The sequence below is a fragment of the Eretmochelys imbricata genome, chromosome 9 (genome assembly GCF_965152235.1).
Source record: "Eretmochelys imbricata isolate rEreImb1 chromosome 9, rEreImb1.hap1, whole genome shotgun sequence".
Lineage (NCBI taxonomy): Eukaryota > Metazoa > Chordata > Testudines > Cheloniidae > Eretmochelys > Eretmochelys imbricata.
The window spans coordinates 23,049,512-23,111,236 of record NC_135580.1 but is presented as its reverse complement, the minus strand read 5'-3'; the positions used below and the strand labels follow the sequence as shown (position 1 = coordinate 23,111,236).

The following is a 61,725-nucleotide window of genomic DNA, read 5'->3' as shown; positions in this document are numbered from 1 at the left end:
TGGAAATTAGGTGTACATTTTTAATAGAGTAATTAACCATTGGAACAATTTACCAAGGGTTGTGGTGGATTCTCCACCACTGACAATGTTTTAATCAAGATTTGATGTTTTTCTACAACATTTATGGCCTGTGTTGTATGGGAGATCAGACTAGATGATCACAATGGTCCCTTCTGATGCTATGAAAAGTAAGAAAGGGTGCCTGGAAAACATGGGGTATGTTATTTTAAATGGATGCTGCCCTGCAATGTTTTGCTTATAGAAAAGGAGTCCTTGTGGCACCTTAGAGACTAACCAATTTATTTGAGCATGAGCTTTCGTGAGCTACAGCTCACTTCATCAGATGCATACCGTGGAAACTGCAGCAGACTTTATATATACACAGAGAATATGAAACAATACCTCCTCCCACCCCACTGTCCTGCTGGTAATAGCTTATCTAAAGTGAGCATCAGGTTAGGCCATTTCCAGCACAAATCCAGGTTTTCTCACCCTCCACCCCCCCACACAAATTCACTCTCCTGCTGGTGATAGCCCATCCAAAGTGACAACTCTTTACACAATGTGCATGATAATGAAGTTAGGCCATTTCCTGCACAAATCCAGGTTCTCTCACTCCCTCACCCCCCTCCAAAAACCCACCCCCATACACACACAGACTCACTCTCCTGCTGGTAATAGCTCATCCAAACTGACCACTCTCCAAGTTTAAAACCAAGTTAAACCAGAACATCTTGGGGGGGGGGTGGGTAGGAAAAAACAAGAGGAAATAGGCTACCTTGCATAATGACTTAGCCACTCCCAGTCTCTATTTAAGCCTAAATTAATAGTATCCAATTTGCAAATGAATTCCAATTCAGCAGTTTCTCGCTGGAGTCTGGATTTGAAGTTTCTTTGTTTTAAGATAGCGACCTTCATGTCTGTGATTGCGTGACCAGAGAGATTGAAGTGTTCTCCGACTGGTTTATGAATGTTATAATTCTTGACATCTGATTTGTGTCCACTTATTCTTTTACGTAGAGACTGTCCAGTTTGACCAATGTACATGGCAGAGGGGCATTGCTGGCACATGATGGCATAAATCACATTGGTGGATGTGCAGGTGAACGAGCCTCTGATAGTGTGGCTGATGTTATTAGGCCCTGTGATGGTGTCCCCTGAATAGATATGTGGGCACAATTGGCAACGGGCTTTGTTGCAAGGATAAGTTCCTGGGTTAGTGGTTCTGTTGTGTGGTATGTGGTTGTTGGTGAGTATTTGCTTCAGGTTGCGGGGCTGTCTGTAGGCAAGGACTGGCCTGTCTCCCAAGATTTGTGAGAGTGTTGGGTCATCCTTTAGGATAGGTTGTAGATCCTTAATAATGCGTTGGAGGGGTTTTAGTTGGGGGCTGAAGGTGACGGCTAGTGGAGTTCTGTTATTTTCTTTGTTAGGCCTGTCCTGTAGTAGGTAACTTCTGGGAACTCTTCTGGCTCTATCAATCTGTTTCTTTACTTCCGCAGGTGGGTATTGTAGTTGTAAGAAAGCTTGACAGAGATCTTGTAGGTGTTTGTCTCTGTCTGAGGGGTTGGAGCAAATGCCGTTGTATCGCAGAGCTTGGCTGTAGACGATGGATCGTGTGGTGTGGTCAGGGTGAAAGCTGGAGGCATGCAGGTAGGAATAGCGGTCAGTAGGTTTCCGGTATAGGGTGGTGTTTATGTGACCATTGTTTATTAGCACTGTAGTGTCCAGGAAGTGGATCTCTTGTGTGGACTGGACCAGGCTGAGGTTGGTGGTGGGATGGAAATTGTTGAAATCATGGTGGAATTCTTCAAGGGCTTCTTTTCCATGGGTCCAGATGATGAAGATGTCATCAATATAGCGCAAGTAGAGTAGGGGCTTTAGGGGACGAGAGCTGAGGAAGCGTTGTTCTAAATCAGCCATAAAAACGTTGGCATACTGTGGGGCCATGCGGGTACCCATAGTGCCGCTGATCTGAAGGTATACATTGTCCCCAAATGTGAAATAGTTATGGGTAAGGATCATGCTCAAATAAATTGGTTAGTCTCTAAGGTGCCACAAGGACTCCTTTTCTTTTTGCGAATACAGACTAACACGGCTGTTACTCTGAAACCTGTTTTGCTTATGTATCTCTAACTTACAGTAGGATATCTTGTGTGAAAATGAAATAGGCCCATTATTTAGATTCGCCACACACGTGGGGGAGGGATAGCTTAGTGCTTTGAGCATTGGCCTGCTAAACTCAGGGTTGTGAGCTCAATCTTTGAGGGGGCCATTTAGAGATCTGGGGTAGAAATTGGGGATTGGTCCTGCTCTGAGTAGGGAGTTGGACTACATGACCTCCTTCCAACCCTGATATTCTATGTCCCTGGAATAATGGATATTCCACTACTTCCGGGAACAGCATGGGCCTGCCACTGCTGGTGTGACCCTGCTCCCAACAGCACAGCCTCACGTGCAAGCAGTGTGTGAGGTCACACTGCACTGAGAAGGGGCCATTTTTAGAGGTGTGCGCCTCACCCCCATTAGGCTGCGAGAGCAGGCGGGAGGGAGGACGGAGAGAGCGGGGGCGGGGCCAACGGTGTTCGCCCGAGCCCAGCGGCGCTACAGCAGGTGACGTAGGCACCTGCGAAGAAGCCAGCTACTAGGCCGCACTGCATTATGGGTCCGCTGGCCTAAGAGGCGGGCACCATGGGGTGTCCCCTTTCCCACGTGATAAGCTAGTTGACGGGGATCAGCTGACTGGTTCTCACGTGACCTGGTGCTGCTCGGAGCCTACACTGGAAAGCCGGGGCCCGCCGCGATGGTGGAGCCAGGCGGCGAGGAGGAGCGGCCGCTGCTGGACTCGGCGCAGAATGACTGTCCCCCGCGCAAGGCGCTGCCGGCCCTGTGCGACCCGCGGCGGCTGGCCCACCGGCTGCTGGTCCTGGCCCTCATGTGCTTCCTAGGCTTCGGTAAGTCCCGCCTGTTGGAGCCGCCCCAGCGGCAGCCAGCCTCGTGCGCCCTCCCCCCGCGCCAGTTGTTGGCTGCGCACCTGCCCCCCAGTTCCTTAGAGGCTGGAGTGGGACCGGGCTCCTCATCCGCCCATGGTTAGGAGGGCGGTGGAGCCTCCCACTGCTCCTCCCGCGCAGTTCCTTGCATCGGGTAACTCCACGAGCGTAGCCGCGGCGCTGCTGGGGCGGGGGCTCCCTGCAATATCTCTAACGTGTTGGTGGGGAAAACAAGGCCCGCAACCTCGGGCCCTGTCGCCACAACAGGGTCCTGGGGCTGGGTCCCTGTTATCCCCGGCTTTGTTCTGTCTGCCTTCCTGCGACCAAACCGTGTCCCTGGCTGTCAACACTAAACGTACTGCCCTTCTCCAGCAGCCCTGTCCCGTCTGCACAGGCAGGAGCCAAGCCTGTTGCCATAGAGAGGATTAAAAGCCCTCCTGGGGATGAACCCTTACATTTTATGGCAGGGCTTGTTAAAGTTTTGGAGGCTGATAGGTTTAGCATCTGTTCTTATTTCTTCTATCTTAAGTTTTAAAAACTCTTCTACATCAACCTTCCGTCTTGTTTTATTTTCTTTCAAATTTGAGATGTAACACTTCCCTCACATGAATTTTGCTGTATAGGCAGGTGCTAAGTTGATTTTCTTTTGGCCTTCCTTGTTTTTCACCACACTGTGCCAAAACAAACAAACCCATTATTGATGTAAATGTGTTTTTCTTGAGTTTGAAGGTTCCATACATTCTGAACAAGAAAATCCTGGCTGTGTCTGGTCTATTTGCCTGCATGGAAATTATCACTGCACACCAAAATCACTGTCTACCTTTCAGTTAGTATAAACCAGGGGTCAGCAACCTTTCAGAAGTGGTGTGCTGAGTCTTCATTTATTCACTTTAATTTAAGTTTTCGCGTGCCAGTAATACATTTTAATGTTTTTTAAAAGGTCTCTCTCTATAAGTCTCTATATTATATAACTAAACTATTGTCATATGTAAAGTAAACAAGGTTTTAAAAATGTTTAAGAAGCTTCATTTAAAATTAAATTAAAATGCTGCTCTTATGCTGCCAGCCTGGGGTTCCGTTCACCTAGGCCGGCAGCAGGCTGAGCGGGGCCGGCAGCCAGGATCACTGAGCGGCTCAGCCCGCTGCCGGTCTGGGGTTCCGTCTGCCGGTTCCTGCCAGCCAGGGTCCCGGCTGCTGGCCCCATTTAGCCTGCTGCTGGTCTGGGATCCGGGCCCTGCCCACATAGAAAGGGTACCTACTTTCTCCCTGGTTCTAGCGCATTCTCTTGCCCCCCCCCCCCCCCGCACCGAGCTGAGGGTGGGAATGCACTGAACACAGGGCTTGGGGTGAAGGAGCAGACTGGGGGTTGGGGTGTAGGGTCTGGCCAGGAGCTAGAGTGAGGGAGGGGGCTCAAGGTTGGGGCAGGAGGTTTGGGTGTGGAGTGCTTACCAGGGCTGCTCCCATTTGGTGTGAGGGGTACAGGTGGGAATATGTGTGTGTGGGGAGGGGGAGGGGGGTTTGCAGGAGCTCCCGTTTGGTGCTCAGGTGGGAATGTGGGGGATGCAAAAGTCAGGGCATGGAGTGTGGGGGTGCTGGGTATGTGTGGGGTGTGCAGGAGTCAGGGCTGGGGTATGTGAGAGGGGTGCAGGGGTCAGGGCAGAGGGCTGGGAGTGTGTGTGAGGGGGGGTGCAGGGGTTGGGGCTGGGGGGTGTGGGCTAGGGTCGTGGGAGTGCTCACAGCCCCGTGCCCAGAGTGGCTCACAGCAGGGGGCTGGAGGGGATATGCCCTGATTCCACCCCCAAGGCCCTGTCCCCACCTCTTCTCCGCCTCCTCCCCGGAGCAGCGCTGCGGCCATCAGCTGATGAGTGGCAGGGAGGAAGAGGAGGAGGGGCAGGAACCCAGCATGCTGGGGGAAGAGGCAGGGGAGGGGGGACCTTGCCTGCCCTGCAGCAGCAGCCGGGAGGACCAAGCTTCTTCACCCTGCCCCTGCAGGGGGAGGGGGGACGGAGAAGATCGGGCTGGGGCGGGCAGGATTTTTAATGGCATGCTACTGCCTGCTGGGGTCCCGGCCGCTGGTCCGGGTTTGGCAGCGGGCTGAGCGGGGCTGGCGGCTGGGACCTGGCAGGCAGCAGCATGCCATTAAAAATCTGCTCACGTGCCATACGTTGCCGACCCCTGGTATAAACTCTCACAGCTTGTGATTGTGATACGACTGTCCTCAGAGTTGAGAAGTTTCATTCCAAATGATCAAGGGTTAAAACATGTTTAGATATGTGTTAATAATAGTGGTCATTGTGCACTGAACTTGATGCTAACAGTATGAAGAGAGACATTCAAGTTAAATCTTACTTTACTAATGATTTGAGTTACTAAAAGCTTAATTCACTTTTCTCTTTTTGTACTTTTATTTTCCTTGCCCAGGTTGGATGGAGTAGTCCCTTTTGTTTTTCAGTCTGACTTTCTGGTGCAGTGCTACAATGTTTAAATTGTGAACACTGCACAGGAATATATTAATCCAAACACGCTTTCACTGAGGAGTTTTTAAAGTAATTAAAACATTTGCAGTCGGTTATACAGACATTTCACAAAAGTAAAACCTGTCAGAAGCATGGACACCTTCAGTTTAAAGAACCACATTTTAATCAAATGCCATTTTATGTGATTTTTGAAGGTTCATTGCTTATTCAGTACAGTTATGAGCAGATTCCTGAGAGCAGGAAGGGGCTCCCTTTATCAAAAAAAAAAAAATTGGCTCCTTTATGAGCACTGGCACGTCTTGTATTTTTGCAGTAACAAAGTTTGGGTGTGGTTAGTGTAAATGCAGAACAATAGATGTTCCAGCCGGACAGTAATGGTTAAGATAAGTGTTTCTCTGTTCAAGGGCCCCATTTATACCTTAATGATGCTGTGGTATAAAACAAATTTAAAAGAAAAACCCTTCCAAAAAGTTATATCTTGCATTAACATGAAAGAGAACTTGCTTTATTCACAAGATTAGTTACTGTTTAAGTATGTGAATACTTTATATTATCTGCTTAATTTACCTCCTAGCAGTTTGGTAAACAAACTGAAGATGAATGTCACTGGCTGGATTTTTTTTTTAAGTTTAGGAAGACTCTTTTTTTTTAACTGGAAAGAATAATAGTTTTAAAGCTGTTAAAATAGCACTGTAAATATACCATTGCTGTTTTATTTGTAAATTTATCACAAACGTTTGCAATATTCTTCATTAAGTTCTGAGAGAAATGAACTTAATAGACAGAAATGGAAGCAACTTCTATTATCTATGAGATGACTTCTTGCAAATGTCATTAAAATGCAATCCAATGTGATTGTACAAAGTAGCTAGATTGTCTCTATTAAGATAATCTTAGTTTTGTATTCAGTATGTCTAAATAGTGTATCTAAGCTTATTTAGTATCTTCATTCTCCTTGTAGGTAGCTATTTTTGCTATGACAATCCAGCAGCTCTGCAGACTCAGGTTCAAAGGGTAAGTGGCGAAAATTCCTTATATATAATAACCGACTCTTCTGGGGGGATTGTTTTCAGTAATAAGCTTACTTTTGAATAACCTATCGAGAACTTTAACCATGCATTAGTGGAATGGGGAAATCACCCATGTAATTTAGTTAACCAGTGGGTTGATTACTTATCTTTATAACAAGAGCATTGTCAAGTACTGTAGTTTAGGTTTTAAATCTAAAACTACTGTACATGTGCAATACCTGACCTTCCTTATCAAGGTGAGAGCTCATGAACTGGAGTAATACACTCTGTGTACATGCAAATAACTGGATACTCATGAGTGTGACTTTCTTGTGACCCTTCACAGTGTTCTCCACATGAGCTGCAACCTGCTTATCTGGAATAGCACATTTGCATGTCCGTTTGGCAGCGGTCAGTTGCACCTGCCAGCCCCTTTTTATTTTAAAAAGGGGTGATGGGGAGGAGTAGAACTATGACTGAGACTTTAAGTGCTGATTTTTCCCAAAGGAACCATAACTCTCCCATGCTGCATGTATTAAAGGCATTAAGGTGATGTCTACACTACGGACCTTACAGCGGCACAGCTGTACTGCTGCAGCTGCGCTGCTGTAAGGTCTCCTGTGTAGCCGCTCTGTGGCAGCAGGAAAGAGCTATCCTACCAGCATAATTAAACCACCCCCAACAAGTGGTGGTAGCTGTCTCCTGCTGACATAGTGCTATCCACACAGGTGCTTTGGTTGGTGAGATTTATGTCGCTCATGGGTGGGTGTTGTGTTTTTTCCCCACACCCCCTAACAAAAAAACTTTTGCGGACAAAGTGCTAGTGTAGACAAAGCCTAAAGCTAGTGTCATATGCCGGAATAACACAAAAATATTGCGTATATTGAAATTAGCGGAGTTAGAGTTGCTTTGGGAATCATATTTTTATTCAATGACTTTTTACTTTTGAAATCTCAACTACTATATAACGTTCAAGTAGCGTTCTGCATGTAGTTATAGATGAGCTTGTGGAATAATGCTGCATAAAATCTACCAGATTCTTCTTTATGTGATTGCAGTAAGCATACAAATGGCCTCTTGCTTTAAAATCAAGGGTGAAAAATGACTGAAATGTCACATTCAGATGGCTCTCTAATTGAAGTTCTCAAACTCTAGAGAAGTAATGACCATCTGAAAATGTATTGATTATGTTGCAAGGAAGAAGTCGAGTATATGCAAAAAGTCGGGGTCATTATTCTGTAACTGGTGATTCTATCTAATTTCTTATACTGTGCTTATCACCATAGTACCTGATCACCTTCCTACAGTGTATTAAGCAGTGTGATTAACATCCATGACCCTTACTCTCACTGAGTAGTATCTGTGCACAAATAATCCCACTCACTTAGTTGGGGCTAGTCATGTGGGTAAATGCTACTCATTAAAAGTAAAAATTGCATAGTTGGGCTCTTAGTAAACCAAAACGAAGAGGAAATAATTACACTCGTGTAGTTTACTCAAAGACAAATTGAGATGCAAAATCCACTGGTGTTTTGCATGTTGAAAGCTCTCCATTTAAACAGTGTTTATATACCTGTCAAAATTTTGCTTATTTCTTGTTATCTTAACCCTAATTTTAACACTGAACCATGTTGTCTTTCAAGAGATTATAGAAATCAGCTTGGAGGTTAGTTTAATTTTAACATTCTGTAAGAATACAGTCCGCATCTGACTGTTTTAGGGTATTTGCCTTTTGTGTTGCTTGGCACCATTCTTTTGCATGTCGGCAGTAAGACTTCTCTATATCCAGGCTTCACTTGTGCTTAGGGTTTGGGGTATGACTGAAATCTTCCAAAAATTGTAGATGTAAAAGCAGTTTTAGGGGCAAATCTAAGGGCTTGTCTACACTACTGCTTAAATCAATGTAACTTACATCATTCAGGGATGTGAAAAAGCCACCTCTCCAAGTGATGCAAGTTACATCGATCGAGCGCTGGTATGGACAATGCTTAAGTTGGGGGGAGACACTGACATATCTTCCACCTCTCGTTGAGGTAGAATAATTAAGCCAATAGGAGAGCGCTCAGCATAGCGTGTCTTCACCAGTCGTGCTACAGGCTGCGCCAATGTAGCATGGTAGTGTAGACTAGCCCTAAGACTGTGCAGGGGAGGAGGAGGCGGAGGCAGGCTTTGGGGATCCCAAAGAGAAGGCTTGCATTTGCTGCATCCCATGGAGCCATGCTCTGGGTGGGATCTCCTCCGTGCATCTCTGGAGGCAAAGCAAGGACCTCGGGATTTCTAGCTAACACTGAAGTACAGTGACCCCAGGGAAGAGATGCTTTCCACCACCCCTCTCATATTTTCTCTGTCTTTTCTTTTCCTTGTTTTCTCCTGGATGAGCTCCCCAGCATATGAATGATATGTCTGGATTAGAATTTGAACCTCGGGTGGTTAAAATCTCTCATTTCAGACTCTGTCTGCATTGGTTACATTTGCGTCACATTTGGAATGGTTTCTTCACAGCAAGAGCTAGAAACTGGTTTAAAACTAACTAACTTGGGGGGATTTTAAGAGGCACAAAGGGCAGTTAAGGACCCAACATTCCCTTTGACTTCCTTTTAAAAATCTTCCCATTCAAATTCTACAGAGGCTTTATAGGCAAGGCTTACCCTTTGCCCTTGGAAGTTTTCTGCTTATCTATGGCAATTGAATTTATCAAGACTTGCCTTTTGATTTCTAAACACCTGGTGACAGTTTCTCTTAAAAGGAAGGGGTGCATTTTTAATGTTTTAATTATTAGATGCTGTCTTAGAAATTGTCACCTGTCACTGTAATTAAAGTAGTGCTAACTGACACTTTTTGTAAATTTTGCATATTTTTAGGATATGAAGGTGAACACAGCTACATTCATGGCATTGTATGCCTGGTATTCCTGGCCTAATGTGGTTCTCTGTTTCTTTGGAGGCTTTCTGATAGACAGAGTATTTGGAATAAGGTAAGGATGACAACACTGTCATCTACACTGAAAATGTAGATGAGATTTTTCTGGACATGCATCTACCCTTCTAATGACTTGATCCTTTGAAGTGTGACATTCTACCAGCTTTCACTGAGTTTCTTTGAATGTTTAAATCTGAATAGGCTGCAAAATCTGTTTATAGAAAAATACATTTGTGAAAGAGGGTGAATAATATGTTTGATTCATTTAAAAAAACCCCTTAAAATCAGGGTGATATGTGTTTTTTTTTTTTTTTAACTTAATTGCATTAAAAAACAACAACCCTGTTTAAAATGAGACTTGAAATTGAAAACGTATGTTAAGGCCTATATTTACTATAATACAGCACAATAATTTAAATAAAAATCTGCTGCATCAGTGAGCAATCCTCAAATTTTAATGTGTTAAAGGGTGGTGTAGCTTTTTAAATTATGTACAAAATCAGGGTAAAATATCTTTATATTTTGAAGTCAACTCAAGGTTTATAAGCATCCAAAGTCATGTACTGTGTGAAGTATTCATATTACTTTTCAGCGAATGCTGATACTTTTCATAATGTAAGTACTTTTAGTTGTGCTGAAAATCTTGTGCCTTAATTACTTTTGGGTTTCAGTATCAAGTGTGGAGAGAGTTTTCTTCATGTGGACTATTTTATTCAAAGTTGAGAAGGAAAATCTAGGATTAAAAACTAGTTATGGAGAGGATGAGATCTAGTTTTGAGAAGGCAGGCCAGATTTAGGTGCCTAGTGGGATTTTCAAAAGTGTCTTAGCTCAGTAAGCACATTTACTTTAGAAATTCTGGTCCATAGTGATCTGAAATGATCAGTCAATTTGTGAACTGCAGCTGATACTTCCATTCTGCTTAATTACTTTTGGTAAAGTTTGTTATATATCGGCACATGTAAGGTGGCTTCATAAAGTACAAAAATGCATTTTAAAATACACCTTTTAATTGAATTTCAATTTCTATCCAATTGACACAAATACTAAGTGAAATACAGTAATCTAGCAAATCAGAAGTGTCATGCCATTTTCTAACATAACAAAAAAATGTAAAAATTAAGAATCGGACAAATATGTTAGTTTATATAACTGCTTAAATAAACGTTTATAGATTTAGTGTATTCTTCAGGCTAACAAAGTACTAAATTTAGTGGAAGGGCTATATTTGTTGCTAATCAATGTGTTTGAATGGTTCATTCTCATTATTTGATGTGGTCTTTCTTTAGGAAAACAGCTAAGACTATGTGTACACTTGAATCTAGGGATATGATTCCCCGCTCAAGGAGACACACCTGCGCTAGCTCTGATTTAGCTAGCATGCTTAAAAATAGATTGTAACTGTGGAGGCACCAGTAGCAGGATGGACAAGCTGCCCCAAGTATGTACCCATCAGAGACCCTCGGCATGTACTTGGTGATGGCTAGCCCTTCCTGTGGCTCATGCTGCCATACCTGTGCTCTGTGTTTAGCACACTAGATCAGAGCTAGCACAAATGACTCCTCAGGTAGGAAATTACACCCTAACTCTATATGTAGACATACCCCAGGTACAAATATAAAACAAGAATAACACTTTTAAATCAAGGTTTCCTGCTTGTTGATTTAAGCATGATTTGAATTCAGTGATTTAAATCAATTCACCTTGATCGGAAATATTTCACAACTTTAGTTTTCTGGTTTGTGTACTAAGTTATACTATATACTTATTTACTGAGAAACTGTTCCAAAGTTCCAAACTGTTCAAAGGTAGGCAGATAGATTCCCATATTTAATACAGGCTTGTTTAAAGAGGAGTAGTGTCTTAAAAGCTGTACTTCAAAAATAGTACTGTGGTGTTTTTTAAACTTCTGGGTATATGAATCTCTTGTACATGCAGTAATAGTATGAGAAAGTCTGCAAGTGGAAAAACTGCATAGGAGCTTTGATTCCTCCAACCTCTGAAGTAAATATTCACTCACTCGCTACAGAGCAAAATCATTAGATTTAGTGGGAATTTTGACTACAAAGTGCTGAATGGTGCTCATACATTGTGGAAAGAATACATTTTCAGTTTTTTAAAAGTAATAACTGAATCCCGTTAAAAATGAGGCATATGTGTCCTTTGCTATGATGCTTCCTTTGGGCTTGGGTGCCGACCAACCCCCTGCTCTGCCCCTGCCCTGCCTCTTCTTGCCCAGTTCTGCTGCTCCTCTGAGTGCGCCCTGTCCCCGCTCCTCCCCTCGCCCCACATCTTGTGGAGCATGCTGTGGAACAGCTGATGGTGGTGAGTGGGTGGTGCTGGGAGGAAGGGGCAGGAGCTGATCAGTGGGGCTGCCTGTGGACAGGAGACCTGTGGGGTGGGAGGGAAGCTGGCTGCTGGTTGGTGCTAAGTACCCATGGAGTCAGCGCCTATGGTGTAATGTTTTCACTATATTCTAGTTATGTCACTTCATTGTTAGAAGGAAGGCGGTATGACACATAACATGAAGATTAAAGTTACAGGTTTTAAATGTATTGGAAACTGATCATGGTACTTGAAAACCAGAACATGTGCACTTCTGTTTCTCAAATCTGTTAGATACATGTCTGGGGTGATATGAACACCAAACCTAGTATAAAACAAAGGATCAGTTATTGTTTGTAAAGTATAATCATAGAATAATAGAATCGTAAGACTGGAAGGGACCTCCAGAGATCATCTAGTCCAGTCCCCTCAATATGTTTACACATTCAATTTTAAAGTTTTGGGGAAGGAAGTATGGCATTTCTAATACAATTAGTGCAACAGATGCATCAGTAACACAAAGAAAGCTTGTATGAAGAGTGCCAGACTTTTTTTTTTTTTTTACTGCTAATGATCAGATAAGCAATATTTAGCCAGAGAGAGCTCTGGCATGTCCATGTAATAGGGAGTTTTCTGATGTAAATTCTCTTAAATAGAGCTAGAAGTCCCGAGCCATGCACTGAACATATGTACTCTTCCAAATAACATTTCTGTTTGTCACAGACAATAGCAGTTTCCTCATCCTGGAGCACATAGTTAGTAACAGGTAGAAAAGCTTGATGTAAATCTCCAAACCTAAGAACGCTTCAGAAGCACTTCTGTTTTTAATGTGTAGTAGTGTTAAATATTTTCAATGTACTCTATTATCTCTGGCTTTAAAGTTTTAAATATCTCAAATTTTCGTTGACAGGTTGGGCACCATAATATTTAGCTCCTTTGTTTGTGTTGGACAGGTAAGTGCAAACAAAAGGGGGCACAACAGGCTGTCTCATGATGTTGAAGGGTTTGCTGAACAAAATGCATAATCTGTGCTAGCTAATATGCATTATGCCTTTCCATAACAGTGTGCATTTCAGATAGAGGGTTGCAGGCAAAAACCCGGCTAGGATTAACAATTGTGGAGTTGCCTTAAGAAACCCGTAGAGGTATTTTCTAAGATATACCTGCCTATATTTTGTTCAAATTAAAATTCCTTATTATTGCAAAGCAGTTATTTACAGGTTTCAGAGTAATAGTTATTTACAGTTTACAGTGTGTATTTGGGGCTGGAGTTGTATAAAGACTTGCTGTTGCCCACATTTCTCCAGGATGGTTATTGTTAGTGCATTCACCTGTACTTGGTTTTTGAGGTGAATCGTGTGCCTTGTTAACAGTTGTCCTGATTCTTCCCTTCTACCTGAAAGCTGCACGGCCTCAGAACATAGAGCACATCTGGTGCATATGTTCTGTAGTAGTTCTGATTGCCTTATGTAGTGATAAAGTACAGTGCCCTGTAAACATCCTTCCTCCCTTGTGGCCTTGCAGTAACTTTTGTCCATCTTCCTGTGGTGAGGGGAAATCAGATAACATGGCCAATAATTAAGCTCCTTTAAAGCTAGGGAAAACTATTTCACAGATTTATATTTCCTATATTTTTAGTTACGGGAATACTGCATGTACATAAACTGCTGTAGGTTTGGGTACAATTAACCAGGCTTTGCAAACAATATTTTTGTAAGGATTTTGTAGCAGTTTTCAAGCTTATTAGCTTGTTTATATTTATTGAAACTAAAGTAACTGGGTAATGCATTAATCCATATTCTCTGCATGATAACACATTAGTGATAGGAACTGACTATAATTAGTAATTATAAAAAAAAACCCTTTCCACAGGTTCAAATGTTCATTCACATTTTTGGGTGCCTTCAGCAGCAAGTATGAAGAACACATCTACAAAGAGACTTTCTTCTTATGTTTTTAAACTTAAATGCTTGAACAGAAATTCATTTTGCATCAGTTAACAACTGGATATTAGTCAGTAGGCATTTGATTAAATTTACTAGGTAGTGTTGTGCATACTTACAAACGTGTATTTAATGTGCTAATGAGCATTTAATCATTAAAATGTTGCGAAGTTCCATATGTTTGCTAGCTTTCAGGGAAAAAAAATCACTAAGCAAAAACCAGCTTCTTAGCTCGCATGGTATGTGATTTGTGTAGTTTGATGTTCCAGAATCATTTTAGTTTAAAGTTGGGTTACTAAAAGTTTGGTGTTTTTTGTTTACATGTTACTATTTTACAGGTGATCTTTGCGATGGGAGCTCTACTTAATGCTTTTTGGCTAATGGAAGCTGGCAGATTCGTATTTGGGTAAGTCTAGGTAAAAGGTCAACATCAGATTATATGCCCTTAGAGGCATGGCCACCTTTTTCTGTGTTCTACAAAGTGCTTGGCGTACTTGTGCTCCCACAGTCTACATATATCTTCAGGGAGGTCTGTGGACGGTTGCAATTGCATTCCTAAATTTATTAAAGAATTAGAAATGACTTTCTAATGTTTCAGTGATGTGTTTAATAAATGTCTTCATTGAATTTAAACAATAATGAAACCATACATAACCAGCAGGCCAAGCAGTCATCTGAATTGCACTCTGGTGCTGGTGCTCCTTGTCTCTAGTTGTAAAAGTTATGTTTTATAGCATTTAATACAATTTAACATGTAAATAATTGCTGTAGTTCCCTTAGGGATGTTGCAGGATCACAAATGAAAAGAGGTGGGCTATAAGATACCTTTATTAAGGTTACAGGTTTCAGAGTGGTAGCCATGTTAGTCTGTATCAGCAAAAACAACGAGGAGCCCTTGTGGCACCTTAGAGACTAACATTTATTTGGGCATAAAAGCTTTCGTGGGCTAGAACCCACTTCATCAGATGCATCTGATCGACAGTATGAAAAAGTTTGACAATCCATGACGTACTATGAATGAGCAACAATAAACACATACTTTAGTTTTGTGAAATCTTGGCTCTGTTAACTTCAGTCATCACCCGTTGGCTCTTACACTATTCCATCTCAGCTAAGAAGGTGCTGCAGTCTCACTTACTTCACTTTTGCCTCTGCTTTCTTCACATTGCGCTTTGCACAACCAAAGGCAATTGTAATCCATTTTCATAGACTTCAGGTTATTCTTTCCCACTTTTTGCTATCGTCTTCAAAATGCAAAACCTGTCTTTCCTACATGTTTCTATTAGTTATGATTCCTGTTACATTAGATGTGTGCATGTAAAATTCAAGTGAACCTACACAGCACTACACAAACTGAAGTCAATTCATTGTACTGACTTGTTATCTCACAACAGGTGTTCAGATTACATTTTTACATATTTCTCTTTTCCCTATTTAGAATTGGTGGGGAATCCTTAGCAGTAGCACAAAACACCTATGCTGTCAGTTGGTTTAAAGGCAAGGAATTAAACCTCGTGTTTGGATTACAACTTAGCATGGCCAGAATTGTAAGTATGAAGACCTATAAGACTATTTTTATATAATCATATGTTTAAAATTTGACTTTGTACTTCTTGGAAGAGGGAACTGTGTGGTAAGGTCAGGATGCACTAATGAAAAATTGCCAAAACACCATTTACGAAGACTCTCATAAGAGAGCATTTTAAACTCCAACGTGGATGTTGTGCATTACAGCTTGCATGATGTAACCACCAGGACACAACAGTTTCTTGAGGTTTTAACTGTCAAACTTCTGAAGAGGCCCTGGTATAAACTAATATTGCATACAAAAGCAGGGCAGGAACGTCTGCCTTCTTCAAGGGTGAATTTTTAAAATGTACAACAGACTTTACTGATGCAGTGTACACCATGAGTGTCAACTTGGCTGAATTTTAGCTTGCTTTTTTTTTTTTTGGCATTTAATTTGCAGTATACATCAATTGATTTGGGACCTGAGCTTCTAACTGTGCTTACTCTGCAACATAGCTGTTCAGTATGGAAGTGTTACAAGAGTATTTTATGGACTTTATATAAATATATCTGACCTGCCATCCAACGATAGGCCTGCTATTCATTTTGTTTGGGCTAGGAAATAAGAATCGGCTGTATTAAGAACGGCCATACTGGGTCAGACCAAAGGTCCATCTAGCTCAGTATCTTGGCTTCCAACTGTGGCCAATGACAGGTGCCCCAGAGGGAATGAGAACAGAACAGGTAATCACTGCGTGATCAATTCCCTGTTGCCCATTCCCAGCTTCTGGCAAAAAATTCAGTTTTCTTTTTCCTTTTCCAGCCTTCCCTTAACAGATCATTAGAATATCTCTTATTCTGGGAGGGCTATCTTCTGCTCTAGTTAGACATGTCCTCCTGAAGTCTGCTACTTGGTTTAAAGTATGGGTTAAACAAATCATACATATAACACATAAGCCATTGCAGTATTTAATGTAGAGTTCATGGTGATATTGCTGCTAGTGCAGAAAGATCTAGCATGGGTTTCTTCTGAAACTTTGTATGTGACTGGATTCTTATCTTTGTAATCTTGAACCTATTCAGTTCTTGTACTAGTTGCAATTTTAATTTTATACCTTCGGATGCATAAATCAAGCTTACTTTGTAGATCCATTCTTTTTCAGATGGCTTTTCTTAGACACCTGATATTTATTGGGCGTTTGGTGAGACTTAAACAGTTCACCTCAGCTGATCCTTTTAAAACTATAATAGAATTGTAAACTGCAATATTCTTCATGACCGTCCTTTCTGTCTAGGGGAGCACTGTGAATATGAATATCATGGGATGGATATACTCCAGAGTTCAGGATCTGCTTGGCTCTACAGGTCACAGTACACTTGGATTTACACTCATGATAGGTTAGTAAATATTTTTTTTAAAAAAGTCATCAATGATACATATATGAAAATCCTGAATGCTACATGACATAAGCAACAAACATTGAACATTTTAAATGATATGCATGAACTAGAAAAAGCTAAATGAGTGATAAGTTACTATGAGTTCTTCAGTTGAAAATTTGCTTGATAATGTTGAAAATAAACTGTAGATGAGTCTGAGAGCAGTAGTATAACTGGCAAGGCAAGTCTTTATGGCCAGCAATAAGTTCAAAGTTTAAGTAAAGTCAACGTATGGGAAGTTATCACATTTGATTGACAGTTAGTGGTGTGTTATGGTGTGTATAAACCAGCAACTGAAATCAAAGTTAGTCTTCATTATGGGGATGTATAGTGGCCTTCATGTCTTGCATATGCTTGGAAATCATGGGCAGATTTTTAACTTTCACTGAACTATGTGCATTCTTCGTCCTCAAAAAGGCAGTATGTCAAAGTTCTTGTATATGTTTATTCATTTGTACTCTGAAGAGAGAGAAAATTTCCACTTGAGTGAGGTCTTTCCCCCCCACAAAACCAAACCAGGGGTATTAAGACATTGCTCCTGCTTACATCTGGGCTTGAGCTTTGCTTCTGATATTCCAAGTACAGCTAACCTTTGGTGCAGAATTGCTCACACATTACACTCACTATCCTGTAACTGCTGATTTGTGCGTGTAGTCAGGGAACTATATTTCTAGATAAGTGCAATTATCTGTAATCAAATACAGGCACAATTGTACTTTCAACATTTGTTTTTGAAAATAAAAGGTAAAAGATTTTAAGGTGGTGTCTGTATAAGGTGGTGTTTAGTAAGCCGAAATATCTTTACATTCTTTAAAGACTTTGAAGTAGTCCATTATTTAGTTTTATAATGCCAGCAACTGGTGTTCATAGTATACTCTGCGATTGTTAGACTGGTCTGGTCTGTTTAGAGATGTATGATAAAACATACATATTCTAAGAGCTAGGTCTTTCTGGAGTTACTACTGTACAGTGAATGTCTCCTCTTCCAGGTGGTGTAACATGTATCTTTTCACTAAGCTGTGCATTGTTTCTTGCTTATCTGGACAAGAGAGCAGAAAAAATCCTTTGTAAAGAGCAAGGAAAAACTGGTGAGTGATAACAATAGTTAAAACGCTCAGTTTGCTTAGTATGTTCATCTATAGTACTATATCAGTTATTTAAAGTGTGTATATAACCTGGACTCGTATCTTTCACTCTAGAACAAAATAACTGGAATTTAATTTTAAAGGGTATCTGTCCATTAGTCATATCAGGCTCCCGGTGCTCTGATTTTACCACCCCTCATCCTCTTCTTGCTGCAAAATCCTTGATTTAATAAAAAACCAAACCCTGCTTCTAGCTGTCATGATTGGAAAACATGAGTGAAAACTGGATGCAATGGCTCTCGAGCCTACAGAAAGGACAGTTCATGCCCCGTGTTTTACCCTGAAATCAAGACCATATAAATGTAAGCCGTAGCTGTTTAATAACTGCTTACTATTAATAGAAACATCCAGCTAATATGCATCCTGCAACCTCAAAAGCCTCCTGTGCTCTCTAGGTTTGAAGAGCCCAACTTTCTTTTACACAAGTGCCAAAGTATAGATTTCCCCCAACAATCTGTAGTGATGTGTTGTCTATACAAAAATCTGAGGCATACTGGAAATAGTTTGTTTTGCTCTGTTCCCATATTTAATCACTTCTCCATAGTTCGGGGTTGCAGCAAAATTTCACTTTTCAATTGACAACTTCTTTATTTAAATAGAAGTCTTTGCAGATGTTCCACTCTGCTGCTCCCAGACTGTCTCTGACTCTAGGGACCGTGCCACAGAATTTATGTCCAGCTTGCCATGGAATACATTGGACTTTAGTCTTCAGTTTTGGCAATTCTGTAGCATTAAGATAGGATCAAGAAAATGCTGGTTTAAACTTGTCATTAGCTCCCTCTTGCACAATTTATGATACAGTGAGACTATATCATACAAAATCTAACTACATGAACGCTCAATTCTACAATGCATTATTTAGTTTTATTCAGTGTTTAAAAATATTAAACTTACCTATAGATAACTTGCATTGATCCCAATATTTCTTCCTTTCTGAAGGTGAAGTGATTAAATTAACTGATGTGAAAGACTTCTCGTTGTCCTTGTGGCTCATATTTATAATCTGTGTTTGTTATTATGCGGCTGTGTTTCCTTTCATTGGACTTGGGAAGTAAGTGTCTCTCTTTTTCCCTCCCTTCCTCCCATCCCCCCTTTTTAAAAATGAAATATAAAAAAAAGCTGCATCAGAAACATCACTTCCTAATGTACCATACCAGTTTGTCTCTACAAGTAGTTTTGTCCATTAACTTTGTGCCAATGTAAATTTTTAAAGATATATTTAAAATGAAAAATTGTTTTATTTTTCAAAAAATTATTAGGAAAAGTTTTTGTAGCAGTTCTGCATGTTATTCTGCTTTTGATGTCTCTTCAGTGACATTGCTTGTGCCATCTCTTACCGTTTGAGAGTTGTGATGTGGATTTTCTTATCTGTTGCACTTTCTAGAAAATACACTTTAGGTTTTAGCACTGGTTGAGTTGGCGTAATGCATGTTACATTTGTTACCTAAAACTTGGAATTGGGTTACTTAAAACTTGCAATTTTAATGCAGCAAGAGCCATGGAAGGCTGCCATTTTGTGTCCTCCGCTGCCCTGTTAAGTGGAGATTTGTCTAAGCATCATTAACCATCAGACTTCTCCACACTAAGATAGTTGTCCGGCTTTTCCATTTTGCTTATGCATTCTGTCCAAAAGGTCCTGCTTTGGCTGGTCTAATACAGTGGCTTGGTCCTTCCTGTCCCATCACTAGGTTCGCCACCAGTGAGTCGTGCTTTTGATGACTGACTGACTTCTGATGTAGAAGAAAACATTTTTAGAACCTTCCATCATAGAAGTCCATCTCCTAAATACCTTTGATACCTCATATAGAATTTCTTTGTTCTCTGGAGGATTTCATTTTCTGTAACATGCATTCTTATGTTTGTCAAAAACTGTTTAAAAAAACTTAGTAAATATGATTTTTTCCTATTTTCACTGTCAAATTTAAGCTAAAACGATAACATTTTAAATGGGTAAAAAATATTCTAAAACTCCTCTATTGATTTTACTTTAGGGTTTTCTTCATTGAGAAATTCAAATTTTCTTCTCAAGAAGCAAGTGCAATTAACAGGTACTCCTGCAAATTTACTTGATTAAAGGATTTTATGTAAGAGCGTGTCAGTCACTATGGTCTGTTAGTCTAGGGAGAGAGTAGAGAGTCTTTCTCAAAAATCTTGTCTTCAGACATATTTGTGTTGTGCTGTATAACTAATGCATTCCCGGGGTATGCATAGGCTATCCTATCAAGGAGCATCAGTCCCTCCCTTGTGGGAAGTCCAAACTATAGAAATGAATCATGAAACTTCGTTTAGACAAGGAAAGATCTGTTTTGTGACCACTGTTAGAAGAGTCATGTACTGAGAAGCACTCCTTTCCCCAGCAGAGCTTATTAAGGTAGGCTAATTATGCTTTGTAGCTATATAGTACTCAGCAGTCAACTAACTAAAGTATAATAACAAATCTGTGAGGTAGACTGAGGAAACAGAGGGTGAATGAGTTGCTCAACATCATACAAGTGACTGTTAGTGCCAGAAACAGAATCCATCGCTCGTAAATCATTCCTGTGTACTAACCAGTAGACCACACCGCTGGCTACCTAGGCATCTTGGTCTCTGGGATGATGCCCTTCTGACTTCTACAAATGGCTAATTGCCTTTCTGCGATATAAGTGGGCTAGATTTTCTTCTCTTGAGGCTGATCCCTGAATTGTCAGGTGGTAAATGCTAAATTTGCCCCTCCCCCCCACAACTACCAGATACTAATTATGCTGTTTTGATATTTATTTATTGGAGATGGAATGTATTTGTTATGCCCTCAAGCATCCCAGAACAATTCAAGCGTGGGGCTCCACAGTGAGAGGGAATTTGGTGTTTTAGATAGTGATGCTTCATGATGGAAAGACAGAAGTTGCCTTATGATTTAAAATGTAGACTAAATGTGTTTTCAAACTCTCCTTATCACTTCTTTGTAGCATTGTATATATCATATCAGCACCCATGTCCCCTGTCTTTGGATTCCTGGTGGATAAACTTGGAAGAAATATTATCTGGGTTATGTTTGCTATAGTGGCAACCCTTGCTTCTCACATTATGTTGGCCTTTACTTTCTGGAACCCTTGGATTGCTATGGTAAATCTTGCTGGTAACAATGACTTTAATTGTGTACATATGTGATCTTATCTAATAGCCATATGATAAATTTATCATGCTCTTTTGACCATATTGCTGGCACTGCGCCCACTAGTCCACCACCATGGAGATAGAGAATAATGAATGGCGTAGAGAAAGTTAATCAGGCACTCCTGTTTACTCTCTTTGAATACAAGAACAGGGAACACTACATGAAACAGAAATTAAAAGTGAAGTTAGGGAATATTTTACACAACATGATTATCTGCTTGAAGTTATGGCTACGTCTACACTACCTTGGTAAGCTGATCTAAGTTAGGCTACATTAGCTACATGAATAACATAGCTGGAGTCAACGTAGTTTAGGTAATCTTATTGTGGTGTCTACATCATGTTGGGTCGACGGGAGACAGTCTCCTGTTGACTTACCTTATTCATCTCGTTCCTGGTGGAGAGCTGGAGTTGACCAGAGAGCGCTCTGCTGTAGATTTAGTGGGTCTTAACTAGACCTGCTAAATTGAACCCCGGTGCATCAATCGCAGTAGCATCACTCTCTTAGTAGTGTAGACATAGACAGCTTAATAGGACTTAAAACTGTATTAGACACTCGTGGCTAATGAGCACCCCAGTTACATTAGTTAAGCAAACTTTTATAAAGATTATAAGCCTTTATGCTTCAGGATACAAGCCAACTACTGGGGGTTGGAGAGGTTAGCAGGACACTTCCCCTATTGGTAAGTCATTAACTCAGGTCTAATCCATTAGAGTAATTCCTGTGCTCCTTTGGAATCTGGTAGAGGGCAGAGGGTGGGTTGTAAGACTGCAATTCTGCAGCCACCTCCTCCTACTTACAAACAGCTGGCGGCTATAGGAAGAAGCTCCCAGGCTCTGAGGCTTTCCACAGTCTGCCCCTGGAACATACTTGCATTTTCCTTTGGTATTGGGCACTGGCAAATGAGATAATGGGCTGGATGTAACGCTATTGCCCCCCCCCCCAAAAAAAAACCAAAAAAAAAAACCAAACATCATTCTGGGATGTATTAGCAGGAGTGTCGTAAGCAAGACACGAGAAGTAATTCTTCCACTCTACTCTGTGCTGATTAGGCCTCAGCTGGAGTATTGTGTCCAGTTCTGGGCACCACGCTTCAGGAAGGATGTGGGCAAATTGGAGAGAGTTCAGAGAAGAGCAACAAAAATGATTAAAGGTCTAGAAAACATGACCTATGAGGGAAGACTGAAAAAATTGGGTTTGTTTAGTCTGGAAAAGAGAGGACATAACAATTTTCAAGTATGAGAAGGAAGAAAAATTGTTTTTCTTAACCTCTGAGGATAGGACAAGAAGCAATGGGCTTAAATTGCAGCAAGGGAGGTTTAGTTAGACATTAGGAAAAACTTCCTAACTGACAGGGTGGCTAAGCACTGGAATAAATTGCATAGGGAGATTGTGGAATATCCATCATTGGAGACTTTTAAAAGCCTGTTAGACAAACACCTGTCAGGAATGGTCTAGATAATTAGTCCTGCCACAAGTGAAGGGGACTGGACTAGATGACCTCTTGAGGTCCTTTCCAGTTCTGTGATCGGCTGTTTTCTGTTCTGGCAGTTGTGTACTAATACTTGAAACCCCTAAACAGCTTCACACATCCATTTTATTGACGTGTGTGTGTGAGGAGCCTGCCAGAAAACCCCTACCTTCTGTCCGTACCACCTTCCCAAGATATACTACTTGAGACCCCAAAAAGTCAGCCCTAAAGCACTGACAGACTGAAGATCAATACCTAACAACCCATCAGAGCTAGCAGCGTGTCTTCCTGCTTTCCAGTGTGACACAGTACTTGTTTTGATAGCATTACAATTTTAAGGTCTGACAGCTATGTGCTGAAAAGCTATTTCATCTAACTTGGATATCATTAAAACATAATTAAAATGTTCACTCCTCCGAAGGCCTGTACAGTGGACTTTTACTAAGGCACCTGGCTTTCCAGGTGGTAGGAGAGGGAAGAGTTTTTGTAATTCTTTTCTTATTGGTATGAAGATATGTCACATTTTACAGGAAGCTTTTAGACTATGTGGTGATTGGTGTAAAGGTTTCATTGGTGCTTGATTGTATTGTTCAGAAACCCATGAGTTTTTTAATATTAATTCCCCAATTGAGAGCTTCCACTATGAGTTGTTGAAGATCCCTACAATGGTACCAGGTTATCCCTAATCATACCTGGTACAATTTAACCACTCAGCTTGTTTTTTTAAAATAAATTGGCTTTTCTGTGTATTATATACTTAAACTTTTTTCCTAATTGGCTTGTTCTGCTTATGCAAAGCTCATCCAGAAGCTTGTTGCCAAAATACCATTACTTTGCTTATGCTCATATGTTTATTGAGTCTGACGTTTCTGTTGAGGAAACTGTTGACAGAAATGTCATCCTTTTATTAAAATCTATACCAAGTACTATATTTTAGTACTTGTAGAGTTAGTTGTATTTAACACCAGCCTCTCTCTCTCTCTCTCTCTCTCTCTATATATATATATATTTTAGAATATATTTATTCTAATCTTGTTTTCAACAGTGTATATTAGGAGTAGCCTATTCACTGCTTGCCTGTGCTTTGTGGCCAATGGTAGCTTTTGTGGTTCCGGAACATCAGCTGGGAACTGCTTATGGCTTGTAAGTATTCATATATTTGTCTCCCAGGGGAGGTCTACAGCGGGTACTTCCAAATACAGAAGAACCATTTAAATTTTGAGTATCTTATTCCAGAGTGGTTGCTAATATGTTCGTTGCAATGAAATTATCTTATAAAATTACTCAAGCTAGGAACAGTCCTCAAATTCTTCAAGATATGCTTGTTTTGATATCAAACAAATCTAATAAGTTTTCATTCTTCTGAAATTACCGTCTCCAAAATAGCTTTTTCTTTTCACATTTAAAGGATTACTGGCAGAATTAACAGGTCACAAATGTAGAACTTGATTCTGTCCTCCGATTTGTGGGTACAGTTTGTACAATCTGAAAATGTACCTGTTGCATATCTGCCTCTGTATGCCTTGATGCAACTTGTGGCCGTGTACAGAGTCTTTCGTGTAGCTGACAGGTTTCAGAGTAGCAGCCGTGTTAGTCTGTATTTGCAAAAAGAAAAGGAGTACTTGTGGCACCTTAGAGACTAACTCATGAAGTGAGCTGTAGCTCACGAAAGCTTATGCTCAAATAAATTTGTTAGTCTCTAAGGTGCCACAAGTACTCTTTTTTTCTTGTAGCTGTATTTTATAAATGCAAATAAGGAAACTCTAGGTACTCTTCATAACTTAAGCATGTTGGCGTCTTTAAAAATAATAAAAATAAATAATAAAAAAAATTCCTCATGTAATGTGGATAACCAGATTGTTTACCCTGTGTTTTAGTATGCAGTCTATCCAAAATCTGGGTCTGGCAATTATTGCCATAGCAGCTGGTACAATACTGGATTCTCGAGGGTATCTGTTTCTAGAAGTCTTCTTCAGTGCTTGTGTTTGCTGTAAGTACATTACTGTGGGAACTTACAGCTCCTGAATATACGGGAGCTCACATGACATATTTTCCTTAATACTCAGTGTGTTTGTAGCCACATCAGTGAATATTTTCTGTTGTGTAGATTGATAGTTGGGTGCTTGTTTTATAAACTGATGTTGAAAGTAATCAGTTTTCACTGGAGTATTGATCATTTACCCTCAAGTGGACTTTATACTGGGTACTGAAGAAATTTTTGAGGGGGAAAATGAGGTCAGATGGATATTAAGTATAGTCAGAACCTTTGTAAAAGGGGATCTTCAGGGAAAGATTTTTTTTCCATGTTAAGTGACCATTTTCCTGATCTTGCTTAAACATTCTAGGTGGAGTTTTCAAAGTGTCTAAGTGAGTTAGGAGCATAAGTCAATAGGACATGCTCCTAATTCACTTAGCTGATTTTTAAATCCCAACTTCTGTCAACACTGCTACCTAAAAGATTTGACTGTTGCTTAATTGCATTTCAGGGTAAGAGTTGATTTTCTTCCCCTCACAGTAACCTTGCTGACTATAACTCTCTTCTGCTTTTCTAGTGTCATTAATAGCTGTAGTCATGCTGTATTTTGTGAATCACCTTACTGGTAAGTGCATGTTTATATTGTCTCTTTACATATTTTCTGTTTGAGTCAGTAATTTTAGTTACAACAATGATCTAAATCTTTCCTCTGTAACTAGTATTACACAGGGTGACGAAGCTGTTCTGGCTCAACTCTGTGGATTAAAAATTTTACCCTCTTAATGGAGGGTAATGGAGACATTTCTAAATCGCCTCAATATAAAAGTTTCCTTTGCCAATTACCATGAAAATTCTCTCAACCTTATCAATATGCTGAATACTCCCAATATCCCAGGGTAAGCAGGGGATTCCGAACCTATCCTTTGAACTAACTTGAGCACTAGTTTTAACACACCTGGTACTTAATATCGTGAGATCAACCTTTGTAAAGGAATACAGTACAGCTGCACATGGATATCTGATTTGGTCATTTATACTAGGCTTTGAGTAAGACACTGACCATTTCCCTATCCCTGTTTGGAAAAATTTCAGATTGCTTTTGTCGACCTCCTAGTAACTGTTGAAGTGCTGTGTGTTCGCATATGTAAAAGTTGCATTGGCTCTTCAGAAAGCAAATTATCTTAGCTCCCCCATGATTGTTTTTGTACATCTAATTGTATTTTCAACATTGGGGTTGGATAACGATGGAGCCAGAGAAAAGCTGCTACATTCAGTCCATTTTATTGCTAATATTGGGTTGTTTCTATCAAGGACATGCTAGCATTTTATCCTGTATACGTATAAATGCCCCAAGCTTTGTAGGGCTTCCACCACTTTCCTTGGTTTAAAATATTTTTCACTCAAGAAAGCTGTTCCTGAGGTTCAGTCTAAAACTTCCCTTTTTCTTTACTACATGCTGTTAATTCTAGCTCTATCATCCTAAATTCCTCTCCTTCTTGGGTAATTATCCCTTTAAATTTTTGTTCCTATCATATTATAACTTAGGTGAGGTGATAGCTAAATAGTTAACTTTCTAAAAATCTTTAAGTAATTTCTTCTAGCACTTATCAATGTTCTTCTCTGAACTTAGCTTGTTACTTAGAACTGAATTCATTCTAATAAACTCTAGATCAATTGCTCTTGCTCTGACGTCTGTTTATGCAGCCTAGAAATGCATTGACTTTTAGGTGCCATATCGAATTGTAGTCTTCTGTCCATTTGCTGTCTTGTCTTATCCCAAGGTCTCTCAATATTATTAATTTCCATATGTATATTGACTTTCATTTTCTCAAGTTAGAGATGTTTCTAGTTGAGTATATCATACAAAGACACATTTCAGAAGGTCCTAAATAAATATAACTTCTGTTTGTAGGAGGTGATCTTAACTGGTCTGCAAAGAAAAGGGAAAAACTGCAAAAGCTAGCTGCGGCTGAGTAAGTATATAAAGCTGAGAATTGATGTCCTTTTAAAAGCTTTATTAACTTGGAAATCTTTTTTTCTTTCTTTTTTAAACATACACATAGTATATTGCAAAATAAATTGACTACAAAAGTGTGGTTAAGGGGAGATTGTGCCAAAAGTCTAGAATCAGGTATGGCATTGAACTCTCAGGAATGAATGAGGCAAGAATAACTTTTCACAACTTCATTCTGCAAAAAGTTGAAGCCAACTGGAGTTGAAGATGCTCAGTACCTATGAAAAAGAGGCCATCTACCGGTAACTGAAGCTGGGTGCCCAGAATTTGCACTGTAGTGCGTGCTGGCGTTCTCCTTTAAAATACACAACTCTTTGCAGTTGTCTATTTGAGAGACAGGGTGGGAATATCTTTTATTGGACCAACTCCTGTTGGTGAAGGACAAGCTTTCAAGTTACATAGAGCTGATCTTCAGTCAAAATTTAGTCTGCTGTGTGGCTCGTGGCTTTCTCCCTCTCTGAATTACGTGCTCCTGCCTCCTCTGATTGAGTAAAGCAAAAGCTGTCTATGTCTACTGCCCAGGCATCATATCTTGCTGGTCCTAACTCTTGAAAACATACCTTTATATTAAAGAAGAAAATAGAGTTCCTTCCAGCTGAATGAAAGTTCTAAGGCCTGGCCTCCACTAGGAAATTATCTTTTGTTTAAGTACATTGTTCAGGGATGTGAAAAAACCACCCCCCTGTGTGACCCAGCTAAACTGGCTTAACCCCCAGAGAATGCTTCTGTTGACCTAGCTACTGCCTATTGGGGAGCTAGAGCACCAATGCCACCAGGAGAACCCTTCCCATTGGCATAGGTTGTGTTTCCACTGAAATGAGTGTAGACAAGCCCAAGTATATTTTAAAAAAAACTATTAGCACTGCTCACTTCTGAACTAAAACTGCTTGCTGGTGACCTTTTTATGTAGGTGTGACTAGCTAAGAAAAGACAAGTAGCATGTTGTTGTTCTATAGTCAGGCTTTTGGGTAATGGCATACTTTTTTAATTGCCATTGCAAAGTAAAATATAGAGCAGAGTATATCTGGGGCCACTTATGAGTCAAGTAAGATCTGGGTTTAAAATCAGAAACAAGACAAATGAAGACTCCGTTTTTTTCAAAATAGGATCTTAAAGTTAGGCTTCTAACAGGTGCCTAAATATGGCTTTAGAAGCCTAATAATTTAAGAGTGCTGAGCACTCACAGCTTCCTCTACCCTTCAGGTTACTGAAGAGTTGAACTTAAGGGTCCTATTTCTGAAAATCTTGGCTTTTAGTTGTGAATGGGAAGCTATCAAAACATTTCTGTAATTCGTATCCATTCTTATCTAGTGCAATGGATGCTGAAAAGTTTCCTGCTTCTAGTTATTAGAAGAAAAAGTGGGCATAACTGAACACACACGTTTTAAATGTTTGCATGTCCATCAGCTGCTTACTTTGTGCACTCTAGACAGCTTTGGTATCATGCATATAATTGCTTCCTGTCAAGACACAGGGTTTATTTCAAGTTTATTTTGACTGTCATTGACGATCTGAGTTTAATGGAAGGTAACTTCCCTAACTTAAGGATTTAGACCGAAGGTATGTCTGCACACAAACAGCTACAGCTGCACTGCAGCAGCAGTGCCATGGTAATGCTTCAGTGAAGACAGTACCGATGCCAATGGGAGACTCTCTCCTGTCAGTGACGGTACTTCAGCTCCCCAAGAGGCGGTAGCTAGGTCGACAGGTGACTTCTCCCATCGACCTAGCACTGTCTACACCACAGGCTTAACTGTGTCTCTCAGGGGGTGTGGATTTTTCACACGCTTGAGCAATGTAGTTATATCGACCTAATGTCCTGGTGTAGACTAGGACTTAGTAGTGTGTGATCAAAAGGGCATTAACAACACTACAGTGAAGTTGAACTTTGATGCATAACATAAACTTGTTTAGGATTTTATTCTACAAATGTAGAAATCCAGCATGGCTGGAAAATACAACCCACTTGTAAACTCCCCCGCCCGCCAAAAAAAAAGCTGCCTGCTTTTAGATATTTTTTTCCTAAAAACTTATAATTATGTCCTTCTAAATAGGACACTAGACTAAGACTAAAATCGACTTGAGTTCAATTCCTGGCTCAATCACAGACTTCCTATGTAATCTTGAATAAGTTACTCAATTCCTCAGCTATGAAATGGGGTGGTTAATACTTCCTTGTCTCAAGGGTGTTGTGAGGATAAAATCTAGTAATGACTAAGCTGTTCAGATAATATGGAGATGACTATAGAAGTAGATATAACTGGCTTCAGAGTCAGGTCCTTTTTTGAAGCGGACACTTAAAGGATGGGACAGTTATAAAGCTCTAAGGTCCATTCTTTCCGGGTTTTTTTCCACAGATAATTTATCTTAATTAAACGTTGTGAAATGTATTTAATGTGTTCTGTATTAGTATGTTTTAATGTCATGATAAACTAGTCAACAGAATTCTAAATTAGCTAGGTATTATGACTACTTCATTCAGATAACTTACAAGTGAACCAGATGAATATTTTTATTTGATACACTTCTTGTTGTGAACAGTAAAACACCTTTACCCTCTCAGTGCTGCTGCTTAGGTATCTAGTTGTATGTTACAGAAATTAACTTACAATAAATTGTCTTCTGCCTGAACTACAATGCTTTTGTTCGTGTAAGTGCTAAAATGTGAAGTGCTAAACTTGCATATGTAATCTGTCTGTAGTGAATTAAAATAGACACTTTTTTAGTTCTGTAGCAGTGGCTACAGAACTAAATATAGTTTTTCTGTAAAGTGCTAGTATATTTCTGTATGTATTGTCTATATAAAAACACTTTTACAACATCTTACACATGCATGACTTCAAAATGAAATCTCCCAACCAAAACCATCTCTCCCACAGTGGCTGGTGGTAGTGGTGGTTTCATACTGGCATGTGGCAAACTTGGGCTGGGTCTAAGATCCCACTTCAGCAACATAACTTGTTCAAACTTGATGAAAACTTGGTTCCAAAAGATAGTGACCAAGATGTGAAGCTGTTTTGGGTGGTAAAGGAGCAGTAGAAGAGGCTATGTAAGGCTCTTGTCAGGATGTGGCGCGCATTCCGTCACCAGAAGCAGATACACATTTTTACTTGACTTGCCAATTTTTCTGGTCAGTGCAAGATGTGTGCAGTGTTTCCAATATATAATTCAAAAATATAACATTTTGTGTTTGATAAAGCACCCTGAATGTCAGGGTTCCTTGTAGCATGTTTTCAATAATTCTCACTACAATGTTTTTTGCAGAAAAGAAATTTGACTAGCAAATATCATCCAGAAGTGGGGAGCATTTGATCAGCAACTTAACAACTTGAAGAATTATAGTGTATTTAGAGGTCGATGCTTAGCACTGGACAATACAGTTGATTGGAAAACATACTAACATGCCGAGGATTTTACAGTAAACTATTTTATGATGACACGAATGTTTGGTAGCTATTAAAAATTGTTACAAAGCATACATCTTTCTCAGAGCAGTTACACTGTGTTGGGTCATAGCATTTTAAACTGAACTGAAGTTTCACATAATTGCAAAACGTTTCCTTTTCAACCTGAAGCAAACATACTTGCAATATAAACTAGATCAAGTGTCTCGCTTACAGAAGCAGCACTTTAGTATCTCTTTGGTTGGTGTCAAGAGCTTTTGCCTAATAATGGTTTTAAGCAATTATTTGACTTATATTTTATGTGCTGAAAAGATCATTGCCTTCCCAAACTTGTTAACTGGTCTCTGTTAATGTGGGTTTTGTCACATTCTTCATGCAAAACCCTATCATATGTAGCAGTAAAACACAGTTCTGTCTTCCAAGACTTTTTTACTCTTTACGGAAAGGGCTTAAGTTGAAAATAAGTGGGAGTGGGGAGCTGTCTCTAACAAGTACTGTATAGTCAAATACTGAATCTTTATTCTGTGATAAAACCAAATCCTGATTGCTATTAACTCTGTAAGACTGCTGAGCAGTCTCTTTAGTACAATTTTTTGTCACTTCTCTTTTTTGTGCTATCATCTTAATATATTTTAAGGGATCAAATCTTGTTTAACTGATAAATGCATAGTCTGAATTTTGTTTAAAATGTGAGTTAGCATGTTGTAACTTTCCAATAAAGTTCTAAATGCTAAATAAAAAAAAAATTGCAGAAAATAGTCTGTTTTTCTTGAATATCAAGTTAGCGTGACTTGCCACATGTTTGTCTCTTAGCTTTTTGTTAACCTGCAGTTTTATACCTGTAAACATTATAAACTGTTAGTTACTAGAAGTAAAATTAACAATCAGATTAACAGAACAGATTCTTGTTTGCACATCTCTTAATTTAATCCATTTTGTTTTACAGAGCAGAAAAACGAGAAAAACTCAGACGTCAAAAGGAAGATGACTTGGTCAAATTACAGCCAAAGAATGACTTTAGTTTAAGGAATAGGTATCTCTCCAAACTAGGAGCTCAGGTATTAGTAGCAAAGCAGTATTTCCCTACAGATGACAGGGCAATAAAAATAAATAAATAAATAAAAATCTACATCTGATGCGTGTCTTCACCTAGGCAGTATATTGGTTTTTATGAAGGAGCTAAATTTATCCCATAGCTATTAGAAATGAATCTCGCCTACAATTTAAAAAAATAAAAACCAAACTGAAGGGGTAGAATCAATAGTTTTAACTTGAAAGACAGATAAGGTGAAGAATAGTTATCAATAAGATTCATCATTCTTTCAAACTTACTTTTTTGCAGCTGCCTGATAACTACTCTTCCTACTTATCTGCATTGGCACACAGAAGTGTGCTGAAATAGCATCACTCTGCACAAGTTTGTCAAGAGATGGAAGTGCTCTGAAGTTTATGCAGACAGAAACTTGCTCCCACTAGTCAAGAACTACACCTAGAACAAAAGCAGAATAATGCACCATGTTCTATATTTGAATCCCCATGCTGTCATCAGGAACCACCTTACCTTAAAAAACGTAGTGTCAACAAGTGGCTCCTATTGTAATGTGAAACATTAGTTCAGATTTGAAGCATTAGGTGAGGTTTGACTTCTGTGTGCCATACAAAACCAAATATGAAACTTAAAAGCTTTGGGAAACAATAACCTGTTAGCCATTCTACATATTCTTGATGTAGGCATTAGTCTGGTCAGACTACATTTTTATGGTGGACATCCTTGTTAACTTCCTGCAGTAACTCAGTTTTACTTTCTTTCTTTATGGAAAATGTAACAATAGAAATGACTGTCTTTTTAAATTCTGTCAAATCGAGATTTTATTTTTTTTACAAAAACTTGGCTGTTTCATTTAAAAAAACCAAACACAGTATATTCATTAAAGCTAGACTTGGAAGTTGCACTAGTACATGGTAATGGTGTTAATCAAAGCTGAGCTATTTTCCTGTGGAAATGACACTTGATACAGTTTTTATAACTATTAAATCGTTAACTGTAATATATAACTTTCAATCAGTGTAATATTTATACAAATATAGTGTGGAGTATCTATTAGTTTTAAATGTTATCTGCGATGAGAAGAATGGCTTTAGGACCAACTTTATCCCAAAGATGTGTGGGCTCCCATGCTTGCAATGTAAGCAGAACTGGACCCTAAAATCTCATACAACATGTATATTTCTTACTAAGTGGATAGTAGAAAACTGAAAAAGTAGACTAATTTTGACTGAATTTTCAGTCTTTTAAAGTGTGGTCTTAATCTGAGCTAAATTATTATACTCTGACCTTTTATTGCTTAAAATTTATCTTAACTGCACAGGAAAGCCAGTATTTTTTTCAAATAGGTTGTTACCCTAACAGTTATATTAATTGGATACATCAGAAATAACTTGAGGAATGTTGACACTTCTATCTGGAACTTGTGGTTCTATTAAGAATTTTGTATATGCAAATGTACTTTTTTTTTTGGAAGTGAGTTACTTTTCTATGACTTGTTCAGTATTCTACAAACTTTATCAAAGATAGTATTCTGAATTGTGTAGAACTGCCATAGTCTGGCCTCATGAAATCCATCCAGGAAGATTAGTACAAAACGTGGTACTTTTATGTATTACTGTTGAAGATTGCATTTACACATGGTAGTGCTAAACCTTTTTTTTGTTTTTTTTTTTTTTCTGTGCTGCATTTAGGAAGAAAGCAGCATAAACTATCTGTGGATGGATTATGTACAGTTGATTTGCTTATAAGCTTATAGATGCTGATCTTTCTTTAGTAAATAAAACTAAATGGATAAGGCCCCTTGGCTCTTTGTGTTTAATGCTTAATTGCTTTTTAAGCAGTGTTGTATAGTGTTCAGTGCACATGACTGCTGTCTTTTGGGGAGGGAGGGCTTCAGGGCAGGATAACTTGAGGAAACTTCTTCAGAGGAAGTGGAGTTCTGCAGTTGGTAGTCGAGGAGGGTAGAGCTGTGTTCTCCCTCTAAAGAAGGAAGCAAGGTATTCTTGTTTTGACCTTGCCCCACTCCTCCCTCCCCCCCACCGATCTCATGGCTCTCTGCTATCCATGGCAGTACTGTACTGGTAGAGCATGGGCCAAGAAATAATTTCACAACTGACATGGTAATCTGTACAAATGTGTATGTTAATATTGGCATCCTGTCCACATTCCCTGTGGTCTTAAACGTTTGCTGTATTTAAATGGTGGGTGAACAGATTAGTATTCAGAGGCCTTACTCCTCATGGGGTATGTCTACAGTGCAATCAGGTGTGAGTGCAGCTAGGGTAAGCACACCAATGTTAGCTATTATCTAGGCTAAAAATAATGAAATAGCATCTTAATAAAATGTTAAAAGGATGTTTAATGCTGTGCTTGTCATGGTACTAAGCAGGCTGAGGTCTCTATACTAAACCCCGAACAGTGTTTACCACTGTTGAATGAGGGGGACAGAGATGAGGGGGACAGAGAAGCAATATGCACTAATGCTCCATAATAAAGTGATATAGAAAGGTCAGAAAAAGCCATTGAACTGAGAACAGAAATAGGAAAGCTGGAGTTTTGAGTTGAGGCAACATTACCTAGTGCATGAGAGCACTCTAATGGTATGTCCACACAACAATCAAAGGTATGACTGCACCTTAGGTCAGCACACCTGTGCTAGCTTTAATCTAACGAGCATAACAGTTAAGACCCAGTGGCCTGGGCTTCAGCACAGGCTAGCAATGTGGCTGGTAAGATTGAGTACTGTGCCTACATTTTTCAGCATTGAGGTTACAAGTGAGAGTGATGATCAGAGACAAACTGCATTCACTCTAAAAGAAAAGGAGTACTTGTGGCACCTTAGAGACTAACCAATTTATCTGAGCATAAGCTTTCGTGAGCTACAGCTCACTTCACCACTGAATGCATTCAGTGCAATCTTACCAGCCACTTTGAGACCAGAGACATTCTGTTTGACTCTAGGGCATTGCACTTTGCTGCTCTTCTGGTCAAAGGCTTACAGCAGTGTTGCAGACTAAGCCAAACTCATAAGAGGGATTGCAAAGAAGAAATAAACTGGGGAAGGAAGAGGACAGTGGGTGGTGTGCCAGTCTGACATCCCAGTTGGTGTTCAGGATTGAGCTGATGGAGGTGGTGATGTCATCTGTGTCCCTCTGGTCTGGGCGGGATCTCTCTCACCCAGGATGGAGAAAGGTGGTGGTGGTAACAGCGATGTTTCTCAGGATGGAGAAAGGTGGTGGTGGTGGTAACAGCGATGAGGGTGAAGCTTACTCCTTCCCTGTTTTTCAGTCAGCCAGTGTAGCGGTACCCTGCTTTGTCTCTCCAAAGTCTCTTTGAGGACCCCAGAAAGACAAGCTATGCAGCCCATCACAAACTACTCACATTTTTTGTCCAACAATTAGGCCTTCCTTGTTTACCAGGCATGATCTTAACACAGTCCTTGAAATTATATCCATAGACCTTTTCATTTGGACTAATTCAGTCTTTCCATCTTTTTTGAGTCTTGTCCCATGAACATTTGTTATAGGTTATTGTGACATCTCATTCACATTCACTCACTTTTTACAGCTGAGTTCACAATTAGGCTAATTTTGTAGGACCAATTATCACAACACACCTCACATGCTGGCCGGAGCACAAGTGCTTCAACCTTTCGTATGTGCTTGTTCCAGTTACAATTTGATGTCTTTGTCAGCAAAGGCTTTCATATTCCCTCTCTCAAGGTGGGCATAGTCCGGCAGCTGCAACAAATGAATGGGCTATGGCCCTTCGCCACTGAGGTGACTGTAGTGATTCTTCAAGTGCTGTTGGGGTGTACTTTGGCAGCATTTGTATCTATATAGTTTAAAATTCCTTGGAATGATTTGTTTCTTTTCGTTGGGGGCGGGGGGTCAGGGGACTGTTGTGATCATTTAGTCTAACCTCCTGTATAAACCAGCAAGAGGACTTTCCTGAATTACTTCCTGTTTGAACTAGAGCTGAAAGGTTCTGTATAAATGAAAACAGTTGTACGTATTTGCTTTAGATTTTGTTCTCTTAAGAACAAAGGCTATGCCGGTGGCATGTAACTGTTCACAGAAATTTTTTACATGTACTAAGGCTTTTTAGTACCTGGACTTCCCTCAGAGCTGCAGTGCTGCACTAGAAGAGGTATTATCAGTGAAGAGGCACACTCGTTTACAATGCCTATGCAAGGCTGTATAGAAGAGCTAACATGGGAAAGAAATAACTTACTAAATGCACGTTTTACAATGTTATTTACTATTTCCCCAAACAGTCTTTGTTGCATAATGCAAGTTTAATTCAAACAAAACAACTGGTGAGCCACAATTTCTAATATAAGTGTTATAAAAGTCTTCTCTCCTACTTCTTTTCTTCTTCTTAGGACAGGTCAGATTGTGCAGCTCTTCCCTATTACTCCTGCTGTCCCACCTGATTTTTCTAGGTGCAACTCTTCCTTCCTTTTTGATAAAAGGGGCCCTACTTCCCACTGTGGGATGTTCTGTTGTCCTTTCTTCCTCAGTTGCTTTTATCATTAGATACAGATACGGGTGAGAATATTGCCATAGCCTCTTATCTGATTTCTAAGTAGTTTACAAATATTTACAAATTAAGTGTCTTCACCACTAGGAGATAGTGGAATACTACTCCCTATGTTACAGATGTGTAAGCAAACTTGTGTGCCAAGTTGGGAGGAATTTTCAGATTTGCTGAGTTCCAGTTCTCTCTGTGCTCATCTCTAAACTTTGATAATATTACTAACCATAATCCAACTGAGACTATATGCTGTACTCCATTGGGTGGGATAAGAGTGTCAATGCATGACAAAGGCCAATCCCAGGTTTTACTGAATATTTTATATAGTGTATCGTGTAAACAACATTTTAAAAATCAATGTCCGACATGATTAGACTAATATTCTGTCAATATTTAAACATAGTATATTTCTAAAATATGAAAACCATTTCAAACATTCAAATAATATTGAGTACCTGGCTCCCTGGGAAAGTTGGGAAATTAAACCTCAGCCTGGCAGGCTAATCTGCCCTTATCTTGTATTTTCTCGAGTGTTTCAGATTTTGTGGTGCTCTCCAGGTAGAAGAGTCTGCCAGCAGTTATATATAACATTGGTCAGTAAGGATAGTGCTGTCCGAGGGTAAAGAGAGTGCTACTGAAAATGCTTGCCATTCGCTGAGAATTAGAAGCCTTTATTCACAATAGGAAAAACAGTGAAGACTTCTTTACATTTAACACTGTACTTTAGCCTTGAAGTGTGCCTCTAGCAGTAAGAATCTATTTCAACTGCCAGGCCCCTTCAATCATTGGCCTCTATGGAAAATGCCAAGAGTGGTGATTTTGTTTGATAGCGACACCATCTACTAGGAGCTGGACTGAGACCAACTCACTTGAACCACTAAATGGCTGTCAGATAGTGGTAACTCCAGGCAGCTTCCAACCTGGGCTCAATTTGAGCAAACATATTGGAGATTAAAGGCTCTATATCCAGGATGACCAGATGGCAAATGTGAAGAATTGGGACTGGGGTGGGGGGTAATTAGTGCCTATATAAGAAAAAGCCCCAAATATCGGGACTGTCCCTATAAAATTGGGACATCTGGTCACCCTATCCATATCCCGTTCCTGATCCTGAGTCATTCAGTTACTAAACACTGGAGAAAAAGAAATAGTAACATCTTTAAGTATTTACTTATTCAATAGCTCAATCCAGACACTAATAGTCTAATGTAGTTGGTCTCCTAATTACAGGACACCCCTTGATCTTCACTTCCAATTCCATGAGGAATGTAAGAATGCATACAATTCCCCCAGAGAGTTCTTCTCCAAGTAGGCACACTTCAAAAGCTGTTTATTGGATAGGTGTTTTGGTAAATGTTGGGGGAGGGGTGTTGATAGAGAAGAGGATATGGAAAGGAGCTTTTTTTAGTAGTTGACTCACTGGTTGAATAACTTGCTCAAATGAAACGTTTGTTTCAGTTCTGCTGGCCGTATTATTCTCTTTTAACATTGGGTCAGGTGAATAGGTGTCTTATTTTTAAAAATTACTTAAGTCTAAACTAGGTGAAACTACAAATAATGTTAAAATTCAAACTGATGATAGCCTTGTGTAACTGTTGTTCTCTGTCTGGTGGGACACTTTCTGTTCCATAATGCATGTGCTGTTTTGAGTCAAACATACAATTAGGAGTTGTATCTGTTGTGGGATGAAAAGTCTGTCATGAGATATGGAATGTCATATGTTATGGGTGCTACTGGCTAATGAAATCTTACTGCAATATGCCTATTTGGTTTCTCTCCCATCTGTGATGGACAAACAGGATGTTGGGCTGAGGGCACTGTACAAGCTTATCACTGTTTTTATTTCCCACTAAGGATCCCTATAAGGGTTTCATCATACCAGGCACTGTCCAAATGAATAAAATATCACTGTCCCAGAGAGCTCACAATCTAACTTTTAGCCAAGCTTCAAGCTTTTTTTGGTGACTTGGTTATTGCCTAGAGCTGTCTTTGCAATGGGGCATTGAAGAGTTTGGAAACAAGACTTTAATTGCTGCATGTGCTGTACAGTGTATGTCACTAACTTGCAATTATAAGCAACTTCAATATATAAAATGTGTTCATATTTGTAATTTTCTCTTTTTAGAGACAACTTTTCAGGGACAACATCCAACTGGAAATAGATCAACAATCTCTGGCTGAGACATTGGCCAGATTTTTGGCCTAATATGATCAAATCCATGGTGCTTTATAGAGCAGTGAGTCTCAACATTTTCCAGACTACTGTAGCCCTTTCAGGAGTCTGATTTGTCTTGTGTACACCAAGTTTCACCTCACCTAAAAACTACTTGTTTACAAAATCAGACAAATTTAAAAGTATCACAGTATATGGTTACTGAAAAATTGCTTGCTTTCTCATTTTATCTGTATTAAATTTTAGTTTGTACTGATGGCACTAGGTTTTTTATGTAGCCTGTTGTAAAACTAGGCAAATATCTAAATGACTTGATGGTACCCCTTGGAAAACCTCTGTGTACTTCCCGGGGGTATGCATACCCCTTGTTGAGAACCACTGCTGTAGAGCTTCTGTGCTTTCTGCCTAGTCATCCAACTATGTGACTTTTTTTTAAGTCAGTAGCACTCCAGTGGCTGCTGGAATTTTTTTTTTTAAAGGCAAACAATTGCTCTTACAGAACTGTAGTAATGTAGGGCTGGAAGGGACCTCAAGAGGTCATCTACTCTTCTCCCCCTCGCCCCCCACGTGCTGAAGCAGGATCCAAGTATAATTAGATCATCCCTGACCGGTGTTTATCTGAGCTGTTCTTAAAAATTCCAGTGACAGAGTTTCCACAGCCTCCCTACATAATCTGTTCTGGTGCTTAACTATCCTATAGTGCTTTTCATCTCAAAACTCTTGTGTATCAAGATTCTAATGAAAGAACATTGAAAAAATTAAAATGTTAAATAATGAAAATCTACTAGATTAGCCAGAATCTTCTCTGAAAAGATGGCCATTCTCACTCTGTAGTAGTAGGTCCAGTCACTGAAACAGCAACGGGAATTCCTGAAAATGGCTTTGGAAATGTAGTGTATGTTAAGAAGCTTTAAAATTATATGAACTGCTACGTGACAAATGACTGGAAGCTCTACCACCTCTCGACTTCAATGTGAGTCTTTCTCAGCTATACTTATTCCTCTCCATATGTGTGTATAGTTTCCCTTTCCGTTGAGAAAAGAATAGTGAGTAGTGGAGAGCTGGGGTTTGTTTTTTTTTGGAGGAGGTGCAGTTTAGTTTTATTTCTCAACTGCTGCTGCTGTTGCTTGACATGAAATGCTAACAACTTGCCTTCTGGTCCTTCGTAAAATATTTAGTCTTCACTCCTAGCCTCTCTTTACCAAAGCTTGTCTCAGCATTAGGGGAATTGCCATTATATGGTATCTTTTATCGGTGCAGGTGAGTCTTTTACAACTCCTCTGAAAGGCATGCATGCAGTAATTTTAACTGCTACGATCTCTCTTCATTGGAATAAATCTGCCATGAAGGGAAGTTCTCAGAGATCACTTTCCTCAGGCTTCATTCCACAGCAAGGGGAGGAGTCCCCCTGGGTGCCACTGACTCCTTACCCTTCACTGTAGGCCTAGGAAGCGGATCCACTTTATGCAGTCTCCGTTCCAGAATCTGTCTGACTGTGTTGGTTTGGCCAGAAAGAAAATACAATGGTGGGGAAAAGCAACTGTTAAGGCCCACCAGCGCAAATCTTGTAAAATAGGGTAGCTCCTTGTAAGAGATGGCAGTCAGCTTTCCAATGGACCTGGACGTAAAGGTAGATGGTACGAGTGATATGGAAAGGAACTAAGCAAACTGCAAAAAGCCCACAGACTAGTAGGATGGTCCAGATTGATTTAGCCCGGGCAGCGCTGCTTGTGAGGATGGTATTACCAGTGCTTTGAATCAAGCTTCTGATGATCAAACAGTAGCAGATTAAGATGATAAGAAAAGGACAGAGGAAACCAGACATGGTTAGAACCATACCATAGAGGTAATAGTTGCTGAAATTATCAGGGCTAGTCAGATCATAGCAGACCGTACGGTCATTGATGAAGCCAGTGCGAGCATAGATCAAGCTGGGCAAGAGTTGGAGTACCAGTATCCAGGATATAGCAGTGCCAATGACAGCTAGTCTTCTGGTCTTATAAGCCAGTGACCCGATGGGGTAGCAAATCCCCAGAAAGCGGTGAACACTTATGCAAGTCAGCAGCAAGGTGCTGCCATACAGATAGTTGTAAAATAAGAAACGTACCATTTTGCAGAGCAGCTCTCCAAAGAGCCAGATGTCCTCCATAGCATAATTGATGATGAGCAGGGGCAGAGAGAAGATGTAGAGCAGATCAGCCCCAGCCAGGTTCACCAGGTAGATAGTGGTGCACGTCCATTCCTTGGTGTGGCAGCAGCCCAGCCACAGCATAGCACCATTTAGGAGAAGCCCCAGCACAAACACAATGCTGTATGCAAAGGGGAGTAAGATGTGCTTGTAGCTCCCTTCTAGGGGGCACAGGACTTCTTCCGATGCATTATTCACTGTTTTGTTCAGCATCTTCCTGATGGATGCAGCCTCAGTCACCAGTCACTGCTTTGCTGCGGCTTTAAAGCCACGTCCTTCCCCTGCCAGAAACAGAAACAAGCGTACACAATCACAATTGCTATCCTTGTCTCTTGCCCTCTCAGAACCGCCTCGGAGTCTTCATTACTGTTTGTAAAGTGCCCAGAATATGTAAGAAGCTATGGAAATTATACATATTCTCTTTATTACTTGAGTTCAAAGTAAGCAGCAACTGCTGCAAAATAAGCTTGCAAGTCACATGCAGACACTACTAGTATTTGGTCAAGACAATTAAATAAAACTTGCAACAAATCTAGACATTGAAACAACAAGGAAACATTGAAGAAAGGGGCTTCTTTTTGGACCTTGCGCATGAGTTGAGGATCTACTTACAAGCACCTCTGCTTCTCAGAGTCCATGTAGTATAGTCAGCTACAGTGCTAGTCACAAAACTCTTCTGATGGCAAGAGGAGTCCTTTTCTTTGTGTAGAGATGGGAATTCTTTACACAGCTAACTATGCTGAAGGCATACTCAGGACTGGAGTGCACCCAGGTGGTGTTGATATCTGGTGACTGTGCCCTGCTGCAATACATTATAATGGAACTGTTACAGGGGAAGCACAGATTTTTGCATAGAGTGCTGTTTGCAATTTTTGATTTGTGTTTGGTTTAGTATTATAGGTAGTTTATTTGAAATAGGAGGCAAATTTTCAGCCTAACCATAACAACAGCTTGACATAGAAAGAAAACCATGCTGATTGATAGCCACAGGTGGAAGTGGTTACTAATGTAGAAATAGATCCAAAGAGCTGAGGGATGGTTAGGGTTTCATTATGGTTTGGAAATATATGTTAGGATATAATTGTTCTGATACCAAAAGGTCAGAAAGAGACTTATTCCTACTTTCCAGTTTCTTCATGGTCACTCTTCTTTGAAAATATTCAAGATTAATTAGGAAAATTAAGAAAACCTATAATGTTTTAGACCCAATTTAGCATTAGCTGTGGAATATCATAAAACAGCAAAAATTTTAATGTTCCAGGAAACATGCATACCATCCTCATTATTTGAAACTGATCTAAAGCAGAGAGATGATAAAAATGACATATTATCTTTTAGTTCCTCAAAAGTTTAGGATAAAGCTCATTCAGTTTCCAGTACTGATCAGCAAGGCCAAAATTATCCTTCTCCTTGCAGTGGTAGTTGTGTTTCAATGCATGAACGGTATGGTTTGTTGTGAGTGTGCACAATGGACACTATATGTGATATACACTAATTCTGTAAGTCTGGGATGTTGGTTTTGGGGGGCTGAATGTTCCAGAGAGGTCCTGGCACTCCACAGGGCTCAGCAAAGGGACACATTTAAACTCTGCAGGTATTTGTATTAGAGCTGTGCTAAATGCAGCACTTTCACTTGAAAGTTTTGTGCAACCATTTTATATGATTTCAGTGTGTGTGTGTTTTATCCTAGATATTGGCAAAACATCTACAGATCCATTTTCTCGTCATTGCCAGCTGAGCCATACAATCCTTTTATCAAATGTAGAGTAGGAACCTTAGGGTTAGGGTCCTTAGATTTTACTCTCTCTCATTAAAAATCTTACCTAGTCTGTTATCTAAGCTCTGTGTTTACACAAGGAACACAATCATTTTGGGGTATAACCGTTATCAAAACCGTGTAAGCAATTACTGGCACAATGGCAACATCTTTTAGTTGTGTGTTTGTACAGCTAATAGCACAATGGAGTCCCTCTCCAGGATTGGACTCAGAAGTGCTACCACAATACAAACAATAATAATCTACCTCCCTGACGTCCCAGACAAACATATTGTCCCCTTCCACTCTGTTCAAATTATAGCCACCAAGGCATCTTCCTTCCCCATTCATGTGATCATGTTGCTCCCTTCTTTGAATCCCTCTAGTAGATCCTCATCTGCTATAGTATCAAATTTAAGTTTCTTGTCACCACCTTCAAAATTCTATATAACTCTGCCCCTTCCTACTTCTACTTCCTTAGTGAGCTTCAAGTTGCCCCCGTATGCCTTCCACTCTGCTAGTGTTCTATTCGTGCCCTCTTTTGCCTATTTGTCAGCTTCTCACTCTGTCTCCTCTGAGCACTATTCTATGCATCATATTGACCTCCATAAGCTCATCTGCAAAGCGCCATCCTGTACATATTCAAATCCCTCTTAATGAATCACTTCTGCCATCTGCCCACAGCAAACTTAGCCAACTTAAATAAGAAGTCCCTCTTTGTTGCTCCTTTCCCCCTAACTTCTCTCTGCCTGTTTGACTGTCCTTAGACTGTAAATCCTCAAGGTAGGGACTGCTCTCTTGAATGGCTAGAAAGTAGCTAGTACATAGAATCATAGAATATCAGGGTTGGAAGGGACCCCTGAAGGTCATCTAGTCCAACCCCTTGCTCGAAGCAGGACCAATTCCCAGTTAAATCATCCCAGCCAGGGCTTTGTCAAGCCTGACCTTAAAAACCTCTAAGGAAGGAGATTCTACCACCTCCCTAGGTAACGCATTCCAGTGTTTCACCACCCTCTTAGTGAAAAAGTTTTTCCTAATATCCATCAGATTTCTTTTGGCCCAATCCTCCAATTTGTCTAGGTCCTTCTGTATCCTATCCCTCCCCTCCAGCGTATCTACCACTCCTTCCAGTTTAGTATCATCCGCAAATATAATAGGTGCAACCATGTGTAATAATATAAATGTGTCTTTGGTTGTTAATATTAAGATACCAAAATAATGATAACTTGCCAATAAAGATGTTACAATATTTGCTTTAAGACTGGCATTGTTACTTTGTTCCACTCAACACCGTAATAAGGAGATGGTAGCACAATGAATAGAGTATTGGAAATCAGTAATTTACTTTTCAGCTTTTGAGATATGTACTGAGTCTTCTCTAACTTGTTTTCTTTAATCTAAGTGACAAAATGTGTTTACAACCTCAACTTTCATTTCTCAGGCCAACATTTTCCTCTGATTACTTCCACTATTCTATCCACTGAGACATAATTTTGAATGATAAAGAATTCCCCTGCTACTATCCCTAACATAAAATATAAACAGACCAGTAATTAGACATATGATATAACAGATGGAGTTTGCCCATTTCATAAGGCAGTTGAGACTGAGTCTGGTTCTAGACTAGCAGATTTAATTATAATGGAAGATCTCAGAGAGACAGGTTATTCTAGTGTATACCAATGTGTTCTATGACTTACCAGCCACTGGATGTCACTGATGGCCCATTAATATACAGAAAATAGTTTTTCTGCATTAATGACAGAATTCTTACTGGAATCTATCACAATAGTTACATTTTCTAAAGCTGTAGTTGCTGCAATGGATAAAGGCTCCATGCACTTAAACAGTGTAATTTTTTTTACATGTTATCAGAAGTGTGGTCCTGAAGTCTCAATATTAGCACCAATAATATTCAACAGCTGTAGGTTTTTAATTCTGCTGATGCAAAGAAAAGCAGGGGGGGACAATAAACCAACCAAACTTCTTCTAGCTGCTTCTGAGCTTGTTTTGTCAATTAGTATTTTAGTGGTGTGAAAATTTAAATAGGTTCTGACTGTAATTTCCAGGCCCAGGACACAGGCTTGAATGTTAGACGGCTCCAGAAATAATTACAACTGACTCACTTCAATAAAGCAGAAAGATGCATGTAAAATACAATACTTGCTATTAATCATGTTGCATATAAAATATTTTCTAACTTCTCATTTACTATTTACTGTCTCATTCTACTTCACTAAAAATACCCAGCTAAGGGACAATGAATGATACCAAAGAACTCCTGGGAATGGTTTGATCTCTTTTAGCATGAATAGCAGTGTTTCCTACTGCTTTCTGTTTCACTGTCAGTTTTGTTAATAGTGTTGCTTCATAGCGGGAGATTGTGTTCAGGCCTGTACTGAACTTCATGTTCAATAAGGTATTAGAGCTGTTGATTAATCGCAGTTAACTTAAGCGATTAACCCAAAAAATTAATTGCACAGATAAACAATAGAATACAAATTGAAATTTATTAAATATTTTGATGTTTTTCTACATTTGTAAATATTCATTTTCAATTACAACACAGAATAAAAAGTACAGTGCTTCCTTTATATTTATTTTTATTACAAATATTTGCAATGTAAAAATGATAAAAGAAATGGTATTTTTCAGTTCACCTCATACAAGTACTGTAGTGCAATCTCTTTATCATGAAAGCGCAACTTAAAAAAGTAGATTTTTTTTTTTAGTTACATAACTGCACTCAAAAATAAAACAAATATAAAACTTCAGAGTCTACAAGTCCACTCAGGCAGCCTTATAAACAAGAAAACCTCACTATATCATCCTTGCGTAGAAGCTGGCTGATGTTACTGAACGCGTGGCTGGTATAAACAAGGGAAAAAATCATTGAAAATTCCCATGTAAATATTGTTAGCGACATTCATTTATGTGGTTTACTCCTAATGTACAGAGCCATCCTGGTACCAGTAGATACTTAAAAACTCCCACAGGCTTCATTCAGCAGGGACTTTATTTGCAAAATGATAGCAGGAAGCAGCCCTTCCAAATCTGGAATGAAAATAAGTTTGGACCAGATCCTGTAGCTATTCTACACATGGGACTCTCACTGAAGTCAGTAGGAGTTGTGGTAGGGAGCATTCCACAGAATGCAGGACCTTTTGTCATCAATCCTGACAGGTTTACATGTGCAATACTTGCAAATATGCCCCTGAACTTGGAAGGATTCAAAAGCACCAAATATTTTTGAGATAATAGACTAAGTGTTTACTTTCACTTAAAAGATTTGATCCTGCAGATAATAGTTGTGAGATTAACATTTAGCCATCAGCAGGGCAGCTGAGCATGGGGCTTAATTACTTCCCCTTACTGGATCATGTGTAAGAGTAGGGGAGCAGGCTGGCAATAACACTGTGCTTTGCATACATCAGGAGGCATTGACTACTTGGCTGTGTTTCTTAAAACTTCTTTCAGCTGCTGGTGGGATTGAGTCCAAATTGTTGAATGATGACATGTAACTATTAAGGGCCCACACCAGTGAAGTCAGTGAGCAGGACTGTAAATCAGTGGCTGCTGAGGGCACTTACAACTTATCAGATCAGCCTCTACAACCTTCCCCAACCTTTTCCTAAATGGAATTATCAGTTTGGTAAGTGATTCTTGTTTGTCTGAAAACCCCTGAGTTATGTTTATTTTTGGGGCAAGCAGAAATGTACTATATGAACCGATGATGGTATTGCTAATCAAATATTGAACATGTGTTCATTGAAACAAACTGAAGTACATAAAAAGTAAGTGCTATGGGTACCATTTGTTAAGAGTATATTACATAAAGGTGTCCTCTATTTCTTTACAGCTGTGAAGAGACAGTATGGTCTTTCACAATAACGTAAATTAAATGAATCCATCCCATGGGCATAGATGCATTAACACTGAAATACAGAAGATGTGAAAGGTCTTTTCCAAGTTGTCTTTAAATTTAGAGTTTATCAAGGCAATAATTTATTAAACTTTCTGCTACTTAAACTGAACAGTGTTTTTGCCCTTTAGCTTGAGATTAACTGTAAATTTTCACTTTCAGTGTAGCGCCAATAGAAATTTATATTAAGTAAAGGAGGGCTGAAAAAGAGCATATTTCCAATCTTTATAAGCAAGAATTAGTGAGAATAGGTTTTAATGTCATGATCTGTGAAACCTGTCAGAAATGATATATTTGAGAGGCAGAGTGAAATATGAAGAAAAGACATGGGATTGTAGAGTTTAATTTAAATACAAGGCTTATACTTTTGATTTATTGATTTATTTTTATGCCAATAAATTCTGACAAACACACTGACCTATTCATATTATTTTAAAGGTGACTACAGAAAAAAATTTCATTGTTAGTACAGATATATAATGCTCTGTTTCATTGAAGGAACCCTCTTGAAAATTTGGTCAAAAGTTAACCTCTTTCTTCCCACCCACTGTGAATGTATTTTTAAGGAATTTCACAATATTCAAAATGAACAACAGAGGTGATCTTTTCTTGGCTGTGAGCCATATATCCTAAAGTTGTCAAAGGATTTTAAGTGTTATAGCATACCATGAATAGGCTAGCTCATCATAAAACTAATTGTCAGGCAAAAATTTTCATTAAAGTGGTTCAGGTTGAGACACCATATTAGTAACATATGGGTAAATATTCCACGAATGTTATAGGAAGCCACACCCCCCCATCCAAAACCCCACAGCTATTAAAAACCAGGATATTTGAAGTTAACCTTAACTTTCAAGAAACCCAAACATTTGACTGTGTTCAGGATTCATAATTAAGGAATCTTATCTCTAACTCTGCCCTTTTAGTAATTCCAACTTCCTTATTTCGTAACGTACGTTTTTGTTTCAAGAGCTTTTTGCCAAGCTTGTGAAGGCCTTTTATTCAACTCAACAGCATTTCTGTGTTTGTCTGTCTGTGTTTACGTAACATAACTTTTGAACATTGAATCTGATCAATTCCAAAATTTCAGGAAATGTTCTGCACATCAATGTCCATACCCCTATTGATTTTGGGGAAAATTGGAAAACGGAAAGAGGAAAAAATGGGAGACATATGAAGCCTCATTCAGCTGTTTAGAACAGCCACAACTTCATGCTCCTCTGCACTTGTTTCGATCAAACTGATTGATGGCATCCATTAACAACTTCCAACATAACAATACTTCTATCTCATCTCTGCCTACTTTCCCCACAGAGTTTAACATGTTGATACCATGAATGACTCTTCACCCAGATAGAACAGGGCACACAGAACTCCTGGCAGAAAGGGAAACTGGGGTGGGAGACCCTGATAATGGGCGGGGGGGGGGGAAATACAGAGCCCCTGGCATTAGGGGAATGGGACACACAGAACCCCCATCAATGGAAAGATTAGAGGAGGTGCAGGGAGTCTCTGAAATACAGGTGAATGGGAAAGGGGTGCGTTACATGGGGAGCGTGTGGTGGGGAACTGGAATGTACAATAAGCTCATCTTCTACAAACTACAAAGTGTGCAACCCCTAACTTAACAGTTTTTAAGAAATCCACATCTTACCAATTACATTTTGATTAACCAATATACTTATACAGCTTTGCAAGCAAGCATGGAAAATGTGCGGCACTGAGCACTGGTTTGTAATTGGTTTCATGTCTCCACTGGAGAGCAAGCTGGTTCTGAGTGAGTCTTCTGTTGACATATAGCATCATAGAAGCGGAGTACCTCCTCCAAGGTTCTGAACACCCTTAGCACATCTAAGGACTTGGATGAAATCTTGGCAAAAGTCCCATTGATTTCAATGGGGTAAGAATTTCACCCTTGGACCTCCTTAACGAGTGAAAGGGAATAATTCCTTTTATTGTGCTATTTGTCCATTAAGGATTTGAAAAGTAGCTTTCTCCCCCCTATATATCTTGTGACACTAAGGCAGCTGGAGCTGTAGGATGAACAAGCCTCCTAGGCTCATGGGGTGCGGAAAAGTCCAAAAATAAGCCTCACATATTGATCAATTCAATTACCCATGTTACTCTCAGCTGCATTCTAGTTTTTGAGGTAACTTATAGGCTAAAAAGATGGATAAAGGAATCTGAGTTTCCAAGGGCAGAGGTAAAGTACTTTGCCGACTTTCAAATATTTAATTCTTGCAAATTTAATCCCTTAATTCTGAATGTCATGGCTTTTTAGTAATTGTGTTTTTCCCCATCACAGCATTCATGTAACAAATTTTACTGGTAAAAGACTGAGAGATACTCTCAACCTTACCTTAACAAAGTATTTAGTCTGAGAATTTCCTTAGGATTTTAAGAGTTTTAATGTGTGCCTGGTCTTCGCTTTGTTTTTGCTTGTCTGCATTTTTCTTTATTTTCTGCTCCAAGTTTTGGGTGGTGATACTTTTGAAGTTAGCTGTTCCTGTACTTAGTGTTGCATGCTCAACTCAGGTTGGTTCCAGTCATTAGGAAAGTGATGAAAATTTTGCCAAAAATGGGACTGCACCTCTCCCTTCCCACTCTTCTTTGGATGCCCATTTAACCTGTAGACGCCAATCCATTTCCCACCCAGCTTTTTAGCTGTCTGCTCACATACTAGCCTGCCTTTCCCTCCTAATCGTCTGTATCTTCTCTCCTCCCACCCAAAGTAGGGCTCCATTAAAAGTGCGTGGCTGTGTTCAGCTGACTCTGCTAGACTGTGGGCCCCTGAATTAATGTATCACAGATGTTTGAGCTTGACTATGCACACTGGAGCATGTGGAAATGAATGGTGATGCCAAGGACCAAGAAGCTGCTGGACCCCATAAAACATTTCTAATGTGTTGGCGAGAACCAGCACTGGTGCGAGGAGGTCACAGTGGTGGAAAGATGTCAACAAACATGAGAAAAACAGGAGCTGACAGAGATCAAAAGGAATAGTTTTTTCTTAACTGATCCTCTCTAAGACAACCTACACTAATTTAATTGTTTCCACATTTTTATTTTTCTTCTCTCCATTCTCCTCATCTCTTCCTTTTGCAGCCCAGGCATCTCTCCTAAAAATTATTCCATAAGATTAATACAGATTTATGGAAATGGATGTGGCTTACTGTTTAGTGCAATGGGTTGAGAAGCAGGGTTCCTACTGCTGGGTTCTATTCTTGACACCGCTGATGAGTCACTGTTTCACCTTGGACAAGTCACTTAAATCAAAGTTTTCCAAAGTGGCCATTTAATTTTTAGTTCCTCAGATTTTGTATGCCCATCTTGAAACACCGGGGCTTGATTTATTGAGGTAGTGAGCACCTACTATTGTAGTTGATATACTTGTGAGTTACAGGTGCTCAGCAGCACCTCTGAAAAATCAGTGCTAGGTATCTCAAATTGGGCATCCAGAACTAGTGGACATTTTAAAGAAATGTTAGCCTTAACTTCTTATTGTTTCAATTTACTCATCCTCAAAATGGGGATACTGATAATTATGAGAATATAGAGTACCACTTGTAGAGCTCGTGTTTGTAAGTTGCTTTGAGGTTCTCAGATGAAGGGTGCTATATATGTGCAACTTATTTACCTTTGTGTGAGAGAGTTTTGTCTAAGGACCTTATTTTCTCCTATTTTTTTCCACTGTCACCTTATTTGGGCTAAAGATAATGAAGAATTTATTCGTGGTGTTAACTTAATTATTGTCTTTGGAAGCAAATAATGTTGCTACAGTGAATATCCTTTTGAAATCCATCATCTGAATAATGCCTAATAAAGTTACTAAATGGACTCAAAATGAACCAAATTGACTTGATGTCTTGTCTAGCAAAGAATGTGCTTTCTTTCCAGTGGCAAACAACGCTTTAAATCTTTTATCCGTTGCTTTAATATGGGCTAAAAATTTGTGGCTTTTCCATCCCAAGATAGCAATTGTTTGGGTTTAAAGTAATGCAACATTTACAAAGTTGAGTGAATTTATATGAAAACTGCCTTACCTTTGAAACTGGCAGTTTACTGGGAAAATTTTTTAGTTTCACCTTGAGTAGATCAGCTAAGATATTTGTCATCAGTAACCAAAATGAGTGCATAGAGTTGCAAGGCTATAAGGTATGAATGAAAGTGCCTTCATAAATTTTACATGCCTGACACAAAGGTAATACATTTTTCATATAAGATATTCTCTTTGGCGTAAAGTATGCCCTGTAGAGGTAATTAAAGAAAATCAATATATGATGGTGGACTGTAATTTGACTTCAGAACACATTCCCCAAAGCCTTAGCAATGCATTTCTATTGGCTTGATCCCTACTAGTTATGGCTAATATAAATATTCTCTTTATTTTTGATAGTGGTTCAATATTGTCTAATATCTGCATTTTTTTTTTGTCCTGGGTTGGGGGTTATGACCAACATTCTTTCTGTTAGTAGTTTGAAACCGAGTCTTACTACTTCATACTTAGCTTGCTGGAACTACAAGGATGCCAACATTGTATGCTGAGGGCCACTCTGCCACTTCCATACCTCTTCAGTGTCCAAAAGTCTGTTCAGAGTGAGCTCTGGCTCAGTAAGTACCTGATACAAAGCCCATTGAAGTCCCCTGAAAGACTCAAAGACTCCCATTGATTGGTTCAGGAACAGACCTAGAACTCCGAAACCTGATGGAAGAACACTGTTGCATAATTTGGCTCTTGATCAAAGTTCTCAAACTCTCATGTGATTGCTAGTTAGTAAAATCTGGCATAAAAGTCAATGTCTCACTTGAGTCCTGTCTTGGAACTTGCCTGAAGACAAATGTTTCAGACCCCAGTTTTTTCTCTTTTTTTTAAGAGAAGTGGTCAGTAAAAACAAAGACCCCTTGGAAAAAGCCATTAATCTCTAACACATGCATTGTTGGGCAGTGAATCATAAATGCCATTTTCTCTCACACACTATTCAGCAGAAATGTAACCTCTCTTTCTAGGCTTCCAGGGCAAATTAACCCAACAAATTGCTGAATCTACTCGTTCCTTTCTTCCATTGCTGAACACCTGTTCCAGCCTTGTGGCTGTTAAATTGTGGGACTTTAAATAGCATATTTGAGTTTTGATTTTTTTTAAATTTGTTTTTATAAATACTCTAAAATAATTGTAATCTTATATACTTTTGTACCTTGGAAAAAAAATAGTTTCAAGAAAACCACAGGAAAATGTACTTTTTTCCATTGAGTGCAAAATCTGAAATTAAATACTGATTATACTTGATTTACAGAAGGGGAAATCATTATTCCAGTTACTTTTTAAATAGCTTGCTGGGTTTGGAAAGAGTATTTATATTAATAGTAGATTGGGCATCATTACATATTAATGGGGTCCATCTGATTTAATGACATTATTTCTGGCAATTAGCCTTTGCAGCAGCGTATTATGTCTGACCACGACGTTTTTCCCCACTATTGAGTAGCAGAATATGGATTAATCCCAATGAGAGAGTCTGCATGTCAACATAATAGGATCTTGCATCATTTTAATGGTGAGTTATGGACTGACAAAAAGGATATTTGGACCCAATAACTTTCTGACAACTATAGGAGACATAAATGAAAGTATATATTGTCATTAAGCTGCCAGAGAAGCAGATCTCACCAGATGCCATTATACTGCATGAATCTTTTTCTGTGAATTTTTTTGTAATTACAATTTTTTTCTAGCTTCAATAACACTTATATATAAAATTGATCCAGTTGAATTCTAACACTGAATATTACAGTTAATATTTACTTGCAAGAGTCACTTTGGGATGCCTAATTTGTTCTCAAGAACAAGGTTTTCCGCTTAGACTGCAAAATGTTGCAATAAAAATCTATGATTGAGGTTTATTATCAGAATGAATGGCTTAGCTGTGTGGACCCAAGTTATAAATTACAGTAACCCTAGTTGTGAGCAGCCACTAGCAATCTTTCTTAGTCTACCAGTTTTTAATTAAATCACATATTTTTAAGTTTTTACACTATCAACTTTTGAGGTTTATTGAAACTGTGTTTAAAATAATAACCCACCAGGTGTCAAATGTATTGGATGTGTTCTGGAATTGCTTAGCTAAATATCCAAAAGGAGAAAACTTTGAAATAGTCTAGAGTTAAAAGTTATATCTTGATTCCTATAAAAAAATTGAAATTAGGTCTGCGAACTCAAGAAAGAAGCCATTTAGTTGAGGCTAAAGTTGACTTACTGTCCTTGATATGGTAGCTTCTTAATGTTTTGGGTTTTCTTTAGTTGCTCACTATAATAGGGTGATCTGACCCTTTATGTCAGGAGCAACCAACCCTGTTCAAAGGCAGACACCTTTAAGAACAAGTGTGTGGGCCTGGTACAAGAGATTATCAGACCCAGCTGAGAAGGGGCTAGGTGATTACAATAAAGGGCTGAAAGAGATTAGTTGAAGGGAGGAGTACCAGGGCCTGGAAGATGCCTTTGAGCCTCCTGCACCCTATCTTGGTCAGGGGAATAGCTTTGTTTGGGTGTAATTTAGTGAGTTTTTTGTTTTAAAGAATAAACAGTTCCCTGAAGGAAGGGACTAAAGAATCAGGGTGTGGTCTTTAATCTTTCCTGTGCTGGGGAAACAAACAGGCCAGCAGCCTATATGTGGTGGAAAGTGTAGGTAAGTAATGCGACCTGGAACTAAGGGAAAATTGAAGCAGCTGCAGAAAAGACAGTGGCATATGTGATAGTTGGTGGGGGTTTGTGTAGTGCCCTGCCACTGACCCCACTGGGTTTTTTTTTAAATTATTATTATGAAGGAAAAAGATGGAGGATTTTTTGTTGTTGTCTACTGGCAGAACAGCAGCAACAGACCAAGGCAGTTCTCCTGTAGAGTCAACAGAAGCAGCAGTAGATGCAGCTTGCCAGTTGTCAGCAGTGGGAGGAGCCCCAGCAATAGGAATGGCTACTGAAAAGCCTAAAGAAGTGGACACCGGGGAATCTTACTGGACCTGGACAGGGTCCTCGGGGAAGAAGTTAGGGTCATCATCTGGCCCCTGAGTTCTTCTCTATGCTTTTGGGTGGGCAACCACTGCAGCCAGTCAGGAAGGATAAACTTGGGTGGCACCATGTTTGACAGGAGAGGCCCAAGCAGTGTAATGAGCCTGGCAACAAGCAGTCTGGCTCATATCCTGAGGTAAAAGTTGTGTGGTGGTGTTTGTTTGTTTGTTTTTCTTTTAAGCCAATGGGGGACTGAGTCCGGAGGCATATTATCACTGGTTCTGGGTCAAAATAATTCCACCCAGAAAAGGAGAGAAATATCCTAATTGAAATGGTTTTATTTTGTAAACAGAAGTCTTCATTCTTTAATCATGGAGAACGTTTCTGATGGGAAACATTTTACAGAAAATATTATTTCTAACATATTTACACTTAATGTTTCTCCAATGCTGAAGATGGCATAAGCTTCTTACAAAATATTTGTCAATATACATTTTACATCTGAAAGCAAGCCTTCATATAATAACTGCCTGATATTGTTATATGAATAGTGAAATGTTTTATGTACAAATATAGCAAGGTCATTTGATGGTAAGCTAAACTAGTGTAAGAGGCAGTATAAGTATAGAATATATATATATTAATGAGGAATTAATTACTGGTAGTGCACAAGCAAATTCTCAATCAATCCAGGAAGACCCCCCTCTTCCCCCCCAAAATAATCATGTAGAGTCAACAACTGAAACTAAAGGCTTTCTAAAAGTAATTTAATTTTAAAAGACTGTTTTGAGAACTAAAATTCACAGAAATTTGGGGAAACGATATATTTTGGTCTTAACTTACCAAAAGAAAAGCAACTGCAAGAGGTGGTTCACTCCCAAAGGTGTAAACTCTGTTCAAGCTCTCCACCAAGAGACATACAGACAAGATTATAATGGAATTTACCACTTATCACTTGTATTCTGCCGTTTTGTGTTTTTGTTTAGCTTTTTCTTTTCCTTTTTTATAATAAATTACTCATGGTTAATAGTAGTGGTTATTTTGCTTGGTTTTGTTATGGTGCCCCCTAAGGTAGGTGAAGAGCCCCTGTGACTAAATACTGGGGGAGACACCCCTAAGGTGTTAGCGAGAGGAAACAATTAGTAAGAGCTGGCCTATGACTTCTTGTTTCTCTAAACTAAATATTGTAGTAATTTTAGAATAAATTACTTCCAACAATTTAAAACTACCCCTTTCAACATCACAGGAGCTGGCATTTCAGCCCTATTATATACCCGTGTTAGGGTCAGATTCTGATCTCAGGTAATCTTGCAAATATATTACTGCATTTCCACTTGGTTCCTGCGCCCAGCTACTTTAAAAGGCACAGTATAAAGTGATAGACATCACAGAAAAGGAATGCTGAAAATTATCGTGCATGCAGATTAAAAAAAGATAATGATTTTGCTCTAAAACTATTTGAAAATAATCAAAGAATATCTAAGGTTCAATAGCATTCAGTATCCCATTAGGTAGTAGGATGAAAGTTACATTTGGTTACTTGCTATGAGAATTTCAGTGAAATCTTAACTGTATCACCATTAATTGTAAATACTGTTTTGTGGCATCAAAAACAAACCATTGTCTTTCTGTCTCCAGGGCATTCTTTGCCTTGAATGAAATGAATGGTTTTCTAAACACAGATTTTTTTTTTATTAAAAAAAAAAAAAAGTAGTCCTTTATCCTTGTAGCTTCACTTATCCTTCTGACTAAGCAGTTCAGTTCAAAAGAATTAATGCTGCATAGTCATTTGGAATACTGGAATCAGTACTACAAATGATGTTTTTTCTAAGTCTATTACCGCTGCACAGTTGGTGGATCAGTTTCAAATCCATGTTCTTCCCCTGCCTCCCCCTACATCAGAAGGTAGGATAGTCTTTCCTATGCATTGGGAATGTGTGTGTTTTGCAGAAGTAATAAAATAATTATAGTACTTTACAAGCATTGATTGACAGTCTCACAACACCCTTGTGTGATAGGTTTGGTATGTATTATTCCCATTTTTTGCCGATGCCACAAAGAGGTTAAATGACTTTCCCAAATTTACTGATGTCATAAGTACAATTAAAACCCAGACTGTCTGTCTCCCAGTCTTGTTATCTAACTGCTAGATGACACTGCATGCGGTGTCTTTCTAGCATCTGCTAGGACAGTGCCATGGAATAAAGAAATTCTTGGTGTAATCTTAATGGGTTTACATGCAGGACAAAGTTGGCCCTTTATGCAGGTGTCAAACCTCTTCACTTTTTTTTCTGTATGACAAAATGAGCAACTAAATGAAAACACTCAACTAAAGGTAAAACTAGAGTATGTATCACAGAGCTTCAGGTAGCAACTGCCCTTCATTAGCAGCTTGCACCTTCATCATGTAGTTTTTAATAGAAACTGTCATCATGAGTAAAAGTCATTTTTAAGTAGTTGTACCTTTTTCTCTGCAAATCCTGCGGGGAACATAATTAAATTTCATAAAAGCTTGTTGAATTTGTAACTCCTCAGTGTGATAATTAAATATAACAATAGAAACGGTGGCTGTTAAGCAAGTATGTATATGGTTTCTTTTTGGACATGTTTGGTTTCTTTTTGGAAGAAAAGTGGGGAAGATTTGTCCCCAGCACAATAGTGAAGGCTGTCCTGTTTCATCTTCTATCTTTCAGACCTCATAGGTGAGACTGTTATATTGTCTGAGCTTTACAGAATATCCTTCTTTGCTCAACAGCTGGAGAAAGGAATTGGTGATGTCCCCCAAGATTTCCTCTGGTGGCAAAATCCAGGGTCCAGAAACTAACCAGTTATTGCTGTAGGTAACACCACCTCAGTTACACTCAGGCTATGTCTACAACTAGAGCGAGGAGAGTGATTCCACTCTTGAGTAGGTAGACTTGCATTCCCTCCATTTGAGCTAGTGTACTAAAAACAGTAGCGTAGCTGTAGTAGCATAGGCAGCAGCAGCGGCACTGTCTAGCTACCTTGATACGAACCTGCCCAGACTCTTTGGGTACGTACACGGGGTGGGTAGGCTGTGCTACCACAGCCGTACAGTTGCTTTGCTGCACTCTCCCACAAGCTAACCTATTCCAGGCCAAATATTCAGAGGCATCCTAAAGGTTGTTCAGAGGGTTGTGTGGTGATTCTTGGGGACACAGTCTACACTGAAATGACTCATTTCCGAGGGTGTGTGATAAGTGGAAGGGAGGAGGACTTAGGGTGTGATCAACGAAGCGACTTCGGTGCCTAAACTCCAGAGTTAGTCCTAAGTCCCTGTGAGCAGCTCCACTGCGGTCCATGAAACTTCTACTCGGCTGCCACCTAACTCTGTAGGAGGCTAAACTCACTCTGCGTCTAACTTCCTATGGCAAAAGTTCTCTAGGTGCCTAAGTTTTAGGTATGGGCACTTCTGCTTCCCTCTAGGGGCCTGGATACCTTTCTCCCACCTAAGCCCCAGAACAATTCATGAAAGATGGGCATTCAGCCACCTAAATCATGGGCGGGGCCTCACCCAGAAGCTGCCTCTGAGCACAACTACTGGATGGGGTCCCATTCCAAATTTTACTCTCTCTCACTCCCAATGACTGTTTAAGTATTTATACACAGAGGAAAGTCACTGGGCCTGAGAAAGTGAGAGAATATGATTCTGTAGCCTACCAGTTAAGGCTCCCGGTGAGAGACTCTGGGTCTGGTACCCCTGCTCCAACCAGTCTCATTATTTATTTGTAGTAGAGCAGCTTCAAGAGGAGAGACGGAAGGAGTCCCATATCAGAATAGCCCATAGCTCAAGTATTCTTCAGAGAGGTGAGAGACCCCTGGTAGAGGGGGAATTGAGCCTGGGTCTCCCACATCCTAAGCATGTGCTGTAACCAATGGCCTAAAAGCTATAATGTGGGCATTACCACCATCTACTGTTTCTGCTTGTTTTGCACGGAGCTGCTGCCTCCTCTCCTTTTTGTGTGGAGCACGGCAGGCACGTAACTCGTTCCCCTAAGAAATGGCTAAGCTGCAACAAGTCCCCATTTGTGGCTTACTAGCTGAGATAGGGGCTTCCCTATCTCCATGAGAGGGATAGGGCTTAGCATACACTTCTCTTGTCTGGATCTCCCATTGGCTAGCTGAGGCAGCTCCATACCTACGTGCTGGCTTTCGTAGTTTGCATTTTAAGGCACCTATCACTCCCTGTTCACTGCATGGGGCATGTGGGTGCCTAACTGGGCTTTGTAGATCACAGTATTACTGTGATGTTCCTGTGATTTTTCTAGCTGCTTAAAAGGTGCCATGACACTGTGTTGCAATACCTAAGTCTCTTTGTGGATCCCATCATTAGCTCCCACACCCCTAGCCTCCTGACCAGATGTGCATTCCTTTTAATCCTAGTGAAACACATGCATTGGCAGAGTGGCTCTGTCTCCTTCTGGTGGCTGGACCACATAGCTCAAGGCTGTAGCAGACTCAAAATTGTAACAGGCAGAGTCCTGAGGTTGGTCCGTGCTGCTGACTACCCACTCATTTGCAAGGAAAAGGACTAAAAACTTCCCTTGGGGGAAAAAAAATAAAACTGAGATTCTCCTGTACATTTCTAGTTTTCCCATATCCGTTTGGAAGACAGTTGGTGGTGGCCAGAGGGTGGCTCTGAATGAAAGGGAAAATGAGACATAGTGAACTATTTTCTCTAACTAAAAGTGTGGTCCAAGGACCTGCTCATGCCTCCACTGAAGTCAATGTGAACGTTTCCATTTAGCTTGCTGTGCTTTGGATCAGGCCTTCAGAATCTTTGTCCGCCTATAGCCCTCCGCTGACCTTTCTGTGCTGAGAGTTTTTAGCAACCTCTGACTAGATGACACCGCTTTATCTGTGACAGACAACATTGTGGGCTGTATCTTTGTAATGAAGTTGCTGCCTTTTAAACACTTACCATAGGCTTTGCATTCTGAACAGCTATACTGAATTAATAACATTAAAAAATATTTTATGGGTGCATTCCAAAAGCAATATACACTTTCTTCAAGGTTCCATCAGAATGAAATAAAATACCAAAATTAACCTAATAAATTATAGTAATTGTGCCTGGTAGCATGCAGTAATTTAAATGAGATTAATTTAATAGTCTTTAAATATGAATAAATAAACATGCATGAATTGGGAACTGCATTCTACTTAATTCTGAATGAATATTAACTACTGCTCATAAACCTAGTGTTACATAGAGCAAAAATAGATCTATGTGTAGAAACAGGAAGTTAACTAACATAGCAAGTTGTTTTATAGAACCCAGTTGAATATTGTGCCTATTAAAGTTGCATCAGGATGCCATTGAAGTCAAGGGCAAGACTCCCATTAATTCACCAGGATAAGGGCCAGGCTCTAGGCTGGTACCTGTACTGGGGCATCTGATATCCTATGTTCACTAGGAAGTTTGCATTGCTGATTCAGCATTGCATTGCATTGTTGGTTCAGCTGTGTTAGAAAACAACCATCAAGTGGTCTAATCAGAACATGATGGGAACCTCTACAAAGAAAGAATGGAGAAAGAATGATAGCCCTTATTGTGCCATTTGAATCATCTGCTGAGCAAGCAGAACACTTCATTAGTATCACCCCATTGTACAGAAGGTTCTCCACGCAACATGTCTGCATATTTATTGAATATTTCTGTCATACTCCTTTTGAGCGTAATATCTCTTTATAATCTCCATCTCTGAGAGAAAGTGAATAAGGAAAAGTTATTTACTCGTTCCCATAATAGAAGAACTAAGGGCTACCAAATGAAGTTAATGGGCTGCAGGCTTAAAACAAATAAAAGGAAGTTCTTCGGGTTTAAAAGAGAACTGGATAAATTCATGGAGGCTAAGTCCATTAATGGCTATTAGCCTTAGGATGGGTAAGAAATGGTGTCCCTAACCTATATTTGTCAGAGGGTGGAGACGGCTGGCAGGAGAGAGATCACTTGATTATTACCTGTTAGGTTCACTCCTTCTGTGGCACCTGGCATTGACCACTGTTGGTAGACAGGATACTGGGCTGGATGGACCTTTAGTCTGACCCAGTATGACCATTCTTATGTTCTTATCTGTCTGAGCAGAATCCTCTTCTCACTTGGAGGGGACATTTAGGGCAGTAGTGCTCAACCCTTGCTACTTGCATGGGAGTTTAAAACATGCAGGGATATCTCCATTGGATTTACACAGTAGAAGACGTAATGCAAGAAACAGGATAGGCTAAGTTATTTTGCCATATTTTGAACCCGCTTGAAATGTTGGTTTCAAAGTGCAGCTCACACTCTAACATTTATTTGGTTTGCCTTCAGGTAAGAGCGGACTGTGGTAAAAGGATTGGAGGACAGCAGAGGGAAAATATAATGGAGGTAATATGGTGAAAGTGGAGTAGAGTGATATGGATTGGGCTGAATATGAACCCTTTTGCACAAGTTTCTGTATTGGCTTTCTGTTTGCCACTGGATGCAATTCATGGAATTGGGGGGGGGGAGGGGTCTTTAAATACCTGTATGAGCTAAGAAAGGGGTTCTCAACCTTTTTCTTTCTGAGGCCCCTGGAACATGCTATTAAAAGCTCCCTGGCCCAGGAATTTTTCTGCATATAAAAGCCAGGACTGGTGTTAGGTGGTAGCAAGCAAGGCAATTGCCTGGGATCCCATGCTACAGGGGACAGTGTGAAGCTAAGTTGTTCAGGCTTGGATTCAGCCCCGGGCAGTGAGGCTTGTGGCCCTGGGCTGCAGTCTTGCATAGTGGGACTTCGGCTTTCTGCCTGGGGCCCTAGCGAGCCTAACACTGGCTATGCTTGGTGGACTTCCTGAAATCTGCTTGTGGACCCCAGACCTCTGGTTGAGAATCACTGATCTAAGATGTTGCCTCTTACATAAAGTCATGGGGTAAAGAGTAAGATGTCTTAGAAGGACTTTCTTTGTAATTTAATACCCCTCTCCGTTGTCAGGGCTTTCTCTGAGGCCAAAAAGAGGTCTTTTGTGAATTACTCCCTTTTGCATTCTGTCAACATTTGAGTCTAGGGAACATTCAAGACAAGATGGAAAACACATTTATTGTGTTTATCATTTGATTAACAGTTTTATTGTGTTTTGTAATTTGATTTTTCTGTGTAAACCACCTAGGGTATATGCCACTGCCAGATATGTTACAGGAAATAGGAAAATAATAAATATAGTTATCCACTTGGCACTTCCTGAGGCACTACTGAAGGGGGAGGGGGGATAATTGCATTGTTAAAGATAAAACTTCATACTGAAGTTTAGATCGGTGGAAGGTGGGAAGTTCTGACTGTGATAGTAGACTGCTTAATGGAAAAGGTGAAACACTTGTTGAAATTGGTGGGTAAAACTGGAAAATTATGCAGTGTATATATGCTGTGAAGAAAGTCCAGACCAGGCATATTACAGTTTCTCTCAGACCACGTTGAGAAAATGGCTATCTTTGCATCTGATTTTAAACAGAAAAACATTGTAGAAAGTTAAATGAAAGTCAGACACTGTAGGAAGTAAAGAGAGACCAAACCTGTTATCATAGGCGCTGACTCCGTGGGTGCGCCAGGGCTGGAGCACCCCAGGGGAAAAAAATAGTGGGTGCTGAACTTCCACCAGCAGCCACGCTGATCAACTCTTCCCTCCTTCCCCCAGTCCTCCCACTTGCCAATGGGTCATGCCAATCAGCGCCTGCTGTGGATCAGCTGTTTAGCTGTGTGCAGGAGGTGCTGAGGGGAGGAGTGAGGGCAGGGAACACAGGGGTAGGAAGAGGCATGGTGGGGCCTTGAGAGTGGGGTTAAGGCCCGGGGTGGAGCGGGGGTTGAGCACCCCTGGGGAAAGTGGAATGATGGCACATATGCCTATTAGGCAGTGCCACAAAATACTCTAGATTTTTCTTAGCCATAGACAGATTAACAGCTGCTGAAGGCCTTTGGCTTCTGTTTAAAGCTTATTTGAACTTTTAATGTGGAAGTGTGTTTTAGTTTTTTCAACCATTACAGTGTGTCTGAGATATACTGCAAGGTATTTGAAGGCTGCCGGTTTCTTTACCCTAAAGGAGATTTCTTCAGGGTTTAAAGAGAGGGAGATGAAATGTCTCACATACTTTACTGCGTCAATGTAATCACTTATCTCAAGCTAAATATAAGTGAGAAAACTCTGCTTATTAATGAAACTATGCAAGAAACAGGCATTTATTTAGAACACACACAAAAGGTAGAGAGACTGAAATGAAAGGCTGAGCAATATAAGGGAAGACATTACTCATCTTTCTGTGGTCTGCTTGCTTGCAGACTTGGGGAATGATATTTATATCGATCCAGTGAAGATGGTAGAAGGAACAAATAAACTGTTTCTGTGTAGCGAATAAAGCAACTCACTTTGAGGTATTTTGTGGCCAGAAGGGTCAGTTTTTTAGGGACTAACTGAAATTACTTCTGCTCTTTGAGTGGAGAAAAGAATTGGTAACTCATGAACATTAGTCTCTCAGCTCTTTTACAGATTCCCTTTAGTCCAAGTCACTCAATCTGATCCAAAGTCTATTGAGTCTCTCCATTTAATTTAATGGGTCTTGGATCAGACCCTCAGGCCACAATTTTCAAACTGTGTTGTAGCAGGAGCTGGAATTGCAACGTCTTCGGGGAGGGCCATGGGGTAAACACATGTTCCAGAAGACTCATTATAACATGGGGGAAGCAGGGGTCCCACCTGGCATCCCTCTTCTGAAGACAGAAGATGAAGTAAATGAAATAAATGGCTAGTTTAAGTCTAGTTTCTAGTGGCCAAATGTCCACATTGTGGTTGGCTCTATCTAGCAGCCTAGGTTACTGGTTGTCTTAAGTGTCATGGAAACAGACCTTCTCATGTTTAAAGATGAGCTCTACTTTCAGGTTAGACAGACATTGGAATTCCACTTTGTATGGAAACTTGTACTGTGCCTCTGCCCATGCTGCACCTGTTCAGTAGGAAAAGAGAGGACTTCATAATCCAGGGCTGCCAGTCTGACACCTTTAATAAGCATTACTAGTTAATTAAAATATTAAAGATAATTCCCTGTTTGCCCAAAACATCAGTAATTTGTAAATTCCTTTCCTGCTTTCACCTACATTTTAAATACCAATGAGCTGTCAGCCCAATTTATTGTAAAATTCATGTAGCCTCCTAACTTCACTTCATCATGCTGTTCTGTCTCTGAGAGTTAGAGTTGAACAAATAAAGCAAAATACATTCAGTGAATATTCCAGTTTTTAAACAAGTTTGCTTGATTATGTGCACATATTTTGTTTGCCTCCTGCAAATGTTCGAG

General features: G+C 39.8%; 1 protein-coding gene across 2 annotated transcripts; it reads left to right on the top strand.

The window, feature by feature from the left end:
- Positions 1–2,739: 2,739 nt before the first annotated feature.
- MFSD1 (major facilitator superfamily domain containing 1) lies at positions 2,740–32,619 on the top strand. Of its 2 annotated transcripts, XM_077825584.1 has the most exons (17): positions 2,740–2,951; positions 6,426–6,478; positions 9,336–9,448; positions 12,627–12,669; positions 13,998–14,065; positions 15,098–15,206; positions 16,464–16,566; positions 17,598–17,696; positions 18,693–18,804; positions 19,745–19,801; positions 20,702–20,858; positions 23,427–23,524; positions 24,259–24,371; positions 24,934–24,981; positions 26,269–26,329; positions 30,721–30,832; positions 31,117–32,619. In XM_077825584.1, the coding sequence occupies exons 1-17, from the start codon at positions 2,801–2,803 to the stop codon at positions 31,174–31,176; spliced, it is 1,557 nt and encodes a 518-aa protein (XP_077681710.1). In that variant the 5' UTR covers positions 2,740–2,800; the 3' UTR covers positions 31,177–32,619. The 2 variants fall into 2 exon arrangements, with proteins under 2 accessions (XP_077681710.1, XP_077681711.1); XM_077825585.1 differs by lacking the exons at positions 30,721–30,832; positions 31,117–32,619 and adding an exon at positions 29,635–30,520.
- The last annotated feature ends 29,106 nt before the right edge of the window (positions 32,620–61,725 follow it).

Excerpts from the sequence above, each read along its gene's own strand:
- MFSD1 (XM_077825584.1), top strand. The coding sequence starts at position 2,801 with ATGGTGGAGCCAGGCGGCGAGGAGGAGCGGCCGCTGCTGGACTCGGCG. Across the intron at positions 24,372-24,933 it reads CTTCAGTGCTTGTGTTTGCT|TGTCATTAATAGCTGTAGTC; the intron begins GTAAGTACATTA and ends CTGCTTTTCTAG. Across the intron at positions 30,833-31,116 it reads TCTCCAAACTAGGAGCTCAG|CTGCCTGATAACTACTCTTC; the intron begins GTATTAGTAGCA and ends ACTTTTTTGCAG.